Source organism: Pezoporus occidentalis, unplaced genomic scaffold, assembly GCF_034315485.1.
Source record: "Pezoporus occidentalis ecotype Australia unplaced genomic scaffold, CSIRO_AGI_Poc_V1 ctg117, whole genome shotgun sequence".
Classification (NCBI taxonomy): domain Eukaryota; kingdom Metazoa; phylum Chordata; class Aves; order Psittaciformes; family Psittacidae; genus Pezoporus; species Pezoporus occidentalis.
In genome coordinates, this window is record NW_026912961.1 from 6,039,062 (window position 1) to 6,095,353 (window position 56,292).

Sequence of the window (56,292 nt, forward strand, 5' to 3'; positions counted from 1 at the left end):
TTAAAAAATAAAATTCCATGTGCTTTGTTCTTTTCTCCAGCAGAGGTCACAACAACGTAAGGTATTGCAACGCATCCGTGTAAGCATCTGCCTCAGGAAAGGCTAAATCCTTCCTATCTGATCACGTAAAAGTTGACAGAACTGAGGTTCGTAGTGGAGTTCCAGATAACTGGGAATTCATGGGAATGCCAAGAGTTTGCTGATACGATGGTTGGACTAAGGCCAACAGTACAAGCTTTACGGTGCTGTGGATATATAAGAACAGAAAAAGATTTTAATAAGCCATCTGAAATAGTGCATGGGAAAATTCAATAAAAAAATATCTTTCCAACGTTTCTCTGTTTTACAGATGCAATAACTGGTAGAATAATGTTTTTGGAATAAGTCTGTTAGTTTCACTTTTAAACGCAATATTGCTAAAAGATATAATCTGTCCCATAGGTATTTTGCAGGTCAAACTAGTCCATCTATTCTGTCATGTCAAACATGACGATATGCAATCTTGTTCAAAAAGCCAGCTTTAAACATGATGTAAAAGCACACAGAAAAGGCAAACTACAAACTCTTAAAAATGAGTTTTCATTTCAGGAGCCTCTGTCTGGGAAATTAAAATAATAACCTCGGTCCTGTGTGTCCTATCTGAAATAAAATGATTTTTTTTTTCTTTCTGGATAAATGCATAGATATGTGCTAATATTCAGATAGAAAAGCATTATCCAGAATAATTTGGGAAATACTTTTCCAAGGCAAAAATGTGTGGACAAACGGCAAATTGTTATTCCCTCAGTGAGGATAAAAAAAATAGCTCAGCAAAAATCCAGCAGGTCTCTACATTGTGGAGCATCTGTAATGGCCCAAACACAGCCATAAGAGATCACGTGCAGAGATACAATTAAAGGAAAAGTGACAGCCTCTGTAAGCTCTGACAGAATAGGGCAGAGGGACAAACTAAATGGGAACATCACAGCAAAAAACAAGGACAGCTTACTCCAGGGAAGCATGAATACATACCCCAGCATCATCAGGAAAATTTTCTTCGTGAAATTGATTGCTAGCAATATTTTATTACTTATAGAATCATAAAATCATACAATAATTAGTGTCGGAAAGGACCTTAAAATCACCTAGTTCCAACCCTCCAATGAAGAGACCATCCCCATCATCCTTACAGGTCCCCTTCAGATACTGGAAGTCTGTTATGAGGTCTCCACTCCACGCAGCCTTCTCTTCTCCAGGATGAACAGCCCCAGCTTTCGCAGCCTATCTTCATACGGGAGGTGCTCCAGCCTCCTGATCATCCTCGTGGCCCTCCTCTGGACTTGTTCCAACACTTCCATGTCTTTTTTATGTTGAGGACACCAGAACTGCACACAGTACTGCAAGTGATGTCTCATGAGATCAGAGTAAAGGGGCAGGTTCACCTCCTTTGACCTGCTGGTCACGCTCCCTTTGATGTAGTCCAGGATACAATTGGCTTTCTCGGCTGCGAGCACACACTGCCTGCTCATGTTCATTTTCTCATTGACCAACACCCCCAAGTCCTTCTCTGCAGGGCTGCTCTGAATCTCTTCTCTGCCCAGCCTGTAGCTTATGTAGGATTATGCTTTTGTGGTGAGTTATAATTTGCCAAAGTGTCCTGGGTTCAGCAGTAGCAGTCATTTTTCTCCTTCTTGGTAGCTGGTGCAGTGCTGTGTTTTGACTTTCGGCCTGGGAACAGAGCTGATAACAATGATGTTTTGGTTTGGCCAAGGACTTTGTGAGCCTCATGCTCTGCCAGAGAGGAGGGGAAGCCGGGAGGAAGCAGAGACAGGACACCTGACCCAAACTGACCAAAGAAGTATTCCATGCCACAGCACGTCATGCCCAGGATGTAACTGGGAGTTACCTGGAAGGGCTGGTAGTCTACAGGGTTGGAGGAGGTATCGGTCGGTTGGGCTTGGTGGGGGTCAAGTTATCAGTGGACTGGTGGTGAGGTGTTGTATTTTCTTCCTTTGTTATTTCCTTTTATCATTATTATTATTGAGGTAATATCTATCTGATTTATCCAACTCTTCACGTGTACCAACACATGTCTCAGCTCTGTTCCCAGGCTGCAAGTCAAAACATAGCACTGCACCAGCTACAAAGAAGAAGAAAAATGACTGCTACTGCTGAACCCAGGACACAAAGATACATATCGGAATTGCTCATGCTAACAGTTCAAGTGCTGGTACTGTTTCTGCACATGTGGCTAGCTTTGGTTACATCCCAGCAAGGCTACAGGAGTTTCTGCTGCTTGATATGGCTCTTTTTGTTTGGCTCTTTCCAGGTTCAGTCTACAAACTAACGTACGGCCACTCAAAGTCATCCAGTTGAGACCTGTGTGCTGCATGGTCAAGGAGTTAGTGGATGCTTTTCCTATGTCAGGTGCATCTAACTGAGAAATACCAAGTAAGGTCCAGCAGCTGAATGCACAAAGATAGGCGTTTTAGCTTCTGCTTTCACCATGTGTATTCAGAATTATAGAATTAAAAAAAAAAAAAAAAAATCCCATTCTTGCTGCCATGTCTGAAGTTTTCTGAATTTTCTGTGAGAACATCTCACAGTCACGCTGGTACCCTAGGGCATGCATAGATGTGCTTAAACCTTAATTGCTACAAGTGCTAAAAGCTGGGTCAGCGAGTATATGCCTAAATAACAGCGTCAGGCTTAAACCTCACAAGCTTTTAGAGTGTAAGCATTGCAGAGGGTGATTAACACCGTGTGAACAGTGCTTCCCTTTTTCTGTTCTAAAGTCCCGTGGTGAATGGATTTTGTGGTGCAGTACTCCAGTTTCACATCTCTGGTACCAGACTTTTTCAGTATCTTTTCTTTCTTCAAGAAATGCGAACACAGCAGACTGATGGCTCTTTCTCCTTTTCTCCTGTTTCACCTGCATCAAAGCATCCTTGTACCAGAGACTGAGCCAGAATGACTCCAGAGATTATTTATTATAGAGGCTATTCCCTGCAAACTGATGAAGCTGGCCCCTACTCTCTGTTATGTTTAGTTGTCCCATTGCTCTTACTGTTTTGCAATGTGTTAGCTCAGTGCTTAGCATACAAGAGTTTGCAGATTTCATTTCAAAGTTCTTAATATGCCCACTTGGACACTGAGAGCTCAAGGCATCTCCTGTAATGTTCATGGGCTGCACAGTGCCTTCCAGTTAGACTAAAGCCCTGAGCAGGGTAACTTTTATGCTATTTTGACAATCTTGTAGGTGTTCACAGTTATATTCTAGGGAAGGATTTCAGTGAAAAGTAAATTAGAATAAACATATTTAAATTTTAACTCCATTGTACTGCAGTTCTACAATGGATTTATATGGGATTTTGGCATAAGAAGTATGATTTTTCTCCCAGGAAGAAAATTAAATAAAGAATATTTCAATCTGAGGTTAAAATAGGATCCTTCCTGGCTCTGCAGTAACTTTATCATTGTTCGTTCATTTATGTGTTCCTTATTTCATTGACAGATGAAGGTGAGTTAAAGTAATGTTGTGCCATCATCTCCTTGAGGCTTGGAACATTTCCTTTATGCAAATCCTTCTCCAGGTATTCTTTTGACAGATGATTTTTCTTCCTGTATAGGTTTTGGGGTTTGTTTGTTTTTTTTTTTTGGGGGGGGGGGGGAAGTGTATTGTATTATGGCAAAGGAAAAATGTATCTACTGTTCAGAGAAAACAAGACCCATCTGTCATAAATTTCGTAACATAGAATCAGATTTCACAGATAAGTCATTGTTCAATGCCTTCTTGAGATCCACATTAATAGCTACATCAAAGATTGAGCTGAATGGCATCCTACCCATTAGCAGGTTATCTGTGGATGACTCTGCTTTTTTACACAGTCATTTCTTAAGTATTGACAAGAAGAGAGAAAATGCAAAAAGCTGAAACACAAACTAAATTAAATTAAATATATTAGTTCCTCTAACCTGCCTACATTGATTCTCAAATGGTTTCTTGTCTTTTGTTAACTACAGACTATCCCTGTAAATATTACTGATGCCTGAGTACCACATTGTGGCTTTTCTGCCTTACATACTTGCATTCCTTTGAAGTCTAGCATTAGCTATGATTTCTCTGAATCTGTCCATTATACTGAGCTTTTTTTTTTCTCAATTCTAAATAATTCATATAAATGCTGATCTCTAACTTTCTGTGCTGGGTGTTCTTAAGGAAATATGTAAGCTGGAAAGCTTAGGAATGGAACTTTTTAAATGACTGAATGTTCTGGTTTAAACCCAGTCAGGTAACTCGTTCACTCACTTCCCCCCTTCTGTCCCTCCCCCTACTCCAGGAGGGACGGAGAGGAGAATCGAAAAGAATGCAACTCCCACGGGTTGAGATAAGAACAGTTTAGTAACTAAGGTATAACACAAATCACTACTGCTACCACCAATGATAATAATGATAAAGGAAATAACAAGGGAAGAGAATACAACACCTACCACCACCCCACCAATGACTTGCCCCCCTCAGCCTGACCAAGCACCGACCGATACCTCCTCCAACCCTGCAGTTTCCCAGCCCTTCCAGCTAACTCCCAGTTACATCCTGGGCATGACGTGCTGTGGTATGGAATACTTCTTTGGTCAGTTTGGGCCAGGTGTCCTGTCTCTGCTTCCTCCTGGCTTCTCCTCTTCCCTGGCAGAGCATGAGGCTCACAAAGTCCTTGGCCAAACCAAAACATCGCTATCAGCTCTGTTCCCAGGCTGAAAGTCAAAACACAGCACTGCACCAGCTACCAAGGAGGAGAAACATGACTGCTACTGCTGAACCCAGGACACTGAAAAAAGTCAAGGGGTGGAATTTTTAATTTATTGTCACTTTCAAATTTTGTAAAAAAAGTTCATTTTTAGAAATGTTAAAATATAATTGCCTTGAGCTGCAGTCTATGATATCATTTGAGATATTTTCTATATCTGTAAAATGCTCAGTAATGTTTTCTGCAACAAATCCTATTTTCTGCTGGCGTATTTTTTCTGTGCGTATATATATTTTTCTGCCTTCTCAGAAAGGATTCTTTATTTTCTTTATATCTTTGCTTTTGATTGCTTTTTAAGCTTTACTTTTTAAGCCCATAATGGTTTGGGGAGATAAAATTTTATCCACCCTATTCACTGGATTCCCTCTGCCTTCATCTGATTATTATGAATGAGATTTGATCTTGCAACTATGGATTTTACTAGGTGGTTGTAGTCCACTGCCATGATGTCCTGCGTTCAGCAGCAGCAGTCATTTTTTGTCCTTCTTGGTAGCTGGTGCAGTGCTGTGGTTTTGACTTTCAGCCTGGGAACAACACTGATAACACTGATGGTTTTAGTTGCTGCTGAGTAATGTTTAGTCTGATCAAGGACTTTCTGAGTCTCATGCTCTGCCAGGGAGGAGGTGAAGCCGGGAGGAAGCAGAGACAGGACACCTGACCCAAACTAGCCAAAGAGGTATTCCATACCACAGCACGTCATGGCCAGTATGTAACTGGGAGTTCCCCGGAAGGGCAGGTTCACTGCTGGGTCAGGCTAGGTATCAGTGGGTGGTATTGTATTCTCTTCCCTTGTTATTTCCTTTATCATTATTATTATTAGTGGTAGCAGCAGTGGTTTCTGTTATACCTTAGTTACTAAACTGTTCTTACCTCAACCCATGGGAGTTACATTATTTTGATTCTCTTTCCCATCCTTCCAGGAGCGGGGGGAAAGAAAAGGCTGCGCTGGGAGGGGGGGGGTGTGGTGGCTGACTGCGTGGTTCTGATTTATGGCCTGGGCTTAAACCACAACACATGAACATACAGAGATTTGTGAATCAGGATTTCAGAGCATCAAGTTTTCTCAAATAGAGCTCAATGAGTAAAAAGTAAACAGATATTTTCTGTTTAATCATGTAATGTCTTATTTATACAATGAGAATTTTAGTTTTAAATATTTAACTTGTTTCTGGATTCTCTCATCTGGCATGCTCTTTTTTTCTGTCTTCACATTTGTTATAGATTTCCGTGGTTGAATACTATTATTAAAAGTCTCACCCCCAAAGTAATTTATTCTATATACAACATTCAAGAGAAAGATTAGTTTTAAAGTTGTCCATTTAGTTTGTTTAAAAACTAAAGAGCTAAAATGCATCTTTCAGATAAAACGTGCTTTTGGAAGTTAAAGCAGTAATGCCATGCAAGCAGCCCTGAGGCAGTAAAGCACCAAAACATGATGAATAACTGGTTTTTCTGTTCAGAACATAGCAATGCTTACAGAAGACATTTACCTGAATCACATGGATATCCGGAGCTGTCAGCATTAATGCTAGCGGTAGCTGACATCCCTAGAAATCTTCAGTTTAAAATTTCTCTCCAAGGAGAAAAAATTTTGTATAGGCTATAGGGTGTTCAGGGTGGTCTCTGAGACAAGGAGTCAGTGCCAGCATAGACAGTGCTGATAGCTTGATTTAAAGGTCAGAAATCATGTCAGACTCTGCTAGATTTGGTGGAAAATTTCAGTCTGCTAAGAATCGATTAGTAAAATCTAGCTTCTCCCAAACAACTCCTCATTTGACACAAAGGAACTTCTGAGGAGCTGTGAAAGTCTTCTTTCCAGCTGCTTTCCAGCTGCAATAGTGACATAAAACCACACAAAAATCTCAGTCAAACTGACTCACCCCTCTTTCCTCCCAGGTATCTGATTGTATGCTAGGGAAGTAAGTTCAGAAGGAGGCAGTGAAACTTCTATGCCCTTGACCTGGACAGGTATGCCTAGTGTGAAGGAGAAGGCATATGTGTTTTTCATCTCATATGTCCAATATGTCAAAGGTTTTAATTTTCATAATGTCGCTTTATGAAATAAAATTCTGCCAGGTTCTGTTCTTGTGAATATATTCCCTGATACAATGATTTATATACAAGCTCATATCTGCATTCAGTTGCACAGAATTAGTACTTACATGTTGTTTTGTATAAGCAAAGTAGTTACAGAAAAAGATAAGAATGAAACAAATAAGCAATAAACATGTGGAAAAAAATATATTTCACAAAAGTTTAGTCATTTGGCTAAATAAAGTTTGAAAAGTGTCTTCCAGTGTCCATAAGCCACATAAGTAGCCCAATTTCTAGAAGTGAGTAAGGCAGTGGAGGTTAACTATTCAGCCTACATATTTATGAAGGCAGAGAAAAGTGACAGGAATGTTTTTGGAAGGGCTCCCTTGTTTAGTGGTGACTAAAGTATACTTTGTTTTTTTTGCTGTGCTGGAATTTCGGTATGTGACCTGGAAGTGCTCTTCTCCCCTACCTCCTTACTGTTACTTTGACTGTGATCATTCCCCCTTATTTGTGATTAAGCTGGGGGACATGAAGCCAAAAAGTGGCATGGGGAAGGAACTTCTTACCCAAGGGCTTCTCTGTTCTTCCCATTAAACTGGGTTTTGTAAAGTATTTCATCTCCTTCTAATCGTATTGTTTTGCCTTTAGATCCCTATAGCCACAATGGTGCTTGTATCTCCTTCCTCTTTCAGCCTGAGTCTCCCTAATAACATGTGGATATAAGAAGCTGTGACTTCATATTCTCTCTGATAGCTTTATTTAACCTATGGCCAAGGTGTCCCATATTTGAAAAACAGAACCCCTTAATTGTTCAGGACGTTAAAAAATAAATACTTACATTTATCTTATTTTAGAAAATTTTGGTTTAGTACACATGAAAGACTAGTTTTCCCCACTAGGAGAAAAAAATATGTTATATGTTATATAAATAATAATTAATATATTAATATTGAATAAGTAATCTGCAATCTGTGTTTACTGTACATAATCATCATACTGTTCTGTTGGAAAAATATTTGTAGACAGAATATGATTTTCTTGTATTCATTCATCATCCAAATGTATGCATTGTCTTTTTCCCTGTAGCTTGATCTCAATCAATGTGCTGTATGAGGGTCCATGCATTGTGCTGTAAATAAGTGGTCTGTTCATTGGTGATGATGTTTTATAAGAAGTAACTTGCATTGATCCTTTTTGTTGAGGATGTCTGGAGATGGAGAAGGCTACTCGTATAAAATCTTTCTTGATTCTTGAATATAGTTAATTGTGGTCAGTGTTGCTTATTCTCACTTGGTCCACTTATTTGCCTGTCAGACATTCTTCTCTATAAATGTCTAATCTTGCTCAAATTTTGCCAGTCTTATTACCATCACTACATGATGTGCTCCTCAATCCTAAACATGATAATTACACATAATATGGAGCTATATTCAGAATGAATGTAGAATCCATGTTCTACATTCAGTAGAATATGCATCACCAATCTATAAGGAGGCCATAGGTAAGGCCCTGACAGCTTGTACCATTTGGCAAGGTAATACAAAGGCATTACTTCATTTGCCACAGCTGGATTTGTGCTGCATGCATCATGCCGTATTACCAAAGCTTCTTAGCAGTCCATGAAAAAGGTAATGGAGGCTAAGGGATTTTTCTGTGCTGGCAATGAGAGAAAGGATGGTGCACAGTTGCAGTGGTTTGTTTAATAACCTTAAATACATGGTAGACTTTGTTGAAATGCTCCTAATGTCCAGAGCCATCTTGGATTATGCATTTGTAATTGTCAAACTATTATATAGCGATAAAGTAATGCTCCATATAGTTCTGTAAGCAACATGGGGATATAAACTAGGACAATAAACCAAATCCTCTCCTTGCTGCTATCCCTTCCAGCTTGCTTAATTCAAAATAACCCTCAGTACTAATACTTTTTCTTGAAAGAGTGAGCTACTTCTATTCTGCTCCCTCTGTGGACAACCTTATTGTGTTTTGGTTAATACTTCTTTCAGATCTTTCTGCAATGCCTGCTACTAATGTGCAAAACCAGCTGTGATGTCCTTTTATATTACCAGTTTATTATCCTGCATATGAATAATTGTTGAGGACTGTTCCATGAATTGGATTTTCAACAGTCCAACCACCCAATACTCAGTTCTGTTTTCTGGATCTTTGTGCCTGTCTATTTTTTTTATGCAACAAGTGATTTATGTTCTTCCTACAAGACTATGCAGAATTTTATTGTCTGAGTCAGTTTACGTTGTGCTTCCAGATCTTTAACTGTTAGTTTCCAGAGCAGTATATTCATCAAGCCACTGATTCTCTTCCAGCACAGCAAAGGTTATCATTCAGTCCTCAGGGCCTCCCACTAAGTTCACAGGGTACTATTATTCCCAAATGTTCAAAACCACTTTTTTTTTTCTTCAGTATTTTAAAGTGGACTTCTAAAAACAGTTAGTTAAATCTCACTTTTCACTGAGAGGAAGACAAGACACCACAAGAACTGTAACAAGGCCTGAATGTGAAGGATCAGGCAGGACAAATATAACCTGCCAGCAAACATGAGGATGAAGGGGCTGTGAAAGGACACTTCACCACTAAAGCCCTTCATGTTAAGTCTTACGGAATTATAGTGATATCTTACAGTGAGATCTTTCAGAATCTCAAGGTGATCTTTAGCTTTACTTTCATTCCCCATCAAACTCCTTATACTTCTGCTATTACTCCTTTCCTTTCTCCCTCTTTTTTATTGCACTTGTCTTTTCTGCACTTACCTTTTGTGACACAGATTGAATATACCGCGCTCCTCCCTCATGAGCCATGCTGCCTGCCAGAATCACATCTTTCAAATTCCTCCCTAAAGCCTACTTCATCAGGGAATTTTCATTCTTTATCCAAGCCAGATGCTTTTTTTGCTGTGAATATTTTTTTCCATGTCTTTTCCTTTCTGTCTTAAGACCTGGACATATGGCAGTCAAGGACTATCAACAATTTTCTGTCTTGAGATGGAATAAGAATTCCTTACAGATTCACTGTTTTGACTGAAATAGCTTGAGGGTCTCTATCCTGCTGCTGCCATTCAAGAGCTTCCCCCCTTAAAAAAAAGATAGTATATCAGGGACAGGAGAGGGGTCAGAGATGGCTCCAGTGATGGCAAGACAGTGGCTTTAAAGACCTCAAGTTTCTATGACTTGCTTTTCTATACGGTTAAAAAGTTGCTGAAACAGGTAATTTCCTATGAAGACGGCAAAAGAATCTGCTGGTCATATCTTCATGAAAATCAAAGGTATGTATTTAATAGTGTTAAGGAGATAGAAACATAATTCACTAGAAAAAGAAATAGTTCCTTTCAAATCTGCTGGAATTTTGCTGTACCTTATTTATTCAGGCACTCACTAACTTGGAGAACTACATGAAAAATATCACCATTTTAATCCAGACATAAAATTTAAATTTATTTATTGATGTTGACAATAGAAGCCAATTTTCAGGGGCTTTGAAAGGAAGTGCAGCAAGTTTACTTGTCTTGTTCTTTGTTCTCTGTGAAATGCTGACTACAATTTCGTTGGCATTATTAATGACATTTACATAGAATTAACTATTGCTTTTTTCACGTTTTATCCCAGTAAGTTTCAATGGTGCTGCTTTAGCATGTAACAGGAGTAACATGATAATGTTTAGAGCCCAGAAAGAAAGGGTGTCCTGAATTACTTGTGTAATATTTACATAAGTCCACCTTTATTCTTGCCCAACCCAGATGATCACAAGCCGCCATACCCATGTGGAGATATAATGCAAAAATAGAGCAAAGGTATTTCACTGTCAGGTGGAGCTTTTAATGCTAAGAACACAGTTACAGTTACTCTTAATTGTAAAAGGACATTTCTTGTACTCACAAAGAAACTGTATTAGTACTAACAGTCTGTGCACTGAGAAGAGAAAGCTGCTCTTGAACTTGGCTCTGAGTTTGTAACTGGTGGTTGGGGAACAAATGGGACTGTGTTCTGAAATTTTTCCAGGTTGGATACTTTGCCATGCACTGTAAACGAATGTTTTTTTATAAAATAAACTGGACTATGTAATCTATTGAGCTTTTGTCTGCCTCCTTCAAACATATCTCAAGTGCTTTATGCAAGCACACACATATTGAATTCATTAAGCTTACTAAATGCCAAAAGGTGTATCTCTTTACATTGGCATCTCTTCCGAACAACTTCAATATGTCATCGGATTAACCCAAAGCTATACTTGGCTCTGATGAAAAAGTTGGGTGCTTCACCTTGGTTGAATGACAGCCTTTGTTGTTTCTATCTGCTCTCTCTTTCTTCTCTCTCTGTCTCTCTCATATGTCTAATATGCACGTGGACTCAAGGTTTTTGAAAAATGAGAATTTAAAGTCAATACCAGATGCTACATTCTGATTACATTTACATGTTTAAACTGACAGAACAAGACCATTGCCAGCTTTATTTTACCTGTAAATAAGAGAACAAATTTCTTAAATAAGAACCAAAATAGATTTGTAATATTGCTGAGAGCAGTATTAAAATATTTTAGGTGTTGTCAAGAAGAATACATGTATACATGCAAGGGCTGAGTTGATCCTTCTCCTTTGCCCCTCTGTTTATGTTGAGTTTTCCCTTTCCTCTGGTTATATTTCAAAATCATTCTTCGCTTGGGCTTGCAGATGCAGGCGGCGTAGCCTGGTAGGACTGGATTTGCAGTCCTGTGCTGCCAAAGGACACTGTGAGCAGATAAGAACCCACCACCCACACAGCACACATTCAAAGGGGAGTTGCTTTAGACTGGCCCTAGTCTGCTTCTAAGGGCTGAATGGTTATTAGTGGTTGGATTATACCAGGCAAAGGCCAAGTGTGCATCTTCTGGTTTAGTGTCATTAAAAAGGCAGCTAATTTTGCTCCCCTATATTACTCTTCCATGTAAATAAAGAAGATAAGTGGAGGTGCTCAGGTATATAATTTCAGAAGTGCACTCCTGATTCAAACCAAAATGCATATGTAGACTTATTGTCATTTGGCCTCCCTTGAGACTTATGAAACTGACTTCAGCAAAAGTAGAATTTGGACAATAGCGACTTAAGATCCGTACCTGCTCTACATACTGCTTTTCATCTCTTTTTAAATATTTGATATTTCGTTGTAGGATTGTCATTCTCTAACATTATGTTTGTTACCCCTCCTAAAGTCTTTCAGAGATGATTTTGTTAGGATTTTTTTTTTTCCTTTACTTAGTATTTATTTTGATTTTTGTTCTTTCCTCTTCTGAACAGAAAACATGACCCTGTCAGTATCAGGCTATGTAATTGCTGTGCTTGGTGTGTATAGATCACTGTCCGAGAGCTTATCTGGCGGCTGCTGATGGTGAGTGGCCATCGGAGCATGCTGAAAGCTGCACTAGCTGAAGATTGCAAAACACTAAAGCTGCACAGACTGAGAGACCTTATAGGTTCTGATCAGCTTGGCACACATATCTGCAGAGGGCCTTTATGAGAATAAGCAGCTATAATAAAAAGAGAGGATGAGGAAAAAGAATGAAGTGAAACAGTAGAGTAGAGGAGGAAAGAGGAGGGAGGAAAACATGCAAGTTTTATGCAGGAATATGACTACACTTAAAGAAGAAGAGATTACCTTGCCTCACCTCCTCTTCTCTTCTTTCCCTTCAGTATTTCTTGCTTGTCATCTTTTAGAACTTTATTATATACTTAACACTAAAAAGCCAAGTGTTGGCTCTTTGCAAACTGCCCAGGGCTCTCTGTGTTCATATTTTTCCCTTTGTAATACTGTTGAAGTATTAGGGACTTAGGCCTCCATGTAGCCAATACAGTAGATTTCTGATGACCTAAACACACCACTGAGACAGTAGCTCCTCTTTAGAGATATAAAATATGTGCTACATGAGAGACAGTGGTAAATCAGTGTAATAGGAAAGACTAATTCAAGGAGCAATATCAGGTTTTGAAGATGAATTTTAATATGGTTTAATATTATCCAGATTACATTTATGTAGTGTGATGAACAATTCAGTAGTCTAAAAAATACATCTAAAAAAAGTCTACTATTTTTAAAGACACAGAGGAGTATCTGGTAATTACTCGTAAGTGCTTTTGTTAAGGTCACAAAGACAAGAAAATGCAAAGAGTTCACCCTCTAACATTTAGAAGAGCACAGAAGTTCAAACTGTACCTGTAGGATACATTGAAAAAGTAATATTTTCAGAGCACTAGACACTTTCTACTGAAAAGTAGTTTTTTCTCAACATGAATTTAAACATCACTCAGCTATGTACCAGACATTAAGGTTTCCTTTTCTCAGTTAATGACACTAAAATTGTTGACAATATCCTTCATATTGTTAATGTAAGCACACAATTAGAAATCAGGAAGGTTAATGAATAATTTGGGACACAAAAGCTTTCCGAATTCAGATAGCTTTTTCAGATTCATTTGAAGGTGTTAAATTCTGCACCTCAAGCAGCATTACGAGTTCTTCTGTGGGATTTTGATTGTGACAGTCTTAACTTCTGTGTATTCATGAAGGCCATATTCTCCCCTATATAAAAGAGAACCAAGAGCAATATTTACGTTAATGTTTTTTTCGTATGACTTGTGTCCTGGATGGGATTTTCGGTTCTGCTTTGCAATTGGCCATGTATGTAACAAGCATGCTGGACATAGAAGACATCTGTGCAACTAGACTGCTGCTGGAAGTATTTGGAAAAGCTACAACTGTCTCCTGAGAAAAGTGGGAGACAGCAAATTCATTTCTGTAGAGCAAATCAGGCACATCTTAGGTCTTCACAAACATGATCAACAAGTTATTTGCAAAGGCCTTCCTCTAATGTCAAGATTCTTCTCCAGAGTCAAAGAACAGATGTTTTATCTCAAGTAAGTGAAGGACATTATTAATCCACTACAAAATCTCACAGACAGTAAAAACCACTAGACTCTTTCTGACATTTTATTAACACGATTCCAACTTTATGTTTTGCATGATGAAATGAAGCTTGCTTGTGTGCATAGATGTTTGACATCTGACACAGTAAAACTCTTTAGCCGTAGTTGATTGTTTTATAGAAAAATACAATTTTATTTTTTACTACAGTACAATGTTATTCAGTTCTCATTGCCGTCTTACTAGATACATATGTATGCAAAAGAGAAATCTGTGCTCAGACCTCTCATGCAGTGGAGAAATGTTTACTGATTCTTTTCCTTTTTGAAGAGGTATTCTGTTAGTGCATGACATTCAGTAGTTTAATTCATAACGGTATTATCATTTCAAGAGTGATAATTTTATTCAGGGAATTTTATTCTGGGATTCAAAGAAGTCGACAGCTTGACTTACTAACTTCCTGATTATTTCAGTGCAGTTATTTCACACATGCTTCTGCCTCTCTCATAACTAATTGCCAGAAATGTTCTTTCCAGGTCAGACATCTATTTGGTACTAGTTATTTCCTTGATCTTTAGCAAAAATATTCTTATTTGTCCACTAATTATGATTTTGAAACAAGCATTGGGAAAAGCTTAATTTGCACAAAAGTTTACTTCCTTCAAAATGCACTGTTATAGACAATATTAATCTTTATGATAACCTATTATAATTTTTCTGTTATTTACAGCAAATAAATCCCCAAAATATTCCTGCAAAAGGATGTAATTCAGAATTGGTGATCTCCCAGTGTTTGTCAATCAGCAAATGCAAAACATTCCTTGATAACAATGACCTAAGTTATGGGTGTTATTTCACGTTGATGTTTTCTAAAGCTCTCAGCATTGGCATAACTCTGTCGCCTTTGAAGTCAGTGGGAGCTTTGCAATCAGGTGCAGATTGAGTCCAGCGATGAGCAAACATGAAAACCCTAGCCTTCACCTCTTGAAAAAAAAGAAAAACCCAACCCAAACCAACCAAAAAAAAAAACAACAGTCCCAAACCCAGAGGGAAAAAAAGCTCTGTATCATTTCAGCTGCACATATATTTTTCATTACTTCCATTATTCTTCAGAAGTACCAAACATTTGGCAAAATAAAAGGGGAAACTTACCCATTTTGGTTTTTATGCATTTTTAAAAAAACACTTTGTTTTTCCCAGATGTATGGCATTTTTAACAAAGGACAACTTGCGATTCATGTTCGAAGAAAAAAAAACAACCCAGAAGACATAATTCTACATAATGTAATGAAGATGTATCATATTAAATGTTTCATGATTTGGCACATTATGTGAAGATCAGGATGAATTCAGGTAAGACAAGACATGATTCAAATTGAAACTAGACTGAACCTGATAAATTTGAAAGAATTTATTAGCTTATATTTTCTGTACACTTCACCAATCTGAATAATACAGATTATTTTTGTCATAATTTCTGGTCAAGCTAGGACATACTGTAAAAATATTGCTGCAAGGCTGTTAAACTGAAAATCTAGTTTAAATCAAGGATTTTTAGATGTCTAATGTTTTCAAAAAACTAGCATTGAAAGGCAATTCCACAAACTACACCCATATATAAATTTCTGCAAATCACAACTTCTCTATACATGAAAAAGCTGTAAACCATAAACACAGTTTTGCATATGAGTAGGATACAAGATACTAAAATTGGTCATTTGGAAAAAATGTGTATCAAAATGATTTTCTTATTTGTTTCAGGGAGTAATACTTTGCTTGATGTTGTCTTACACAACATGAAGCATCTATATGCTGTATAGACTAATTTGACAAAATACTGAACTGGGCCTCCTGGTTATGAATGCTTAAAATTGAGTTTTGGAATTTTATTTTGTAGTTCCTGTGAGCCTACATTTTAAAAATTATTTACTTACATTTCTCGTCCATTTCCTGACATCTTAAATCCTCCAAAAGTGCACTGAGCAGACATTGCACTGTAACAATTAACCCTGGAAGAACAGGAAAGTTACTTTTGACAGTATGAAACAATTTTTTAACTTCTGTAAAATCAGTGGGTTTCTGTTGCCTGTAAAAAAACCCCCAATGTTGATATTAACAAAATATATCTGAATAATGTATTTGCAAAAGTATGTGTAGTTAAATGTTCAGAGAAACAACAGAAACTACATTTATTAGGGTTCTAACTGTCAGATATTTTTCTGATAGTTATGATAAAATTCCTTCCTAACTAGCACATAAACTCTGAAACTAAAGTCACAGTTAAATAAATCTTCTGCAGGTACATTTCTAACAGATGAATTCAGAATCAATTCAGTACATATTTAGGAAGGCTTGTCTGGTTGTACTCAATGTTAAATCATATTAAGTGTTAAATCACTGTATCATAGTGGAGAACAAAACACAATAATGAGTAAGAAAAGAATTTCACAGGGGAATTCGTGGTGTGAAGAGTTTTGGCAGAATGTGTATTCTGCCTGTTGGCTGAGAATCACAGAATCTCTTTTTGTCTTGCAGCGTTGTCAAATCAGATTTCTCTATTTCCATATCTTACAATTTCTTCTTCTGAAACCAGTCTACTCATTTCAACAAAAGAGGTTCTACTCACAGTTGAGGGTTCCTAGACAGACCATCAACCACATACCAGTAAAACCAAAAGGTACCGCATTTATTTTGATCTTTCTTGCTTTTAAAGAATACCAAGAAGTAATGGGTTCAAACTTACACAGAGGAAGTTCAGGTTAGATATAAGGAAGAAGTTCTTTACTGTGAGGCTGGGTGAGGCACTGGAACAGGCTGCCCAAAGAAGTGATAAATGCTCCATCCCTGGCAGCGTTTAAGGCCAGGTTGGGCAGGGCATTGGGTAACATGGTTTAGCGTGAGGCATTCGTGTCCATGGCAGGGAGGGTTGGAACTAGATGATCTTAAGGTCCTTTCCAACCCTAACCATTCTATGATTCTACAAATTCTGAAGTCAAAACTGTTAAATTATTTTTTGAAAGTGTATGTTTTCAGGTCACAGTACCTGGGCTGGAATTTGTGCTGTTTGCAAGTTCTTTCAGAGAAAATATAGACTGGACACAGGTTTAGCGTTAAAGCAAAAATTGGTTGTTTTCTTTCTGATGCATTGAGAAGTAACTGTAGGGAAATGCAGGTGTTTGTCAGTGATAGCTATTAGGCTCATTCTGCTGTTTTTCCAGGCTTTCCACTCTTGCAGCTCTTTGTCTTTCCAGGTCCATGTAGGTTGCCTTTTTCTTTTCCATTGCTGGAAATAGTTGCCCTTCTAATTGTAGGCAACTTGTTTTGTTGCTCACTTGTTGCTCACTTTGTCCCTCACTTGTTTTTCCTTCCTTTTTTCAACCACATTTTGTCAATCTTTTGCATCACAGGTGAATGTTGTGCTCAGATTAATAGCCTCAGAACTTCAGATATTTAATTTCTTTACACACTGCATAAAGTAATCACCACAAATTATGTATTGGGCTATCCCCAGATCCTGAATGGAAACCAAACTGGCACTGTCACTGTATTTTGTTTTGTCTCCTTTCCTTATTAGCAAGTCAATTTCCTTTTTCAGACTAAGATAACTTTGTGAAGACTTACAAGAAGTGTTTATCTAACAGCATGTTAAGTGTGTTGAGGTAAGAAGAAGAGAGACATAAGAGGATGGCAGGATGGCATTAATCTACCTCCCTAAAGATGACAAGGAATTGAAATATAAAAATATACTGCCAAAAGAGGTCTTAAAATGTCCTAGAACTACTGCCATTGGGACCTGCAGTTCTGAAGGAAGTATTATAAAAACCACCACTTACCATACAGTTCCAGCTTGAAGAGCAGCTGCAAATGTCAGTGCCTTATCAATGTCTTTGGTAAAAACTGCTGCTGCTAAGCCATAGGTAGTATTATTTGCCCTCTTGATAACTTCATCTATGGTTTTAAACTTCATGATTTGTTGAACAGGTCCAAATATCTGTTTCAGACACATGCAAACATATGAAGTGGACTAGAATAGCTTACTATTGTAAATAATGTACATTTCTAAAATATACTTTTGTCAGATTGCCCTATTCCTAAATTCATTCAGTCAGGAGTGTGCATCTCATAACAGAGTTCTAAAAAGGATTATAAATTCACGTAAAGATTTTTGTAGCATGAAACAAATCAAGATAGCCTATTGTAAAACTACTAATAAATAAGTAAGTAAATAAAAGATGAAAACAAATGAAAAAAAAAGATTAAAAGACACCCACCATAAAGGTAGCTAGCATGGAGTCACAGCGTGCTACATATCTATGCTACCTACCAACAAACTGGTATTTCGTTGATAAACTGCAGTTTTAGAATTGAGAAAGATGTTCAGCTTTTCCTTCTTCTAAACTTTCTATTAGACTTCCTTCTTCTAAACTTTCTATTAGACTTTCATCTCTACAGGTAGCTGCACAACTGGGCATGGACACCAAGTGAAACAACTAATTCTTCTTTCCATATGGGTGTTACGAGAGGTTGTGGTTCCTCAGGCACATCTTTCCCACTAGTGTTGCTTTTGTGCTCTCAGCCAGAGGTGCCCATGTCCACCATATAGTGCCAAGGTTGTGTAGAGCAGGGGGACATTACCACATATAATTTCTTCTGCTCCATAGATCATGAGCTTTCCACTTTATTTTCTTGGGAAGGGTTTAGTGCTAGTTTCTAACTAGAGTTGCAGGGATTGGTTTACATTGCTCAGAGAGCCATTGAACGTTCCCCACTGTTCAGGCTGTGAGCTTCAGAACCCAGATATTCTTTACACTGCCTTAGCTCTCTGAGATTTCATTGCTCAATACACTCAAAATAGCATGAGGAAAGTGTTCTTGTACTCCTGACCCAGGGGAAACCAATAGATCTGTGAAGAAACATACCTCTCAGTTTCCTATCTGCCTCCCAGACCCAAATTATTTCTCTCACTGCACTCTCCTGTTTTACCCCTCCCTCCTAATCACAATTAAATCTAGATGCTCTGCTATTCCTTTTAGCTCAGCTTTTTGACTTTTGCTGAAAGTACTCTGTATGTTGAGCAGATGCATCAGCAGCATTGATGGCTGTTAAAAGCAACACCTAGATTCGTAATAATTTTGAAGGAGCTTTCTAGTATGGAGAAGTATAATGGACATCAATTACAACACATTTGCAGCAGTTATTAACCAAGATGAATGTAAAAAAAACCCCACACAGCAGTGGCCATGACTGAACTTCAAGGCTGTGTTTACAGAACTGTTTTTCTGAATGATATATCAGCCCTGTACTAAGAAATCTCTCCTTTTCCTTGCAAATAATCACTGGTGTCCTGGCACTGACACCTTAATTGTGTCCAGACCCCAACTTTGGTGGTTTCTCAGGCAGTGCAAAGAATTTACAAGCTGTACCATCAAGGTTTACTTCTCTGTGAGAGGTTACTGTGACTCTAACATGTGAGACATGGGCACTACGGGCGATGCAAACAATTCAAATCTCAACATTTCTTCTTTACTGACAGATTAAGCTGGGACCTTTGTTGGCAGGCCAGATCCATGCTCCTGTACCTCACCTGCACTGAGTTGGTGAACCAGGCATCAGAAACCAAGAAAAACATTTTAAACACCACCACGACGGAGCAATAGATTTACTCAAAGTATTTTTATGTAACCACTTGACCTTCTAAATGGATATTTTGTATGGACATTTAAATGGATAATCTCCAGTGAGAGAACAGGCTGCCAAGACTTTATTTACCTCTTCTTTGGCGATGCGCATGTCATCTGTAACGTCAGAAAAAACTGTAGGCTGGATGAAGTAACCTTTGTCTCCCCATGGACCTCCTCCACATTCCAGTTTGGCTCCTTCTTTTTTCCCACTTTCAATTAGCTCCAGGATTTTTTGAAACTGCTCCTTATCAATCTAAATGAAAAGAAATCACAGGGGTAAAACCAGCACACGCAATAACAATCGTTCTGACACATTAACCAAAACTTAACAATGTTCCAGTCTTTTAAGTTACATGTGCTGAAGTGGAAGAGCTGGACAGCCCTGTAAATATTCTTGTCACTAGCTTCTACAAACTTTGCAGGCTTTTCTCAAATAGACCAGTAATCTGGAATTTTGACATAGGAGAATCAGCTATAGAGGGACTGATATCCTGCGTTTCTTTAGTAGAAGAAATGAAAGAAGATCTCTCAAATGACTGTTTTATACTTTTTCCAGTACTTTTGCCAACTGCAAATAGCTCATCAAAATAAAAATCACTGAGCCTGATTCTGCAAAAAAAGCAGAGGGCCTGATCTAGCCAGCAAGACTGTTCTGACCTTCACATGAGCCCTTCCAGAATTCATTGACAAAGTGGTCAAAAGAGAATAGGGGAGCAGAAAAAAGGTAGCGTATCATTTCCTCCCCCCCCCAAATCAACCAAACAACAGTTAAGGTCTGAAGGGAAATTGTGTATAAAATAACACCTATGTAAAGAAAACATCAATCGTAAAGCATGTTCAGTAAAAGAGTCCAACAGCTTTTTTTTTTTTTTTGAATTTGTTCCATTTTCATGATTCCTTTATTCACCCTTTCAGGGTTCAGCCCTTCAAGCACTGGCTCATGAAGATACCGAGACTACTCTTAGAGGCTCTTGCACAGAAGCTTTTTCTCTTTGATCATACTCATCAGTCAGGAGGGTGGGTGCACCTTGTTCTCTTATTCATACAGTAAAAAGTTCATATTTCAGTTTAAGCAATAAGTTTTACTAGGCTCGTAGAACACAACAATATTTTTAAAGGTTCTGAGGAATCTTGGATGTGTATTAGACTAAACAGTTATTCAGCTAAAGCTGAGATAAAAGCTTATATTTATAAAGATCTGAATTTATAAGGATATTTATAAGGGGGCGATTTTTCATTTGCTGAGCTTCGTCATTTTGCTTTCAAACAGTTGCCTAATTGCATGATGAAGACATAAAATTTCTGCTACCCTGGTGGCCAGCTTTTTCTTTGGCATAAACATCTTGTAGAGAAGAGAAAAATTGAGATGAGACAGCTCACACTGCTTTCAGTTTTTCCTTTATTATGATTAGCATTATTTTTCTTACTAACGTGTGAATTAACATATATATGATTTTTTGAATTCCTGTAGGGCCTTTGGGTCTTCTTTGGTGCCCACTGTGCAAAGCATTACCTAAACTTGCTGCCTGAGGCAGGTTCTGCAGAGGGCCTGTGAGCTGGAGGATAAATATGGCTTTCAGGTAGGCTTTATGACTAAAGAGCATGGTGAATATGCTTGGTACAGGCTATAATTTTTTGCTTCTAGAAAGAATTATGCTGAGGACAACATTTGAAGATGAGGAGAGATATTTAACTTAATTGCCACAAAAGAAATGCACCTAAACAGCATAGTTACAATTTTCCATTAAATGGAATCGTAAGAAAAAAAGAGGTCAAGAATGGCAAATCGGGGGATTGGAAGAGAAAAGAGTCTTCATGTACTTTCAGATGTTTTCAGTAATGCTTTTTTTCCCATGTTTAACATTCCTTTCTTTGTTAGTAAAAGTTTACTTTCATCTCTCATTTAAACTGTTAGCATTAATTTTAAACTCAGCAAAGCCACAATAACATAAGAGTGGTTTCCTATTAATTTTATATTAGCTGCACACCAGAGTGCTGAAGTTTACTTCAATCTTTCTACCCTCTGACATTTAAGTTTATTTAGCTGAACCTGTTAGCTTGTTAGCAAGACACACTGCAGGACACCAAAATACTATTTTTAAATTATTCAAAGTCTGAGGGGCTTAGAATGCAGTTTTCTAATTTACTTGGTATCTTTGATTACATAAAATGACTGTGATACCTTACAAGGAACATGTTACGTTATGAAATGTATGGGAATTGCTTTGTCTCCAGCCTTTGCCTTGTCTCAAATAGAATTCCTTTATTTTGTGACAACCATCATATATGTGCATAATAGCTCTGCCAAGAAAGTGTATACTCTCTAGTACAGACTGATACAGGAAAAAGACTCTAGATTTAAACAACGCTCTATTGTGATCCACTGAATCCATAGAACTGTGATAGCTGTGCTTTTTAATATTGCATTTTAGCATTCATTTTAATGGGGAAGCTGTTGGTATAACATCTTAACAAAACCAACAAAAAGTAAAAAATGTGTAGTTACACATTTTAATTGTGTAATATTCTGTAATTGGCAGCACCATAATGAAGCACTAGCACTTTGAAAAAAGGAAAAAGACAGTATTAAATTTTATTTCCTCAAGCTATTTGCTCACAGTGGTTGTATTTGAAAACATTGTTAGCGATTTCTGACATGGGTGACCATACTTGCACTTTTATAGCTGTTGCACTGTAGCTTTCTCAGAGCATTTCAGTTCTATATAATTGTTCCCATTCTGTAATAAAAGCAACTAGAAGAGAGAAAGAAACCTCATCCTTAGGCCTATGATAGTGTCACAGAAGGTCATGTCTCGTGCTTCATTCTCTTGGTCTTCCAGACTAATCACTAGACAGCTGCACTTAGCCTTGAAGTTAATGCAACAATAGGTATAGAAGTAGATTAAACTGTGCTGTCACATTGCAATTATATTGGAAACACATCACATTACTTACTTGAGGGCCTTGCTGTACACCAGGCAACAGAGGATTTCCAAGAGTATACTTCTTTGCTCGTTCAATGCTTCGTCGAACAAACTCGTCATAAATAGGCTCTTCCACAAAAATCCTAGATCCTGCTATACAACACTGCCCCTGGTGGTAGAACAGACCAATATGTGCAAATTCCACAGCGGTGTCCACTGCAAAGAAATGCAGAGTTCATCAGATTGTAAACTTGAATGGTCATAAACTCCTTACAAAACTTTGTCACTCCATCCCTTTTCCCTTTTTAGTGCTTCCTATTTTTAAGTAATACCTTGTAATACAGATAGTCATCCATTTACTTTTGCCCAAAACTGCTTTTATTAAGAGTAGCATGGTGCCCCTAGGCAAACACACATTCAGCTGCTCTTTGTGAAATGTAGATTCAACATTACCTTTTTAGCAGTACCAAGAGGATTATTTAGCTAGATAGTTAATAAACCCATATAACATCCATCTAGCTGCTTTTGGTTCTGCATTCTGCATATTAGGGTGCACAGGTTGTCAGAGGTTCATATCCATTCATGAGTCACCAATTTTTGGTGGCAGTCTAACTTAAAACTATAGTGTGACCAGAAAACCTTAAAAATTACTGCTTCATTAAACATATACATATGATTTATTAACAAAGAAAACAAAAAGAATGTGGTAATTGAAAGAGTAGTATGTTTATATATGTTTATGTAACAAAAATGTTACTAACAGTCTGCGTCCGCAAATATAATGTTGGGACTTTTTCCTCCAAGCTCCAATGTAACTCTTTTCAGATTGCTCTTTCCTGCTGCTTCTTTAATCAGTTTGCCAACCTAAAATGTAGGGAGAAGACAGCTTTATCTTAAAAATTTTGTTATGACTTCCATAACACTTCTCGGAGTTCCTCAAAAGGGAAAATCAGTTCACAGTTGTCTGCGATCCCAGTAACTGCAGAAAGAATAAATAAATAAATATATGAATGAAAATAAAAAGAAGAGAGTACAGCTAATTTGTGGTTTATGCACCAGGAATACTTCCTAGAAGAGTCAGGGTGGAGGTGACTTGCAGTCTGTGAAGCAGTAATGCTTGCCGGAATAATTTCCCCCTAGACACACTTGGGTTAACTACTAAATATGTCTGATGCTTTTTTGGTTGCCACCATTCTACTTGCTTGTATCTGAATTATGCGTAGGCACTGATTTCTGCTTTGCCAGTCGCCCCCATTAGCTTGAAATTCCTCTGGTTTATACATGGGAAAGCCCTTTGATGCACAAAGTGTATGAGAGAAAAAGAAGATATCTACACTGCCTGCACGGCCAAATCTTCCTTATTTCAGAATCTCCCTTAGAAGAAAGAAGAGGAAATGAACATTGTGAGGCAGAACCCCTACCCTGCTTCTTTCCATTGATGACATAATTAAAGCAAATACCTAATATGAATTGTCCTGGAAAAACTATGAAGGGAAAACATGCTTGTAGCCCTTGTGGTTTTGGCCTGTAACTGCTCATGTGGGGCAAACATGAGATATTTTCCTCCTTCTGGCAGCCTTCCTGCCTAATTTCTCACTGCTAAATTTCACTGTCTTTGGTGAACAGGAACATCACCGAAGTGTACGATTACACCTTCTGGTCCACCTCCCTTTGGAGGTGCAGAGGGCACTGGGAATTGTAGTTGTTACTGTCCATTGGAAACACCTGTGAGATATTTCTCAGTTATTGTCTTTTCCCTTTATTTCAGAGCTAAAGGTTTCTAGGTGTAAACACAGCTGTCGCATTCATTGTGTATGGACCCTTGACATAAGACCATGATATTTATCATTGGAGGGTACACCAGACAGGAGGCCAGTTGGCAGCTCTAAAATCAGTCATTTCAAAGTTAAGGTTAGGGGAAATTAACAGTGACCTGTCTTTCAGTTATTAAAATGATACATATTCAAAATCACTTCCAAGACCACCCAGCTGATGATTAGGATCATTCAAATACCAAAAAGCCATCACCTCACCCAAGTGCATGCAACAATGAGATTTCTGAAGTAACCCCCTACCATCCTGTTGTTATTAACATTAAAGAGAACAGAGCACAGACTGTTTCACTCTTTGCATTTTAAGAAATAATTATTCTTAAAAAAAACCAAAAAAACCCAAAAAGTTATGAAAATGTGTTTTTTTTTTGTGTTTTTTTTTTTTTAAAGGACAAGACTTAAACTAGCTTTAGTACATTATAAGCTGTTGTATCTCATGGATTGCCTTATTTGAAGGTCTTTCCTGAAATACAAACATTGTTTAAATATGTTTGAAGTTAATAATAACCAACAAATCATTAAACAGACTTTGTTTAACAAATCAGCAGCCAAAAGAAAGAGAAAAAGTAAAAGTTACATAGAACAATTTAGACATTAAATCATTACTGTCAGAGGGGCATGTTTCCTGCACATAGTCTCGTGCTGTCATTATAGTACCTCTGTAGAGCCTGTGAAAGCTATTTTATCTACATCCATGTGGTGAGAAATTGCTGCTCCAGCGGTGGGTCCAAAGCCTGGCACAATGTTCACCACTCCAGGTGGAAATCCAGCCTGAGTTGGAAGAGAGAATACTGTAAATTTTAGGAAGGATAATAACAGAAAGAACTTGTCTCATATAATCTTCCCTTTCCAGTTCTCCATTCACATTTTCTTAGTCATACAGTTATTCTTAACCCTAGAGCCCCAAATGTGTGTATTCTCACACGATTTCTGCCCTCTTTCCCTCACCTGCCTTTTGATCTTTTTGGATCTTTTTTTTAAAAAACAGAACATTTAATTTTAGTTCTTTTTAGTGCCATTGCCAAGGAATAAATTTATTTTTAGTTTGCTCTTCCAGTCAAATGTTTAAGTAAAAAAAGATTGTTTCATTTCATGTCTGTTATATTACAGCTATTTGAATCATCCTGTGTGATTGCTTACATCTGGTCATTATCCCTCATTCTAGATGCAACTTAATGACTGCCAGCTTACACTGAAATTCTATTAAGAAGAGTGATGGAAACAGTACTTCAAACTGCATGCCCTTGCTTCTTCCTCTGAACATGGTTTGAAAGTAGAGTGGTGTCCTGGGTTTAGCAGTAGCAGTCAATTTTTCTCCTTCTTGGTAGCTGGTGCAGCTCTGTGTTTTGACTTCAGCCTGGGAACAGTGCTGATAACACCGATGTTTTAGATTGTTGCTAAGTGATGTTTACCCTGACCAAGGACTTTGTGAGGCTCCTGCTCTGCCAGGGAGGAGGGGAAGCCGTGAGGAAGCAGAGACAGGACACCTGACCCAAGCTAGCCAAAGAGGTATTCCATACCACAGTATGTCATGCCTGGGGTGGGGGGTAACTGGGAGTTACCCGGAAGGACACGGGCTTCTGGGTCAGACTCGTTTCTCGGCGGGTGGTATCGTATTCTCTTCCCTTGTTATTTTCTCTTATCATTGTTGTCGTCGGTAGTAGCGGTGGTGATTTGTGCTGTACATTGGTTGCTGGACTGTTCTTGTCTCAACCCGTGGGAGTTGCACTCTTTCGATTCTCCTCCCCATCCCTTTGGGAGAGGGGAAGGGGAGAGCCCCGGAGGGGGGGGGGGGTGTGTGTGTGTGGGCCTCAATTGCTTTCAGCCCTGCACCACTTACTGGGATTGTGTGAACAAGTTGTCTGGCTAGGGTTTAAACCACAACAGGTGGATGTTCAAAGGCAGGGTCTCCTCTGCACATCATGCAACTGATGTTACATGGAGTAAATGGGCTGCACTAATTACTCAACAAACTCGAATAGGAAATCTCAGTCGTCCAGGCATTCTAGAAGTCATCATGGACTGGCCAGAGGGCAAAGGAGGAGGTGATGCGTGCTGAAGAGGCCCCACCATATAATAAACTGTCAGAAAGTGAAAAGCAGTATGCCTTGTTTACTGATGGCTCTTGCCGTATTGTGGGAAAGCATCGGAGACGGAAGGCAGCTGTATGGAGTCCTGGACGACAAGTTGCAGAAACTGCTGAAGGAGAGGGTGAATCGAGTCAGTTTGCCGAGGTGAAAGCCATCCAGCTGGCCCTGGACATGGCTGAACGAGAAAAGTGGCCAGTACTTTACCTCTATACTGACTCATGGATGGTGGCAAATGCCCTGTGGGGGTGGTTGAAGCAATGGAAGCAGAGCAACTGGCAACGCAGAGGTAAACCTGTCTGGGCTGCTGCACTGTGGAAAGATATTGCTGCCCGGGTGCAGAACCTGGTGGTGAAGATACGTCATGTAGATGCCCATGTACCCAAGAGTAGGGCCACTGAGGAACACCAGAACAACCAGCACGTGGATAAAGCTGCTAAGATTGACGTGGCTCAGATGGACTTAGATTGGCAGCATAAAGATGAATTATTTTTGGCCCGGTGGGCCCATGGCACTTCAGGCCATCAGGGCAGAGATGCAACATATAGATGGGCTTGTGATCGAGGGGTGGACTTGACAATGAACACTATTGCCCAGGTTATTCATGAGTGTGAAATATGTGCTGCAATTAAACAAGCCAAGCGGTTAAAGCCTCTTTGGTATGGAGAACGATGGTTGAAGTATAAATATGGGGAGGCCTGGCAGATTGACTATATCACACTGCCACCAACCCACCAAGGCAAGAGCCATGTGCTTACCATGGTGGAAGCAACCACCGGGTGGCTGGAAACATATGCTGTGCCCCATGCCACTGCCCGGAACACTATCCTGGGGCTTGAAAAACAGATTTTGTGGCGACACGGCACCCCAGAGAGAATTGAGTCAGACAATGGGACTCATTTCCGGAGTAACCTTATAGACATTTGGGCCAAGGGGCACGGCATTGAGTGGGTATATCACATCCCCTACCATGCACCAGCCTCAGGGAAAATCTCTTGGTCCTCCTATATTGTCGTTTGACCCCAGACAAGACCCAAACCTGACTCTGCTTAACTCTTGAAATCAGTCGTGGGCAAAATACACTCTGTATGCGTGCCAACATGGTGATCCCCATCATGATCAGCAAACAAGTCTCAACAGCATTAAAAGGCCATTCAAAAACTTCAAAACTCTCAAATGTAAATGGTCTGGTGGAAGGACTGGGAGGGTATAAGAATGTCTCCTTCACAGGTTGAGCACCTTAGAAGGAGAAAAAAGATGTGTAATTGCTAAGCACTTCTATTATATACCTCCCAGAGTATAAAGGTGGTGACCACACTGGGAACATAAGCCAGATCAGTTTCATGATCAATGATTCTATTGTATTGCAAATCATTACCATAAAGTACAATGAGACAAAAACCTTAGCCCAAGCCCCACACTTGAAAAACACCAATACAACAAATACCGGATGGAAGTAAGATATGATATACTGAAACTGTGAGATCAAGGGGAACAACTTTGAGAGCCAATAAATCAACATTGTGACTAATGACTATTAATCTGGACAGATCTGTCATTACCTCAACACTTCGTGCCCCATGCTGGGTGCCAAAAATATCTGTCGTGATTTAAACCCTAGCCAGACAACTTGTTCACACACTCCCAGTGAGTGGTGCAGGGCTGACAACAATCGAGACCCCTCCCCCCCCACACTCCCAAAGGGATGGGGAGGAGAATGAAAGAGTGCAACTCCCATGGGTTGCGACAAGAACAGTCCAGCAACCAATGTACAACACAAATCACCACTGCTACCACCAACGACAACAATGATAAGAGAAAATAACAAGGGAAGAGAATACGATACCACCCGCCGAGAAGCGAGTCCGATCCAGAAGCCCGTGTCCTTTCAGGTAAGTCCCAGTTACCCCCACCCCGGGCATGACGTGCTGTGGTATGGAATACCTCTTTGGCTAGCTTGGGTCAGGTGTCCTGTCTCTGCTTCCTCACAGCTTCCCCTCCTCCCTGGCAGAGCAGGAGCCTCACAAAGTCCTTGGTCAGGGTAAACATCACTTAGCAACAATCTAAAACATCGGTGTTATCAGCACTGTTCCCAGGTTGAAGTCAAAACACAGAGCTGCACCAGCTACCAAGAAGGAGAAAAATTGACTGCTACTGCTAAACCCAGGACAAGTGGCAACATGAGCATTTGAAGCACAGAAGAGGTAGATAGGCTACAACCACAAAAAAAACTGGCTGACATATAGAAAATTCAATATCTTACCACTTTTTTGTTTAAAAAGCCTTTTTCTGTGAGCCAAATCAAACATTTTTTTCCCCCACCAATTCTGTATTTGTCATGTTTCATTCACAGGCAAAAGAAGTTACCTTCTTCCAAGAGCTTGTCAGACAAACTCTCACAGGTGTGTGAACTGGGGCAGGATTTCTTGGCTTACGAAGCAGCTATAGATCTCAATGTCACTCAGAGAGCAAGCTTAGAATTAGAAGGCCAAAAAGTTGTATTTCCTGTGTTATCACTTAAATGAGTCTCTTTTTAACATTAATCAGGACTTTGGAATTACATGCAGAGGTTCCATTTACGTTTAGAAAATTGTGGATTTCAGCCAGGGAATTAAAGTTCCTCAATTTCATGTACTGCGTTATGGACACCAGGCAACTACTTTTGTTTGAGCAATTTCTTTTCCTTACAGGTTCATGCTCAGATACATTTTATTGATTTTTTTTTTTTTCTGCTCATTTAATATTCCAGATTAATACTTATCCCAGAGCTAATGAGAGAATGAAGTTCCTTCCATTTGCTTAGCATTGTGTTTCAGAATTTGTAGACAAAAGTGAGAAGAGTATTTTTTATGGGATTAATTCACACTGTCTCACTTTGGGCATTTAATTTCCATGTCTGTATTAGAAGCTGTTTTCTCCATATTAGCAAAGGAGCCTTGTGCCAACTATTCAGAAAGATGGTGAGGATTACTAAAAGTCACAAGTGTGGACACATGAGAAGTAGAAAGTTAGATAGATGAATAGATAGTTTCAGGAGTCTAAATCAGCTACTGAAGTGATCACTGAGGATTTGATCACTATCAGGGATTTGGGGTCTAACTTTATTTGGGTAATCTGGGTGTAAATTAAAATGCAACTAGGCTTGAGTGAATAAATCCTGAAGGACTTGTTAAGATAAATATTTGTCTTTTTTTTTAAAGCTCCACAATATTTACCATATAATATACCAAAGACATAATTATATACTTAAGGTTCTCATCCACTTAAACACTGAATGGATGGGTAAGCTAAGAATCATATTGCCTTTTACTAAAAATGTTCTAGTGTTATACCAATCACTACCACTCTGTAACTCTTTGAGTACAGGATGATCACACTCCCCCTTATGAGCTCTCTTTTCAGGAAATCAGAATATCAAAACAAATATTTAGTCCAACTTGGATCAGAACTGAGTTACTTTCTCTGTGAAGTTGCTTTTTCAGAGAAATAAACTTTCTTATGCATGCTATTAAAAAAAAAAGATATTTCTGATATTTCTTTTAAAACAATTGTTCCTTCCCGGTATTATCTAACAGCATTTACTATGTGATGCAATAACAAGTAGGACTTGACTCCTTCCTGATAGTCATTTAGTTTCTGTGAAATATTAACACATAACTGGTCAGTTTGCTCTGCTGAATCATTGTTTTGAAACAGAATAATAAAATATGGCAAGTAATTTCCATTAACACTGTTCAAGGTTACTGCACTTGTGATTATTGACATATGTGCAGACTCTTCAAACATGTTAGATAACATTTGTTGATTTTATTGGGAAGCAAGGTAGCTAAACTATTTAAGTGTTCTTCTTTGGGTATTTGCTAGGCTGAGCACAATAGTCAATGAAACTTTGGAGACACTGCAGAAATTGCCACACTCCTCGTGTTCAAGAGCATAGAGTGTATTTGCCCAGTTTCTGTGTGAAGAGAGTTCACAAGTTTGGCAGCAGTCTCTAGTTCAATTTTACAGCTCCCTGTTAATAATAAACCTGGGTGGAAAAAGTTTGTTCAATAAAAAAAAAAAAGGAACAAGGGAAAAAAAATGCTGTACAAACAGGTCCTTTTCTGTGATAACTATGTTAATAAAGTCATTGCCACCCACCTCTAAGTACTCTGCTCTTGACTCTGTGTTTGCTTTGACTTTGAATAACGCTTTTGTAATACAAATATGTTTGCTAAGGAACAGAGTTTACTAAACTGTGATTGTGAGGGTTTTTTCTGTGTGTGAACTAGGCTGAAAGATATGCGTGCTTTTGCCCTAGGTTGGCTTCACTGGTTTACATTAAGGGTAAGTTCCATAGTACAAGGCTAGACATGCAAGAAGTGCTTGCAGAGGACAGCCTGGCTTATATTACCTCTGTGGCATTTCAGCTGCAGTATATGCTTACATTTCTGAGAAGAGTAAAAAAATCTGTTGTTGAAGACTTACCTCTTTAATTAAGGATCCCATGTAAAGGGCAGTCAGTGGGGTCTGTTCTGCTGGTTTGACAACCACTGTGTTTCCACAACAAAGAGCAGGGGCGATCTTCCACATGAACATAACCAATGGGAAGTTCCACTGAAAGACAGATGAGAAGGTATATCCTATTTCTAATACATCACCAAAATGCCTTTGCTTTTTCTATGATAATAGTGGGAATTGTCAACTGGGTCGTTGAACACTTTGTTGAACTCTCTTCAAAAAGAAGATTTTGTGAAAAAGCAACTGGCAAGCCATGTTACACAAAGACCAGTGATTTTGGTATATGTTAGTCCAGGGGATTCAAGGCCTTAGTTAAAACCTCAAGAGAAAATGAGCGTTCTCATCTAACAAAGCTTTATAGAAAGGTGCTGGATTAGGGGTGTAAGTGGGAGCTTTGCTATCTTAAATGATCACATCAGTCGTCAATCCAATTTTCTAAAGGAGACAAGGTAATAATGCTGCCCCTGCCCTCTTTCCTGGAAGTTTTACTCTTGAGGTCAGTACAGCCAGACTGCAGAGCAGCAGACTCCTTTGGGCTGCATATTCAGCAGTACAAGGGACAATGTGGCTGATTAGAAAATGGGTTGTCCTTTTGAGAATATTTTTGATAGTGTTGAAAGCAGTGAGCCCATGAGCCTCAGTACAAAAGACACAGTAGACTTACCTTTACGAAAGAGGGGGAAAAGGCAGTTAACAGTTGACTATTATGTCAGAAAGGCTTGGAATAGTGTACATGCAACCGTTCTTTATCTATTTCCTTCTCCCATTTCAGTCTCACCCCACCCCAAAAAACAACAGGAGAACAAATAACACAGAATAAGACATCACAGGTTTTTCTGGATCATCATCATTAGAGTGGAACTGAATGTGTGAAAGGGAAATAGAAATGATGAGTTCGCAGAAGTGTTTTGCAGGATTCACATGTTCCTCAAAGTTTTTGGTTTATATAAAAACATCCAGCTTAGTGGGTTGACAATTCAATGGAGAAAAAATAAAGATGTACTTGGAAGTACTTGAACATCTTTTAAGTGAAGCTCATGTTTGCACTAACTGCTTATAATTCTTGGATGAAATTTTATTTTGAAGTGGTCACATCTAATGTTTAATGTAATTTAGCATATCTTGAGTTTGAGTGCTTTATTTAAAATATCTTGTGACTGACCTACCAGAGAATCTAAACCAGCCGAATCCCAAGCTCTCTAAGATGCTGGATCCAAACATATTCCACTGATGGTCTCTAAATCAGTGTGGTGGTCTAAAGGGGTAACAAATCTGCAAGCTCAACTGAAAGACATCAGGAACGTGTGGGACCCACATGTCTGAGCAAATCTGACAGACAAGACAACTATTTCAGAATCTGGTAAGCTGCTGAGCAGGTCAGGTCAGGTTGCTCACACGTACGAAGAGGTGCGTGGATTAGGTGTGCCAAGTGCATGTAAGCATTTTCACAGCAACCCACTGAAGCTTTGTAGATCTCACAAAAAAATGTAAATATAAAAGTTGAGTTCCTTGGTGTTCTGAACTTTCAGACTCAGGCAGGACTTTTGAATCTTTACTTAAAAGAAGTGTCTTCAAAACTGGGAATTCAGACACTCCAAGCAGGAACTTGGGAACATATGATTAAGTATCATTGTGCTTATTGGACATGTTCTTTTGTCTGAATGCAGTTCAAAGCGGAGCAGATATTCCAGGTCCTAAAGAGTTTATTTGCTCATAGGCTGTAACTGCTACCCTCTCCTACTTGTTTGTTTCTAATTCTTTCCTTTCCAACAAATCACAATTCTTCTTTCAAACTAATCCGTCCATCAAAATTTTGAGGTTGATTTCCCCCCCATATACAGGGAGGAAAGAGACAAAGCTGGACAAGACTGATCCATTAAAATCTCTATGTTGCAGAATTCGATTAGTACTCAGGATAGTCTCTTTCAGGACCTGAAAATTTCTGATTGACAATGTTTCAGAAATGCACTTACATAGAAAATGTAACATACATATTTGTAACAGGAACATTTGTGTTTTGCATAGCTAGCTCCAACTTACAGGAATAATTTGGCCACACACACCAATAGGCTCATGTCTTGTAAATGTAAAAAAGTTTCCATCTGGGGGGGAAGAAGAAATAAATTAGACATTCAGACAAAGTATTTGTGAGGAACAGTTAAATCAGAAAAAAGATAAAGTTGGATACCAAATTTAGCTGGAAACAATTTTACTTATAGATGGTAATTTTAAAATCTGTGCAAAAAAAAAAACAACAACCCAACCATAAAGTACATCTGGATTCAATATCTACTTTCCTGTCTCCAAAGTTTGATTCTGCCAGTCTGACTGAATTTTTGCAGTGATAACTGTGGTTCTCAGTGTGGTATGCACAGCACACCAATGAACATTCCTCATTTCTTTTTAGCACCTTTTTGCGGGGGGGGAGGGGGGGGGGGAGAAGTGCTCTTTTAAAAGCTACTTGCAACCCTGGGTATGTATCACACTTTTTAATATTAGCTCTTGGCTTATATCAAATTCATTAAGTATAAAATTCTCTTTGATTCAAATAAACGTTTCATTAAACCTAGTATAGAGATCTACATGATGCAAAAAATTGGGAGTATTTATCACTCCGTTTTTCCTTAATTCCTTCTTTATTACACTCTTCTTTTTGTCCTTCTGAGAGAAGGCAGCTAGAAACAATGTTTTTATAGAGCTACTTAATAGGAGAAGGAATGGAATGAAATTTCAGCTAAATAAAGGAATAGTTTCCTCATTCCTGCCTCTTCGGATGCTTCTTAATACATTATCCAGTAGCTGAAACAAATATCAATTTGTTCTAATTTTAGATTTATTAAGCAAATACCTGGTTTCAATTACTGTACCACTGCATAAACTACACACTGCTATGCAAAAGTAACCTACCAGACTTCTTAGCTGCATGTACATGAAAAAACCTTTTAGTGAATAACCAGTACTTATCAGTGGTGTAATAGATAAATAAATGTGGGTAACTGCACTAAATATTTAAAATGAGCTTTATGCTATATCTTAAATAATCTATATTAAGAAGGAAAATATTTTCCATTTGACATTTTCTTTGTGTGTTGCACAACTTTAGGAAAAGGCAGTTTTTCACAGATCACATTGGATTTCAGTTCTGTACTTTTGTTATCTCAGAAATACTCACCCATTGGTACAGTACGCCCATGGATTTTATCAGCCCAGCCTGCACAGTAGCGTAATGTTTTGACACAGGCACCTAAATCCATTAGATAGGCAGTGGAAAAGAGTTTCCCACCATCAATGGCTTCCATCGTCTGCAGACAACAGCAATTACAAAGTTAATATCAAAAGTTGATAATGGTTCTCATGCTTGTACTTTGTCATTTAGATTTAAGTTTTTGAGTTCAAAGGTTTTCAGCGTTAGTACAGAATTTAGATTGGTTGTCATCTGCAGGATACATAGCATTTGAAAGACCCAAGGTAGGAATTTACAAATGAGAAATTTATATGATGTTTTATTCACATTTGTAATGACGAGATGTTCCTAAAAATCAGTAACATTTCTCACACCTGAATCAGTTATTCTGTTATAGTTTATACTGAACATTCTACGAGCGCAGATGAAAAGGTCAGCTAGGAGTCTGTACAAATAACTGATGCAAATAAAATGAGCGGCCTCCCTCAGCCTATGTGCGCTGACATCCAAGGTAGGTGCTAGTTTCCTGAAAATAACTGGCACAATAATTTAGGACCCTGTGCTGCATAATTATTAAGGGACATCTTTCTAGATGCTTAATAAATGCATGATTAGCAACTCATATGAGCAAGAAGATGCAAAGCATAGAATAAAATACCTTGAACGTTTGATGTGCAAGTGAAAGTTCTGAGCTATCAAGGCCTCTTAACCAGGAAAAATTCATTATGAAAAATAAATACTTGCAGAGAAGAGACTCTCTTTTATTGACTGTCTACTGACTGAGTGAACTAACTGATATTATTTACACCCAGGCCTGACTCTCCATTCTATGGATCATCATGCCAGGGAGATATAAGCCTTTAGAATAAAAATCAGAGAATATTCATTCAACATATAACTTTTCAGCTGACGGATTCTGTTCCACCCACAGAGACACCAGCACTAAATAGGGTTGATTTCCAGCCAAATCTAGGGAACATGGTTTGGATTAATGGCTTTTCAATATCCCTAATTTTGGGGACATCTAGTTAAATACCATGTGCAGTTCTGAAAGAATGTTAACAACTTATTGACACTGCTAGATTTTTTTTCTCAAGTTTTCTAGCACACAGACACTGGAGACCTTCAGCTTTGTTAACAATGCTGTATGATTGTTCCTACTTAGTAGGAAAACCCCCAACTATATTTGCAAGGTCTAGTCAGATCTTAGAAATATTTTCTTTTCTAAATTTGTTATATTTTATGCCTGAGGATTTTTTAACATTTTAGGCTGAGTCTACAAACTGGTCCTGCAATTACACCAACATACTTCTCTGCGAAGTCTGCAGTTTTAGTTAACTGGAAACAATGCAGATATCATATTTGGGAAGAGAAGAGAACAAACAGAGAAGTCTGCAATGCTTGATAGTTTTTAACAAGGAACTGATTAAATGAGATATACCCTTGACATTCCAGGCAATATGTTTGGCATTGCTTTGTTTTGTTTGGACATGGGAGAAAATTCTTGCCTTTCTCAAACTTATGAACACTATAGCTTTGAACATCACAACAGACTGAAACCTAGGAAAAAAAAGTTCTCAGTGGCTCTTTCAGTGTTTCGACTTTTTCTTCCCGTAGCCTGCCTATAAGGTTGGTTAGCCTCTGGAGCTTCAGGAGAGACATCTTATACATACCTTAGTATGTGAAACACTGAAATGGAATAATTTTGATCCTGGCTAGATGCACAAACTCAGGAAAACCCTTTGCAATGAGCTTTAGGATTCTGTTTTGACCTCTGTTGTTTGCAAGCCTATTTGCTATTCTGTAGTAGTAGTTCTACGTTTAGGATTAAGTTGTGAGTGGAGAAAATCTCTCTTGATTCTGATGAAGTCTGAAAAATATTTCATTCAAACACACCTTATTTAAAGGGGGAAAGTAGTCAATAATATGAGTAAGGTGTAGGAAATAAAAACAGTCACTAAAATACAAAGTTAGGAGGGGCCCAGGAGAAGAGCAGTACTTTCATGCTATGAAAATGGCAACTGTGAACAAAAACTAACTTAATGTTTTGGCTTTTCTGTGGAAAAAAGATTATTTTTCCATCCTCTTTGTATGAGTAATTCCTTAGGTTGTACCAGAAAGATGCAAATGCTAGCTTGCTCAGTATTTAATGGGCAAGGGGGCATACACTTCTTTTTAAAAATGTAACTCTCTCAAAAGCTTTTGTCTTTCAATTCCAATATATCTAGCATTTTTAGGAGTATATGTTCTAGCCACCCAGGTTTTCTCCTGACATACTATGTGATTATTAGTCCTATCAAGGTGACAAAGTTCACTTAAAGAAATAACCTTGTTGAAGAAAAGTGTAAATTGGAAAGCTGCAGACTTTTGGAATTGAAGGACATAACCTTAATTTCTTTGAATGTTCATTTTTATTTTAAAAACCTGTTTGGGACACATGCAAGTATCTTTCTATACTACAGCCCATAAGGACAATAGAATGGGCAATAGATTCTTTGCAGATTTTACATATTTTGATAGTTTTAATTTTTGAGCTTATCAGTGGTGCGATTTGTCTTTAAGAGCTAAATGCTTCAAACTGTGATTAGATCAGTCAGCCTGATGATCCTGAAGGCTGGGTACTCCTCCTGCTCTCTCAAATTTTTGACACTGTTGGCAGAAAACTAAGTTTCATCTTCAGAGAGTGCTTGAAGTACCAAAGACATCACCTTAATGGTAGCATCATATGTGGGGTTTCAAAGAAGGGTGGGGGGAATACTACACTATCAAAAAATTTGATGTTGATTTCTATTTTAAATCTTCTTTCTTCCATAATGCACAATCAGTAGGTGGTGGTGCTGTACCTCATGTGTCTGCTGTTAAGAACGGCAAAATGTCCGATACACAGTAACTGGTAATGACAGGACATCATTCCTCACCACCCATGTTCTTCCTACTAGGAAATAATCCATTGCTGCCTTTGATTCTGGTTAAGGCTTTCTGCTCATTGCCAGTTGTTAGCAGGACTTAATAAAGGACCAATGACAACAAAATGCGTGGCCTTGAAATTCAAAATTTCTCCTAGTTCTGGCCTATATCATCTGAAAGTGCTGGGTCAGGCTTTGAGGTCAGGCCTTAGTTCAGGCTTTGTTTTAGATGTGTTAAGCATGTGGTCCATGTTAATGTGTCTTTAAGAATCAGTAATTGATCTTGCACCAGGTGTAGGTGGCTAAAATATCACCTTGAAGTTAATCAAATACTCGAGTAATTTTTGGATGTGGGGTGCTAATAGACCAGAGTGTAAGACAATTTATTGAGGTCCATTTACAACACAGATGAAAAACAAGTATTGAGACATCCCGACTCCAAGGATTTAGCAGTTATATTTGCTTATATCTTTCTTTAAGAATAAGACATAGGCTTTTCTCCCAGTCTTTTTGCTCATGTATCATACTCACAGCTAAAATCACCCGATCTCTTTCAACTAAGTCAGCTAGTTTATTCAAGAGCCTTCCTCGCTCTGAAGCATCCATTGTACGCCAGGGTGACCCAAGCTCAAAAGCTTTCCTAGCTGCTTTAACAGCCTTGTCTACATCTGCCTGTGGGGAAAACAGAGAAACTTTTATAATCAATAATTGATTCTGTCAAGTACAATAATATTAAATATATGGGTTATTTTCATTCAGACACTTTTGCTATCATTTCAGCAATGCAAAGATGTATGAAAACCAGATGGGTTCTCAAAGCTTCTAAAATAGAAACACACTGAGGATCTCTATTTTTAAAATTTAGATTTTCAAATCACCCACTTGCTAGTGTCTGTAATTAGGGATATACCCACCAATTACATTGATGATCAAATCTTTTCTATGAACAAAGAGATGCCCAAACCTGTAGGTTACATATTTAAATACTCAGCTTTACCTAAAAGTGGTGGTGTGATGAAGACCAAGTTAGAAAAATCTGTTCTTTAGGATGATTCATAACCTAAACACCAATTTAGAATTGAGGAAAACAAATCAATGCATTTGGTATAGAAAGCTTTAAGGAACATTTCTATTTAAAATAATTTAAACAATTGACTAATTGATGAGGTTTAAAAGTTAAGACTATGTATATTTCAAAGTCTAAGCATGGTCTTTGCAATACGCAAGCTAATGTGTCAGTTCATTAATGTTTTTTATAGCTTAATTTATGATTTGCCATTTGGATTTTGCTATAGAAGGAAAATTCACAATGAATAATAGAAAACTCTTTTCTGTGCAAGTGTATTCCAGGAAACAAAAAAACTAGTTAAACATCTTTTGAGAAAAGGATTTTTGCACTTGGAAAGATTCTATATTTCACAATTTCTGTATTTTTTTTTCCAGAAAAAAAATTTACATAAAAAGGAGGTTTATTCTAGTTTTTTTTTTTTTGTTAGAAAGTTAAAACAAATTAAAAAAAAAAAAAGGAGGAAACTATACATGGCACATTTCTGTGAGCAATTTCCATGCGTTATGTGAAGGATTTCTTTTGAACTATTTTTTATACTGCTGGTTGCTAGAGTGTCCTCCAGGGAAATCACTATAAAAGTTGAATATGTCAGCAAATTTGACAAAGTCAGCACCCACGTCAGTTGTGCTAACTGCGAACCAGATCTTGAATCTTTAACTGATGTTGGTAGATGACAACTAATTTTTAAAAGCCAGGTGCGGGGTAAGTGGCTTAGAAAGTCCAGCACAGACCTGCTAGGCAGGAGAGGTCCACAGAACTTCCCAGAAGTCTGGGAAAAGATAGGAAGATTCTCCACAAATTGTCCAAAAAACCCCTATAGAACCACAAATAGGTTCTGCACAAATAGTAATAGTCATTACTATTGGGTAAAACTGACCAGTCACGTACATCAGGGTGCTGCAATCGTTGCTGCAATCTATGAGATTAAAAAGAATTGCTTTTCTTCAGAATCTATCACAGTGTCGTGAAATACCTCATCACCTATGTGTGACCCAGAAAATTGCTATTTATTTCATTCTACTATTTTCTCATCTCTTTTTATCATAAATATTCTACAGCTTTGCAATATGTCTTTGGGGGATATGCGTTGGCCTTTGCTGGAAAAGAACAAGGGAAATCTTGAGAATGATACAAATTAAGACTTGATACAGTGCCCTGTGCTCTTTGTACTGCAAGTACAGAAATAATTAAACCCAATATAAATAATATAAAGCTAATATAGGCCTCTGAATGAAAATCAAGGAAAAAAGATGTTCTTCAACTGTATGAAAATTTGGGCACATCTACACCATGAGTTTAAAACTTGATAACTCCTTTCAGAGCTAATTTAGAATTTTTGCAGAAGTACATTTACTTTACGTCCCACTGACCATTTGTTGAGCTGCTTTATTATTACCAGAGGCCTTCAGGATTAGCAAATGTAGCTTGAAAGAGCCACCAAACTGAAAGGAAAACGGTTCCCACCCACAGATGTGTCTGTGTTTTCTAATCTCCACTTGCTTTTTTTAAATACCACTCTAAGGCAGTGTACAACTCTTTGTCAACCCCATTGTACACACAAATTAAATTCCTCGAATCTCTTGGCTCATTATCTAAAGACTAGGCTCTAAAATATTAGGTTCACAATGACTGTGTAATTTACTAGATTTGTACATTTCACTTGGCAATTCAGTTAATAGCAGTTGTCATTACACATTAGTTTGCAAAATTATTGGAAAGCAAACCTGTGTGTCGAACAGTATTATCTCTTTATTTAAGGAGTTGTTAGATTACTTGTAGGGAATGAAGGTTACAAAAGTTCTGAATGGTAAGTGAACAGTTGCAGGTCATGAGTAATCTAATTTGAGGATGATCAAATGTCAGCCCAACTTGATTTGCAATGTAGTTTGGTTTTGAATGCTGAACAGAGAAGAGGCAGAAGACATATCATTTTGTATCAAAACTGCATACATTTCTAGTGGGATATGAGTCAACAATTTTTGTAGTCCACTGCTTAAAATTCATCAATTCACCATGACGTAAAGAAACTGTTTTTGGTAGAATTGCTGTCTATGTGATAGTTTACTTTCAGTTTCAGATGTTTTTAGAACCATGTTCAATACATTTTTCACAGAGACAAATATATGAAGGGGCAATACTGAGAAGATCATCCTTATAGAGTCTGTGTGGGAAAATGTATCTTTTTAATATTTCTTTATATTTTCATCCATAATAAAAGCCTTATTTAAATGTGTAATGGACAGATTACATCACTGTGTAAGAAAAAGCCACGGAAAAATAACAAAAAACTCCAGCTAAATTATTAGATGTTACTGATCAAATATAAGAAAGGATAAATGTTATTAAAAAAAAATTAACAAAAAAAAAAGTATTCAAACTTTCCTTATATGAATAAAATCGTAAAAGTAAAGCAGTTTTTCAGTGTCTGTTTACAAGTAATACTAAAGCTTAGTAAAAAAGCTAAGAATTATGTCTGCAGAAGATATATGGTATGAAGTAGGTACATCTCTGAGGCTGTGTTTTACATCAACACAGATGGTCTTTTGCCTTCTTGCTTTTAAGATGTTAAATTAAATTTAAAGCTAGGGTTAAGATCAAGAAAGAAAACTTTACCTTGTCACCTTCTTCAACTTCACAGATTTTCTCTTCATTTGCAGGGTTAAAGACTTCAAATTTTTTGCCACTGACTGAATCATGCCACTCATTGTTTATAAATATCTGCAGAGGAAGAAATAGTGTAACAATAATAGTAACATTGTCTGTTAACTCTTTTAATGAATAAATCTATATTTCATATCAGAGAGCTGCCTGATTGATAGTTACCTGAATTAAAAATTGAATAGCTGTTTTTTATGGTATTCTGAAGACATGAAAACTCATATACACACTTAACCAGAAACACCTTTTAAAAACTGGTTTCCTTTGGAAAGGCAAACTTTATCTCTCTATGAGATATCTTCACTTTGTTTTATACCATAAAAAGATACTGCTACAACGGTAGCCTTCTGCTCTCAAACTGAAGTCTGTGATGTACAGGGGAAGTACAGCCCTTAATATTCTACCTTAAACTACACTGGTTTCCAATGTTCATAGGGTTGGTAATGATGGAGAGCATGTCTGTTATGTGACCCAGTAGAAGTAAACCAAATTCTTGGCTTTACTACATAAAATACATGTAGTATATTGGAGAATTAGTTTATTAAGCTTTGTTTTGATACCTCTTTACTCCTTCCTGCCAAAAAAGAAAATCCCAACAAAAAATAACCATTTTTCTGAAATTAAAGTCAAGACTAAAAAAATCCCAGCACTGTCACTGCTACAATCAGTATGGCTATCTTCTGTTTAAGAAGTTCCTAACCATTTGATGTTATTCATTATTTATTCAATAATTCCTATCAATAGCCTGATTACCTCCAATTTAATGGTCAGAGCTTTCAAATTTTTTGTAACCATGACATTGGTGACACTGTCCTGCCTCCTATTCAACTTTTAGGCATAAATGCAAACATACTCTTGTTATTCTGACTATTACTTCCAATGTCTGGCTGTCATTGTTTGAACTGCAGTGGGTATTACATCGAATCAATATAACTTCTGTCCACTTTAGTAGTTTTTTCACACTTCATTCCAATTCTAAGGGTCTCTGTTATGTCTCTACATTTATTTCCCTCAGCAGACACTACCACTCTTGATTTTCCATCCTCCCAAACGTCATCAAACCCCTTTTACTAATCTGTTGCCTTTATGTGGAACATCCATATACCACAACAATGAGGCCACCATGTATTGCTTATTTAGCTGTTTTAACCTGACTTTTACTTGACAGGGACTAGAAAAAGACTAATATTAGCACCAAGAAAATAAAATAAATAAAATTGTGTGTTCCTTAATCTTGCTATAAAATCCTATGTTTTTATAATATCTTTCTATTCCAACTGTTATAGAGTACCAAACATATAGCTAGCAATTGAGAAGCACAAAAGAACAAATAATGCATAGCAACTACAGCCTACACCAAAGTTTACCCAGCAGCAGTAAAACTGATACCCGCAGTTCATTTAATATGTGTAAGGAACTGTGTCCTTATTCAAAGATCAGACTTTTATGCTGACTGAAAGCACATTGTATAATGAATTTCTTTTGCATGGCAGGAACAAATACCATCAAGTCTTGATTGTAACATTGCTGGTGCACTTAGAACAGACCTTAACAAAGCAAGGTGGTCATTTTTGATTCCCATAATGAGCTTTTATGAGCCATAACCCTTTGTGGTGTAACAATCCCAGAAATTCAAACATAGTCCCTTGCGTATGGGAATAAGGAATTGACAAAGGTACTGTTACAGCTGAATATGTACTTAAATGTCTGAAATCCTTATAAAGTCTACATTACATCAGTGTCATACAAGAATACTTTCTCCAGAGACAGTACAAAATTCCCACTATGTCTGCTTTATTTTTACTACTAATTTTGTTGTCTGTTTGACATGTCACTTTCCTTCTCTTGCAAGCTCTCATTTCAGTTGTACTAAATACCCCTTAAAACTATGTCCAAAGAGGGCTTTAGGAGTGAACAGTCCTCTGTGCGTCTAGGTTTTTGGTTACCGAATAAGACTGTTGATGGAATCTGTAGAAATTAGACTGATTTTCCAACTGTTCCTGAAAAATCAATATTTTTCAAATGTGTAGGGAAAATATCAGAAAGAGAGAGAAAGGAAAATGTAATTGGAAAAAATCTGATACATGGCACAGATGTTGAGAAAAGATGTCTGTGCTGCTACCACATGTAGTGTAGGCTGTTTTTTAAAGTGGGCATGATAAAGTATATAGTCCAATGTTAAAAGTACCTGTGTCCTGGGTTCAGCTGTAGCAGTCATTTTTCCCCTTCTTGGTAGCTGGTGCAGTGCAGTGTTTTGACTTTCAGCTTGGGAACAGAGCTGATAGTGATGTTTAGGTTTGGCCAAGGACTTTGTGAGCCTCATGCTCTGCCAGGGAGGAGGGGAAGCCGGGAGGAAGCAGAGACAGGACACCTGACCCAAACTGACCAAAGAGGTATTCCATACCACAGCACGTCATGCCCAGGATGTAACTGGGAGTTAGCCGGAAGGGCTGGGAGACTGCAGGGTTGGAGGAGGTATCAGTGAGAGCTTGGTCGGGCTGGGGGGGCGAGTTATCGGTCGGCTGGTGGTGAGATGATGTATTCTCTTCCCTTGTTATTTCCTGTATCATTATTATCATTGGTGGTAGCAGTAGTGATCTGTGTTATACCTTAGTTACTAAACTGTTCTTATCTCAACCCGTGGGAGTTGCATTCTTTTCGATTTTCCTCTCCATCCCTCCGAGAGCAGGGGGAGGGCAAGAAAAGGGGGGGAAGTGAGCGAACGAATTACCTGACTGGGTTTAAACCACGACAACCTGTCATCCTCTGTCTAACCATCTCTGCAATTTCTGGGTTTGGGTCAGTGTTGAATGGGGGTCACCCCCTCATGCTGCCCTGCCAGTGCCTGAGCCCACCTTCCTGCTACTGCTTGCCTGGTGCTTTCTCTTTTTGTTCTTTCCTAGTACTGCTGTGTTGCTGCCAGACATATGAGATCTTGGTCATGTTTGGCATCAAGAGCATGGAAGGCTCTGACTGACTGTATCAGGTATTTTGAGTTCAAACTGTGCCGATTTTTTGGGTCATGGGGTCTTGCCCCACCTATAGTCACTGGAGATTAGCTGTGAGGCCAACAAGCAGAAAAATTGTGTTTTTTTTTTTCCTCTCAATTAGGATAAAAGACCTACTGTTGCAGTTCAGAGTAACAGGAGCATTTAAATAGAAAACTAGAAAATACTTTGTGGCAGGCAAATCAAAGCAAATGACAGTTGATTCAGGACAGGACAAAATCAGGGCACCAAAACTGAAGGGCAAATGCTCTTTGCCACCCAGACCTGGGATTTAAAATTTACCACCACAACCATGTTATGAAAACATGACAGCTTTCAGTATCAAAACTACTTACACTGACTGAGTGTTGTTAATTATTGCTTAATAGTTTGGTAATAACTATTAACATTAATAAAAATGTTATGTCTAAAGATACGTGATAACAGCTTTTTATTAATATATCCCTGTGTTTCAGCTTGCTTCCATATGAGTACCATGTGTAGAGTGTCACTGTTTCCTCCAGCCGTCAGGACTGACCAGAGAATTCTTGATTTAACAAAAGCTGTCAGGGAAATAAATACCTAGGTCCTTGGAGATTTCAGACATATGATGAAGTTGATCATAGGAATATCAGCAGAAAAATTCTGACTATAGTGAAAGGACAAAGGCAGCAGCTAAATGGTTAATATGAAAAAGCCATCTTTAGTAACTAGCTTCATTGCCAAGAAAAGAGACAAAGTACAAGGTAAATATTAACATAACACTGCTATGATGTTACAGTATGCCAAATTCATATCTGCCTGAGAAAGGAATAATAGCAAAACATACCATTTTTGGAAGATTTTAAAGTATTTGTTTAAATACTACATTTATTGCACCAACCAATATCACCCATAATATTAGTTTAGAGTATCTTTCTTATTAATGTTTCTAATACCATTCCCATCCAAAACATAACCTTACTCTATTAAATATATACACATCTTTGTATCAGGACTATATAAATCAAACTATCCAGATGTTTTTCATAAGTTAGATGGCAGTCTTATATATGCAGGTATGAAAGACAGGAAAGATTAGGAAAAAGTTGAAAGTCTCCATGTAAACTGTGTTACATACATTGCAGGCAGCTGCACTCATAACTGTGCATTCAGCCATGCCCATTTAATGCATGTACAGTATTTTGTCTGTTAGTCAGAACTCCACTGGCAACTTACATTTTTTTCTGCTTGTTTGTCATACCTAAGTGCAAAAGACCTCTTTTGTGTGATCAATACTGTGAAAAGTCTGTAGGGGGTTTCAAGCCTCAGTGTTTCTGTAGCAGTGACTTAAAAGTGTGTTTAAAGAAGAAAATACTTAATTTCTGATGTTGCATGAACCCATATTCTGTATCTGTCTATAAAATTATTTGTCAGAGAATTTTCATGTAATTCACTATTATTGTTATAAACTGTAATCCATACTGCAGAGATGTAGTCAAGGAAAGTAATAGACCTGTCTGAAATGTGGACTATCCCAGATTCAGCTGCGAAAGGCAGCTTTACAAATACAGAAATGTTTAAGCTATATTCTCTTTAGATATCAGACACTCTTCTAAATTTATGGCACAAGAAAAAGCGTAACTTCTTCCCACCATAAATCTGCCCCATGATAGTCTATAACTCTTCCTATGATAAAGTTTTTCTCAACAAGGCTCTACAAATGAGCCCAGCTGCCTGTTTCACAGAGCCAAAAGCCATCACCAAATTTCAACGGCTGCTTGGCTGCTCAGCTGACTGCTAACAAGCTTTCTAGTGCAGATAGTAAACCAGGGAATGACCCTACTAATGTTTTCTTAGAGGCCAGGAAGAGTGAAGAGGCACCATGGCTAGAGCTAGGCTCCTGCATGCTGGAGGCAATTCAACACCATTCAGGTGAAGTGGTTGTTGGCACCTATTCACACTTGCTCTAGCAGATCATAAGAGTCATTCAGGTATTCATGAGTTTGAAAATGGAAATAATTCTTACAGTTAGATCTAAACCTAAAGGAGATTTGTAGCCCAAGAGGAGGCTTGTTTCTTGTGCTATAAGTTCTGATTTAGTCATCCAAAATATGTCATGAAGTTTCACTGTGTATTTTAGGCAATACAGTGAAAATATGTGAAATTATTTAAGGAACTACTAAAGACTGCCGTTTTAAGCTTTAAACAGGTATATCAATACAGAATCCCTACTATAAAATCTCTTCTTTTTCCTAGGTTTTTACTTACAAAAAGTTGATAATTGGCTAATATTTCATGTAACTTCCTTCTTCCTCCCCCGCCCTGTTTTGCTCGTGAAGCTAGTGATTGCATCATATGTGATACTCAGCTACAATTTTTCTTCACTCCAAGTGTGAACCTTTCCACATTTTCTGATATTCCACGTGCATCTTGGTGAGAGAATGTGCTGCTGTTTTCTCCTCCTCATGTAATTTGACAGCCTAATAATTAACTGATCTGAGTTTCTCTGATTAAAGGAGCACCATAGGGCTTAGTGCATGTGAAAGCATTACGATAGAAATCATTTGCCAAACAATCATTGCCTAATTCCTCAGTGTTGACTAAGTAAAATATTTACTAGTACATTTTTAGCCAGCTACCAACACTCATTCAGTTCAATTCAGTTCATCAGAATAAAGGAGATTCAGACAAGAAACTACTTCAAGATCACTTTGTGGTTCAACATCCAAGCCATTTTACCCATTTAAAATGCATTCAATTTAATTATTGAAATGCAAATTACCTGAAGAGTGCTTAGTTTTATGCTATATGTGGAAGGCATAACCTAAACCATACGTATGGATATGGAAATCTATAGATCCATGGAGATGTGGAAATACTTTGTTAAATGATGTCTGTAAAGGCCCAGAATGACACTCCCCTCATAGAAAATAAAATATCAAGAGTGTTAAGTAAAGGGGAATGTCTTTTGGGCATCTCCTGCAGACCTTACTTCAGATCGCTGTGTACTGGCTGTTGATGTTATGCATTGGTAGAAACAATGAAAACTGAGTTTCCAAAACTGAGGGATCTGCTGATATCCAAGGTGGTTCAGACAGAAAGGTTAACACATCAGCAGTAATTACATCTTCCTCCATCTTGATCCTTTCAACATAACTAGCCAAAACAATCCCACACTCCACATTCTAACTTGTATGAGACAGGAGAGGAACAGGGTGGGTAAGAAGATGAGAGTGGAAAGACTATGAAATTGTGGGATGACTGCTCACAGGGGGTGTGTTGGATTTGACCACTTGTAGGTACACACTTCTGCAAAAAATTGCATTGCGTTTCTGCACAGTTACACTTTGTATGCAGTTTTCAAGAAAACTGCATTTAAAAAAATTGGTATCTATTGTGAAGACAAAAGGAACATGCACTTGCTCTGTGACGCTATCAATTGCACATTGTAGATTTTTCAGCTGGATGTCTTGTGGCTGCTTGTCATATGAATGTAATAGGCTTTTGCTAACTACATGTTTTAGAAGGATAGAAATATTTGGAGGACTTTATGTCTTGCATGTTTAGTTACATCAGAATTCTGAGCTGGCACTTTGTTCATATGAGTTGTTTTCGTTTGGAAAAATAAAAAAGTCAAACAAACAGCGCTGTAGTTTTTGGAACACCACTGTGACCTAGGTATGACTCAGGTACAAAAGTATATTCTCTGAATTAAGCTTTTATTTATTTATTTATTTATAAGACAGGAAGAGCAGTAGAGACCTATCACATGGCAGTACTACATAGCTTTCCTAGCCTGTTAAATATTTACAAAGTAAGATCCTGTGTGTTTTATTCATGAAAGACGTGCTTTGAAATCTGGTTAGGTTTTTCCCATGAAAAAAGTAGGATAGAATGGAATTCTAAAGGACTAATCTAGATGATCCCTGAACACCTTGCCTTTGGGAAAGAAAATAAGCAGTGATTCTAGTAAACAAAATTTATTTCCATTGCAATGTTAATGAGAAAAACAAATGAACAGTAACTGAGGAGTCACAAAAGGGAAGAGTTCCAGTCTGATCAATTGTTTTACCTAAATTTTCAGAGGGCCGAGTTTCAGTATTTTCTGCCAAGAGTTTGATAAAGTTCTTGCAGATATCTGATATAAACCAGGCAAAATGCCTTTTCAAGCTAGGAACACGAGTCTGGATTCAGACCTTCTTTATCTGTGTATTTCTAACTGCATATGGAAAGAATTTGCTATTACAAAAACTTTATGGTAATACCGAATAATTAGTGATGGGACACTTTAGCTGTTTCATTGATAGTTACTTGTTTAAGCTGAAAACCGGATTCAGTATCTCTAGAAAAAAAACATGTGAGTGGAATGCATTTTCTTTTAGTTTCATTTTCACACATCCCATTCTACATAAACTTATTTGGTATAATAATTTAGATCTGATTGTAAAACAATGCCACACACTAACATTTATTTTGTTCTCACTGTCAGAAAAGCAATAAAATAATAGAAACTTTTCCTTCTTTGATCCCTTTATACTTTCTAGGAAAGTTTTCACTGCAGAAAGTTTGTTTCAGGAGAAAAACAACACACCCCCCGAGTGAGATATGAAATGATTCTATCACACTTGCATGTTTTCTGAAAGGTTAAAAAGATCACTGAACAGTAATTGCTAATATGCATAATATCAGAGGAAGGTTAGAATAAACATTTTAAGCACTGATTTACTGCTGCTTCCATGGTTCATATAAGGTTGAAATTCGCACATCCTACTGTCTGAGTTGAATGCATAAGAAAAATTAAGAAACATAAACACTACTAACCTTGGTGTACTTAATTTTCAGATCTTTGATTGGCTCTGGCAGTGCTGGCAAAACTGGAGCAGGGCTGCTCTCTGAACCTTGCTTCTTCATATTTTCAGTTGTGGAGTCTGAGGACACTCCTGAAACACAGGTGAAACAAGGTATGAGGGAAGTGAAGTGATTTTTGTCCTGACTGAGCTCCTAGCTTTACTTGTGCTTTTTTATATGTACCCAGCTATGACATATTTGCATGCAAGAATATGATTGGATGAAAGGACTCATTGCAAAGAGAAAATGACACTACATATTTTAAACCAAAAGCAACAGCTTTTTCCCTGAGATGAGACCTCGATGAAGCAAATGTTGCTAAAACAATCTGCTTAGCCAGACACTACAAATTCTTACTGGGGAGCACAGTTTAAGGCCTCCTCATCTTACCTGTAAAATTGCTTTCTCTCAGCAGGTGAGTCCCCAGATTTTAAGTGAAGTTCTTCATGTACTTGGAGGCAGCTCTGAAGTTAAAGACAGAGTTCTTAGCTCTGGAAAGAAACTAAGCCCTTCTCACTGCAGAGTTGGCAAGAATAATTCCCAGAGCTGGAAAGCAGTCACTAAAAAAACAGGCCAACTTAGGTTACGCTTTTACACTTTAATATGTGCAGAGTACTTTATAATTCCTGTAATTAATACTTGGTTTGTAGATCACAAGATAAGGGGTGACTACGGTGATACAAAATCCCTCATGTTTTTCAAGAAATGTGAAGGTAGGAAGAAATCGTAACATCTAAGTCTGTTGTCTTTCAAAACAAATTATTTAAAAGATAGGACTTTTCTACTCAGGGTGGAACCTGGTGCATACATGCCCAGTTCTAACTATTAAATGAGAAACATGTCTCTGGTATTGACAAATCATTTATAAGGGACAAGAAACTTCTTTTTTTTACTAAGTCCTACCTTTTCTAATGAATGGTATCACAGAACAAACTGGGACTGAATTAGTTTTTTTTTAATATGCCAAGCTTCTGATATATGCATAATGAATTTGTGCCATAGAAATATAGAAATGATCTTATTGCTTTCATTGAGACTACACAGATCTTTATTTTTAAATTGTGTTTTAATTAACACTTAACACAATTGTGTGAACACAACTCACTGTGTTCAGTTAATTCATGTATCAGGCATCATCTAAACCATCTGGCAATGGACACTGTGTTGCTTTTAACTCATGATGATACAGGACACATCACAAGATTAATTTTACAATGCATGTTACATGTAACATACTGTTTGAATTAAAAAGCGTGTTTTAATTATAATTGATCTGTGTGTGTGTGTGTGTGTTTGGACATATGGTTGGAGCAACAATTTCTGGCCCTTAGAGAAGTCTAAGTAATTTCTGGATAAGACAGAATTCTATTCTTGTGACAGTTGTCTCTCAGTGAGATGTAAGGAGCCATGTGGACATGAACAAGTTTCAATCATTCACCCGGTCACATGAATGAAGAAGGGCACCCACTCCTATCACTGGAACACCATGGTATCCAAAATTACCACCTCAGTTGCTTCCTTTCGGATGCATCCTTCAGCTGTTAGGCCTCAGCTATCTGGTTCAAGACATAACAGTGTCAAATGGTATATTTAAATGTTTTGTGAACAACACTTTCAGACTTTAACATTTTGGGTTACAATGTTTGCCTGCTTCAGATAATGCATTTGAGTTTCATGAAAAAAGGCAATGTCTACATGCAGTTTGTTCACTTTTATTTGAAATATAGCTTTTCAGTGCTATCTTCACATAGCAATATTTTGTTATTTTCATTTATTTCTTCCCATTTTTTTAAATTACATATAATTTTCTGATTTCAACACTGAAGTCTACTCTAATAATCTTCCTGCCACTCATTTCTCCATTAACTAGGAAGGAGTTTGCCTCTAGTTAATTCACCTGTTAATTGCTCAGATTTATCTAACTCTAAACAGAATTTAGCTGGAACTGAAAGACAGAGATCAGTGGAATTGTCTGGTTTCAAGCAAACCCAAGCAGGAGTATTCTAAACACATTCTCATATTTAGCAACCATTGCATTCCAGATTCTGTTTTTTTTTTTGTTTTGTTTTGTTTTGTTTTGTTTTGTTTTTTTTAATGATTAAGGAGAAGTGAATTATGACCACTTCTTTGGAAAATGGTGGTCTTTACCCTGTTCCTATGACTATATTGACAGCCTGAAATCTGCTTAGATGAGGTATTACCCTAGATGAAAAGTTTAAACTTTTCCAAACATGTTGGTAATCACTGTTCTATTTTCCACACCCACTCATCCATTTAACGCACACTTTACCCTCTTTTTTAACTTGCTGTTTCCTTCTTTCACTCTTGGATTGCGTGAATCACCTTCACTACCACACTTTCCTGTGAGTCCTTTCTTTCCTCTTTAAACCCTGTGTATTGTTAAAAGGTCTCATTTCTTAAAAAGATTACTAGCTATCTTGAGCAATCTGCTCATCCAATCTGCTTGTCAAGCCTTGTCTGCTGAGACTTGCTCCAAGAATTACTATTCATGTCAATAACTCCTTTAACTTCTCTGTGTTCTCCTATCTATGAATGCCTGGCTCCCCTCCCTTTTGCTAGGAAATTCTAACTATTGCTTAGGCTAGCTTTTTCTGACCATCCCAATTGTTTCTTATCTAGTAGCTTTCCTATTCACTTTCAGCCTAGGATTCCTTTAGCCTAGCCTAGAAATTCTTTCCTTTTCCTTATGTCCCATGTTCCTGTTTATTACTGTTTCTCGCTATTTTCTCTCTGCTACTTTTTTCCCCATCCTGCATCACTAATGTTACACATTTCACCTAAATAAAGATGCATTCCAGTCTTGTTAATATTTTCTTGGAAAATTTTAGATTTTATCTATTCTTTTCCTTCCTTTCTTCAGGTGGATGATTTGATTGCTACTTGGTTTTTTTTTTCACTGCTAAAGAATGAATCTTAGCCACTTGTTCTCCCACCTTGGAGAACTACATGGTATGTTTTGTAACTATATGATAGTGTTTTTCACACTTTAATGCATAACATTTCTCCTACTTTAAGCCTACTGAATTCCCTATTAAATACAAGATCAAAAAGGAAAAAAATGAAAGGCTCACTATGCAAGCTATAATTAAGCTGTGAGATGCCTTGCTGCATAACACTGGTGGTGCTAAAACACAAGATTGAGGGCTGGATGAACTTATGTCATTGTGCAGTAAGTTAAATGAAAGTTTTGTGCTACAAGAAGCTGTAAATCATTCATTCAAGTGTTTCTTCACAAAGACTGATTGAAAAAAAAAAAAAAGCTAAGCAAATACAGCATTCCAGAATACACGTAACCTTTCTCCTTAGATGTGATCATACAGTGGGATATTGCCAATGTTGTCAATACTTGCTTTCTGATTGGTTCATTGTAGTCTAGATCTGTATTGTTATGATTCATTCCAGCCCCATATTCATTACACGAGATGCAATTTAATAGCCAGCAGCACAAAGACAAAAGCAGAGCTTTTAATTGGGCTAGCTGGCAATCCATCTAATGAAACCAGTGTGTCACAAGAACCAGCTTGAGATAACCTGTGACTGGATTGTCTTTCCTAAAGGCAATACTAGCACAACTGGAAATGCTTGGTCTTTCTTAGCTGCCCTGAGATGTCAGTCAGGAGACTCCTATAGATCCTATGTCGCCTAACTAGAGTCATATCAGTGGTTTCAAAACACTTGATGGCTCTTGATGTTTATGTCGAAGGAAATGACATGACCAGAAGAGTTATGATTCTACTTGTTAGTTTTATGTTAGTGTATGCTATGTTAATGCAGTCTGAAAGCCATATATTTATTACAGAAATTCTCCTTCCTGCATTTAATAGAGAAATATTTATGTCACGGAAGAAGATTCTTCTGATAGCATAGACTTATGTCTTATACGGAAATTATTTTGACTTTTTTAAGGGCTAGAAACTGTTGGGTTGCTTTGTTTTGTTTTGTTCTGTTTTTTTTTTTTTTTCTTTGAATGGCTGCCAAACTATCTTCCCATTTCCCATGGTCTGTGTGTCTCCATTCTCCAGCAACAGGGGACAGGTGACTTACTCTTTGTACAATACTGAGATTACAGTCACAGTAGTAAGAAATTCTGGTCCACAGGTTCCTACAGAAAGCAGGCCTTGCACTTCAAAAAACTTATTTAATCATTAAAGAAATCTAACGATTATCTTGTACTAGACATGCTCAAAGCTATTCAGATCAGATAAGACTGCATATATTTAGCTTGGACCATCTCAAATGTAGGACAGTTCAAGTATTTTATTACAGGTAAACAGACAGTAAGATGTTCTCTACTTTTGTTTGTTGTCATTTACAACTCTGGGAATGTCTAAATTACGTATCTTTGGTACCTGATGATCTATCAAAATCACTCCTTGAACTCCATTAACTATTGTGCCTTCTAGAGATGACGTAACCATTAAGTAACTTTGAAAAGTTTTAAATTGCTCTAATTAGAAACACTTAACGTGCATAAACTTCCATGGTGATTGAGGGTGTTGTTATCCAAATTTCCCTGGAATAGGAGATGAACAGAATAAGCTGCTGTGGTCCACAGTTTGGTAGCTGTGCTGTATCATCTGTGTTGAATTTAGGCAGTTTTTAATGCTGAAGCACATGTTCACACTTTATAAAAACTTATAATAAAAAAATTACTTGAAAAATCTTGATTGAGACATTACTGCTACTGAAAATCCTGATTATCTGAAGCACTTCCTTAAAACACAGTTGTACAAAAAGTTATTCAGTCATTCTTACAGATCCCCTGCTAGTACTGAGAGAAACAGGCATTAAGTTAAAAGTGGAAGATGGAAGTGTCAAAGGCACCAGAATTATAAAATTTCTGTGAGGTGTAAACTTGTGGAGTGAGGCAGCTGACATGAGTAACCATTTATTTGAGTCTGAAATTTGAACTCAGTAAAAAATCTTTCCCTTTTCCTACATGGATAATAACAATGTATAAAGAAATGTCCCAGAAGAAATTTCTTCAAAATACTTCCACAAACAAGTCTGAACATACATCATAATACTAGCTACTGTTTAGGTGATTCATGCAAGCACTTTTGCTCCAGTAATAACCAGGTTTAACTTTTGTTGATTCAGAAGGGCAGAGGCAGAGCAAAAAGCAGAAAAACTATTGTTACTAATCTTGGTATTGAAAGGTATTGAATAACTTCTTGATATCAGTGTTTGGGATGACTGTGGATGCTGCCATGACGCTTATTATCTGCTGAATCCATAATGACACTCTTGTCCCAAGACACTTTCTGCAGGGAGGGAAAAATAACTGTTTCCCCTGTTCCTACATAGAAGCCTGTGCAACCAAAGCAGGATCTTTCATTCACACACTGCCCCACCTTCAAGTGGAGCAAGATAATTTCATCTGCTTTTGTATGCAGATCAGGCACTCTCTGATCAACTGTAGGCTGAACACATAACTTTGCAAAAAACATTCATCGTAATTTCACCTTTTCACCAGAAATCTTTTCACAACAGAGAACAGAGTATGATAACAGAACTAGAGAGAGCAGAGGACCCAGAAAGGAAGCCTAGGGCTCAGAATGGTAAGCCCAAACTCCCTACTCATGGCTGCATGGACGACAGTGCAAAACACAAAAGGTGTACTAAGGTTAATTTGTAAACTCTGCAAAGCAAGTTTGCTGAAGAAAGCCTGTCAGAAACCACCTTTAGAAAACCAGCCATACTTCCACTCACTGACTTTGATGTGGCGAGACAACATGGTATGTCATGATCAGCAAAATGGAATAGGACGTGTTTCAACAGATTTGTATCGCACGCATACAGCTATCTATGTCCGAGCAATTCTCTATGAACAGTGGTTAGAAACAAGGTATTTTAAAGCACAGATCCTCTCACCCCAAAGGAGGTATCTAAAACTGCTCAGCATCCTAGTAAACAGTACTGATAGGTGCATAAGTATTTTTCATGGCTATAGAGGAAATCTACTCACCTGCCTCTGATACAAGTACCTTACTGGGAATAGGTACTGCCAGGTGAGATGACCTCATTTTGGTTTATTCCTCCAACATAGAAAGAGGGTTTCCTATCTATCATTTGTGATCTCTTATATTGCTCTGGACTGTAAATAAGGTTTAATAATATCCTTTTGTGGATAGCAGTCACTCAGAAGGTAAACACATTCTCTTGCTGAAGAGTCTTTGTTCTTTAAAAGATTGACTGGAAGCCCAGGAATATTTATTTAAAATCTGTCCCAGTTTATCTGAAGCAAAATGCTTTATTAGAAACATGTACATCAGCTTAAAATTGCACTTCTGCAAAGTATTTGACACAGTCCAGGACAGCATCTTTGTCTCTAACTGGAGAGGAATGGATTTAATAGATGGACCACATGGTGGACAAGGAATTGGCTAGATGGTCACGCTGAAAGTGTTGTGGTCAAAGGCTTGATTCCCAAGCGCAGACCAGGGGTGAGTGGAGCTCCTCAGGGATTGGTATTGGAACCAGTGTTATTCAACATTTTTGTCACTGATATGAACAGCGGGATTGAGTGAGCCTTCAGCAAGTTTGCCAACAACACCAAGCTGTGTAGTGTAGTTGACATGCTGGAGGGAAGGGATGCCATCCAAAGGGACCCTGTCAGGTTTGAGAGGTAGCTCAATGACAACCTCATGAAGATGAACAAGGCCAAGTGCAAGGTCCTGCTCTGGGTCAGGGAAATCCAAAGCACAAATCCAGGCTGGACAAAGAATGGACTGAGAGCAGCCCTGAGGAGAAGGACTTGAGGGTGTTGGTTGAAAAGAAGCTCAACATGAGCCAGCAGTGTGCACTTGCAGCCCAGAAACCCAACCACATGCTGGGCTGCATCAAAAGCAGCATGACCAGCAGGTCAAGGGAGTTGATTTTCTCCTGTTACTCTCCTAAGATCCCACATGCAGTACTGCATCCAGCTCTGGGGGCCCAACAAAAGAGGGATGTGGACCTGCTTGAGTGGGTCCAGAAGAGGGCCATGAAGATGATCAGAGGGATGGAGCACCTCTCCTGTGAAGCCAGGCTGAGAGAGTTGGGGTTGTTCAGCCTGGAGAGAAGAAGGCTCTGGAAAGACCTTCTAGCAGCCTTCTAGTAGCTAAAGGGGGCCTACAAGAAATCTGGACAGGGACTTTATACAAGGTCATTTAGTGACAGGACAATGTGTAATGGCTTTAAACTGGAAGAGGGTAGATTTAAATAGTTGTAAGGAAGAAATTCTTTATTGTATGTGTGGTGAGGCACTAGAAGAGGTTGCCCAGAGAAGCTGTAGCTGTCCCATCCCTGGAAATATAAGGCCAGATTGGATGAGGCTTTGAGCAACCTGATCTAGTGGGAGATGTCCCTGTCCAAGGCAGGGGATTGGAACTAGATGATCTTAAGGTCCCTTCCAACCCAAACCTTTCCATGATTTTACAGTTCTATGATGATTCTATGATAACAGAGATATTTTTAGAAAACACATCGCTCTTTCTGCTACACGGACATTTACTCTTTGTGGTCTATATTTTCTGTAACATTGCTTCATATACTGTGTACTGATTGTGGGGACAAATGTTTTATTTTTGTAAATAGGGCAATTTGCATATAAAATAATGACAAAAATGCAATAATAAAAATAACATCAAAGAAAAAAATAACAAAATGTTAAAAGAACTATATATATTGTGGGACAATGAGAGAGAGAACAGTGTTTAAAGAATTATCAACACCATTTTTCAAAACAGCCATAGAACATATTATAGCCAGAGGAAGCAATTTTTTGTGTAATACAAATTAAAAAACTAAACAGTAGCTATTTCAGCATTACAGCATTTCCTAAAAGTTGCAAGAATATTTGATAACGTGATATATTCCTTTTCCTTAAATTGAAATGACTTG

The 56,292-nt window shown here is 37.9% G+C and overlaps 1 protein-coding gene across 1 annotated transcript; it reads right to left on the reverse strand.

The window, feature by feature from the left end:
• Positions 1-12,788: 12,788 nt before the first annotated feature.
• Positions 12,789-48,547, reverse strand: ALDH1A1 (aldehyde dehydrogenase 1 family member A1). The gene is made up of 13 exons (XM_062641136.1): positions 48,361-48,547; positions 40,526-40,630; positions 37,375-37,515; positions 33,926-34,055; positions 32,794-32,855; positions 30,721-30,849; positions 24,824-24,937; positions 23,096-23,198; positions 22,366-22,550; positions 19,499-19,663; positions 17,563-17,720; positions 15,664-15,738; positions 12,789-13,387 (listed from the first exon to the last, which is right to left on the reverse strand). The coding sequence occupies exons 1-13, from the start codon at positions 48,448-48,450 to the stop codon at positions 13,315-13,317; spliced, it is 1,530 nt and encodes a 509-aa protein (XP_062497120.1). The 5' UTR covers positions 48,451-48,547; the 3' UTR covers positions 12,789-13,314.
• Positions 48,548-56,292: the final 7,745 nt, after the last annotated feature.

Excerpts from the sequence above, each read along its gene's own strand:
- ALDH1A1 (XM_062641136.1), bottom strand. The coding sequence starts at position 48,450 with ATGAAGAAGCAAGGTTCAGAGAGCAGCCCTGCTCCAGTTTTGCCAGCA. Across the intron at positions 40,631-48,360 it reads TGAAAATTAAGTACACCAAG|ATATTTATAAACAATGAGTG; the intron begins GTTAGTAGTGTT and ends CTTCCTCTGCAG. Across the intron at positions 17,721-19,498 it reads TGCGCATCGCCAAAGAAGAG|ATATTTGGACCTGTTCAACA; the intron begins GTAAATAAAGTC and ends TGTCTGAAACAG.